General features: G+C 42.3%; 1 protein-coding gene across 2 annotated transcripts; it reads left to right on the top strand.

The window, feature by feature from the left end:
* Nucleotides 1-21,520: 21,520 nt before the first annotated feature.
* LOC147635950 (vacuolar cation/proton exchanger 3-like) lies at nt 21,521-63,001 on the top strand. Of its 2 annotated transcripts, none has more exons than XM_086801362.1 (13): nt 21,521-22,029; nt 22,720-22,838; nt 23,208-23,516; nt 42,976-43,043; nt 43,187-43,215; nt 57,165-57,361; nt 57,442-57,654; nt 60,827-60,961; nt 61,399-61,515; nt 61,630-61,683; nt 61,788-61,904; nt 61,999-62,095; nt 62,364-63,001. In XM_086801362.1, exons 1-13 carry the CDS (start codon nt 21,768-21,770, stop codon nt 62,393-62,395), a joined length of 1,749 nt encoding a protein of 582 aa, XP_086657488.1. In that variant the 5' UTR covers nt 21,521-21,767; the 3' UTR covers nt 62,396-63,001. The 2 variants fall into 2 exon arrangements, with proteins under 2 accessions (XP_086657488.1, XP_086657489.1); XM_086801363.1 differs by lacking the exon at nt 21,521-22,029 and adding an exon at nt 22,382-22,519.
* The last annotated feature ends 9,088 nt before the right edge of the window (nt 63,002-72,089 follow it).

Below are 72,089 nucleotides of genomic sequence, written 5' to 3'. Positions count from 1 at the left end.
TGCAACCTTGCTTAAAAGCTTTCAATCGACATCTCTAAGAGAGGATGAGACCCTTCAAAACCAAACATCCTTAATGTCTTTCCAAGTGATGAGTGAAATGTCTTGTGTTCTCAGTGCAATTACTACGACCATCCCAATTCCCATTGTGCGTACAAGGCACTTGTTTTTCTGTACTGCATATATTGCAAAACCTTTGGTCATGACACTACCCAATTCCAATTCATCTACAAATAACTCAAAACCTCCATCTCCCGTACACCAAGAAGAAACAATCCAAAGGGTAGAAACTGCTCAAGAAGTAGCTAATCGAACACTTCAGTGTTTCTATTGTTGTGGATCGCACAAGGTGGTAGATTGCACTGTTTGGAATACTTCCATGCCCACGGTCACTAACACCTTGCAACCCCTATGTGAATGCTGTGGCATCAACCACATGTTCTAAGATTGCCAAGGCAAGTTGCTTCACTACAACCTATCTCATAAAATACAACTCTTAATATATTAAGTGTACAAAACGGGAAATTGTCATAGTACCTTTGATTGTGCTTGCACGATTGCAAGCCAAGGCATGAGAAACGGTCAACAAGAATGCAAAAGATAACACTTCGAAATGGGTACAAAAACATGCCTTAAAGTCAAAAGAAGAAACAAATTTTAGTACATCACTTAGTGAGGATGAAACAAGTTCTGATTTGTCACTTAGTGCACTTAATAGACCAATCAAGAAATTAGAACCCGCCCAACCACCCCCGATTGAAAATCATGATCATATGATATATGCGGAATGTAAAAAGCAAGCTCGGGAGAGCATGCTTAGCATTGCTGTGTTATATAGGATCACGGATTGTGATTGAACCTCATAATCCAATCCTAAAAAAGCAACCAAAATACAAGAACCAGAGGAGTATCGCTTTCCCTTTCAAGAGGACGGCATGCTCTATATAGAAGAGTCATTAGAGGCAGATTGCACAAATTATGCGATTGAAAAAGCACGTGAGGAATTCGATGAATCCCTTACAAAATTAAAGCTGCCTCTCAAAACCTCATTTGGAGGAGTGCTCTGCTCTCATAGTGAAGCCAGCATAGCATCAGCACTTGTACCTTTAAAGGCTAAACATGAGTTATACCAAGACATTAAGAGCTACATAGAAGAAGACTATGAGGATTCACAAGTTTCCAAATAGAACTCGGTTAGAATTGTTAGAGGACCGAGTGTACCATTGTACACATTGGGTACTATTGAAAAAGCTGAGAGCCAAAAAGAGGATGAGAGTGAATGGGAATATGAAACCAAAATGGGATCTGAAGCTGAAACAAAATCTAAAACATCCATGGTTCCTCTTGAATATTATATCATGGTATGGTTAGATTTCCCTACAGGCAATGATGTTAAGTGCAAATGCGTATTGATTAGCCCTCAAGCTAGTCATAACATCATGACAATAGACACTTGGGTGTCATTGGGACAACCTAAACTCAGGCAATGATGTTAAGTGCAAATGCATGTTGATTAGCCCTCAAGCTAGTCATAACATCATGACAATAGACACTTGGGTGTCATTGGGACAACCTAAGCTCATCCCTAAAGACAATGGTCTTGCAAGAGAAGCCAATGGACAAAACATTAAAGTTCCAAGTTACTTTAGCTATGCTACACAAACAATTGGTGGAGATGTAGAATCTACATTCCATGTTACCCCAGATCCCCTTGAGTATGATGTCATCCTTGGTGGAACTTGGATACATGAATTGTTGTATTCACTTGATGAATCCATGCAAACAATCAATCACCTTGAACACTCCTGTAGGCATTGTGTAATTGCTCTTTTTACGAGAGGAAGAGACCTTGGAGAACCTGGAACTTCCAACATACCTTACTGAGAATATTCCAAGAATTATGGTTGGATTGGAAATTTCTAATAAAATCACTATAATCCAAGCACAGCTTTTTATCCAACTCAAGAACACAATCTCATGACCCTCAAGTTATGGGATTTGTTAGGTCAACCAACACTTACACAAGACTTGAACATGCCATGTCTGGGGTACTTTGAACATACAATATATATTGAAACTAACCCCCTTACTTGCAAGTTTTTTGTGGTTGAGTATGTGTTAGAAGTAGATGTGATCTTGGGGCATAAATGAACTACTGCTACCCAAGCACCACTATGCTTTTCTAGCGATAGGGTCATCTCATGAACGATCAACAACACAAAGTTGACAATACATGGAAGAGGATTCAATCCTAATGAAGGTTACAAGCCTCTTACATAAGCCCCTCTACACAATGACCTACCATATGTCTCAACGACTCACTCCAACAAAGCATCTACCCCTTCCACTCCATCCTCACCAACAAAGTCTAATGCCAAACCATGCAATCAACCACTATTCCTGAAGAAGTTCCCCAAGTGCAACCATCTAACATAGACCTCAAGGGAAAAGCCCCAGAGCAAATGCCTCTTCATCAACCAACCTTGCCAAAAGAGGGGATTGCATGCTCAATGGCCTCCACATCAGTAAACCACCACTCTGTAAGAGACTCAAACCTCATCAATAACCACCACTCTACAAGAGACTCAAACCTCATCGTCAACAACACACCCATGAGTCTCAATCCTGCAGCCTCAATGCCAACCAATGTTAAGGAGGGCTCAAAACCTTCCACTTCCACCAAAAAGAAAAATCCACCAAGACAACACAAATCAAGGTATCTTAATGGTATCAAAAGGTGGGTGGAGAAGAAGCTACTTGTAGCCCAAGGCTACTACAAAGGCACCAATCCAATTTGGGTGCCTCGATCATCAAAGCCTCTTCCTCAATATAGCACTTAGAGGCGAAGGAAAAATAAAAGTACTCCACAACACCGTGCACAAAATCCTATGCAAGTTCCTCAAAGAATTCGACCAAGTCAACAAGTGTGGGTACCAAAAAAACTATTGTAGCACAAGGGTACTTCCAAAGTAATACTAAAGCGTGGATACTGTAGCACAAGGGTACTTCCAAAGTAATACCAAAGCATGGATACCCAAGCGCATCAAAAAGTTCCCTAAGCTTGTTCAAAGAAACAAACCTCAGCACCAAAGGCATCAGCCACCAATTTATAATGTTCATCTCAAAGGTGAGTGCCTGTGCACGTGCTTTAACAACAAGGATACTATGATGGTAATCCCATCATATGGTTACCAAAATCGAACAAAGTGAAGACAGCCTCGCTATCAACTTTAAACCCAATAGCTTCACCTAAAGTTTGACAAGAATGGAGGCCCAAGCAATAGCAAGCAAGTCACTCAACTACTCTTGTGCATTCAACATCTACACAAGAGCTTGTGTGTTCAAGCAACCCTAATATACTAGGACTAAGGTGTAAAAACTAAAATATAATACTATAGTTGCACCCCCTTGTAATTTGTTTTGGTGGTGGAAATTCCAAGATCACATGAATCTTATTTTCATTTATGGGAATTGCATTTGTGGTCCCAAGAAAACTCCATGCTTAACCTAGTATTGACATTTGAGGGGGTTCAACAAGATGCAATAGCTTCTACACATTTTAACTAAAATAATGAAGATGATCTTTCCATTTAGTGTATGCAAAGGTCATTTATGGAAGGTGCCAGGGGCATTGATCAAGGGAATGATGTGGTAGTGGATGCAGTGGTGGTACGTGTAGGTTCTCCAAATGTTTTCTTATGCTGGTTGTAACCTCGTAAACCATCCAAGAAGCTATTCACTTCTTATCCCTCAAACATATAGTTGGTGTATGGGAGTGGATAATGGATTACAAATTGTGGCAGCATTACCTTTTTAAGGTTAGTGCACACTCTAAGCTTTCTATTCTTCTTTGTCCTCTTTGGAATAATCACAATCAATGTAGTATGTTGAATCTTGTACATGAATCTTGCATCAATAAGGCACCAATGAGCTTCAATAATCACAATCAATGTAGTATGTTGAATCTTGTACATGAATCTTGCATCAATAAGGCACCAATGAGCTTGTCTAGCCTAGTAAGCCATCCAAGAAGCTATACACGTCTTCTCCTCAAACATATAGTTGGTGTATGGGAATGGATATAGTTGGTCTATGTGAGTGGATAAGGGATTACAAATTGTGGTAGCATTACCTTTTTAAGGTTAGTGCACACTCTAAGCTTTCTATTCTTCTTTGTCCTTTTTCGAAGAATCACAATCTATGTCGTATGTTGAATCTTATACACGAATCTTGCCAATGAGGCACCAATGAGCTTGTCTAGCTCATCTTTAACTAATTGTTTGTACTTGTGGGATTAATGTTGTGGTGTAAGCTTTCTTTGCTTTGTGGGTTTTGCATTTACATTAATGAGAAATTGTTCATACTTGTGGTGTAAGATTTCTTTGCTTTTGTCTTGATACTTTTTGAGAAAACACTTACTTGCTCAGGGGGTGAGATCTTTGGCAATAAATACTGGCTTAGCCTCTTCACTTGGGCGGCCGGGGAGGTTTACTTCATTAACCTTAGTGGGACTATCATAATAGCTATAAGGCTCTCCACTTGAGCTACTTCACAACCTCTTTGCCATGTACCACTTTGTCCCCAATGTTGGACTTAAAGCACTTTGGTACTTGCGTCAAATATTCCTTGGGAGGCCCAACAAGCTACTTAAGCTACTTGAGTTTTGCTTCCTTCTCTCCTTTACCTTGATCTTATTGAGTTTTCATCTAGTGGCTTTGTAAATCTTTTCTTTCTCAAATATAATGGATGACTCATCACATTGTATAGCCACTATCTTGGTTAGAAGTGTGAACTTGTTTAGGTCAATTCCCACTATTAGTGTTGGTCTCTTGGCTACAAACTTGATCTTATGGAGTTTCAATCTAGTGGCTCTGTAAATCTTTTCTTTCTCAAAGCCAATGGACTCCTTGTCACATTTTATGGCCACTATCTTAGTGAAAAGTGTGACCTTGTTTTTTAGATCAGTTCCCACTATTAGTGTAGGTCTCCTTTCTACAACCTTGACATATTAAAGCTAATGAAGGTCTATCTCCATGAGGAGAACATACTTCTTAGGCTTTTTATGCGCTTTTCTCCTTCTTGGTTAATAGCCAGTGGAAAATTCGAGATTTGGTTCCTTACGCGACGACGAGGAATCTTTACTATATGTGTCACTAGCCATCCCTTGCTTAAAAGTACTATCAGCTCCCAAGAGGGATCTCCCAAGAGGGATCTCCCAAGAGGGATGTTATACTTAGCATGCATGAGGAAGTTGTTTTGATCCTCTCAAATCTTTCATAAGATTTTGTGGTAGAGTTTCCATGGTTTTGCTAAAACATAAATCCAATTCTTAGAGTCATTAGGATCTTGGAGCAGCTCATAAGCTAAAACATAAATCCAATTCTTAGAGTCATTAGGATCTGGGAGCAGCTCATAAGCTAAATCCTTATGTTCACTATCTCAACTTATTGCATGATGATTGAAATGGTTTGAGCTATCATTTTAAACCCATCTACTAGAATACCTTGACCAAATGGGTGAGTCTTCCATAATTTCAAGTGTACTTTCAAGGCTGAGTCACCTTTGCATATTAAACACAAATGAGTGGTGGTAACTCAACCTGAAAGTTTAGTCACCTTTGCATATTAAACATAAATGAGTGGTGGTAACTCAACCCGAAGGTTTAGTCACCTTTGCATATTAATCACAAATGAGTGGTGGTAACTCAACCCAAAGGTTTAGTAACCTTTGCATATTAAACACAAATGAGTGGTGACTCAAGCCAAAGGTTTTGATTTTTACATCTTGAAGGATGCCCATTAGTTTAGCTATATTTCCACCAGCGGACAACAAGCTTTACCATGAGGCGGGTGTCTATAAATGGTGGGATTCCCTAGGTCTCCCAACAATCCTTGGTGATTATGCTGACTCCAACAAGGGGGGATGGTCATCAAGGGAGTTTGGTGGAGGGAGCTTTTCTTAGCTACCCTCTCTCTCTAACTCTTCCCACCACCATCTCCTCCCACCACCTCCTAGCCACCTCCTAGCCCACCAGCCTAGCCAAACTCCCTCCACTCTCTCTCTCTCTCTCTCTCTCTCTCTCTCTCTCTCTCTCTCTCTCTCTCTCTCTCTCGTCGTATCTCTTCTATTTTGTCTCTCTCCCTTACCTCTCTCTCTCTCTCTCTCTCTCTCTCGTATCTCTCGTCGTATCTCTTCTATTTTGTCTCTCTACCTTACCCCTCTCTCTCTCTCTCTCTCTCTCTCTCTCTCTCTCTTGTATGGTGGTTGTCTCTTGTCTCCCTCTCTCTCCCCCTTCTCCTTCTATCTCTTCTCTCCCCCTTCTCCTTCTATCTCTTCTTCCCCCCTCCTCCTTGTCTCCGTCACCCTTGACCCTCTCTCTCTCTCTCTCTCTCTCTCTCTCTCTCTCTCTCTCTCTCTCTCTCTCTCTCTCTCTCTCCCCTACCATCTCTTGTATGGTGGTTGTCTCTTGTCTCCCTCTCTCTCCCCCTTCTCCTTCTATCTCTTCTTCCCCCCTCCTCCTTGTCTCCGTCACCCTTGACCCTCTCCCCTCCTCTATTTCATTAGTAGTCCATCATTGTCTCTCCCATTCAAACTCATTTTTTCTCTTTCTTCTTATCAATCTTGTTGTCTTTGGATTAAAGCTCAATTAAAGCTATGATGTTATAAGGGAGATAGCATCCTCGCTCTCTTCATGTGTCTTTCTCATGTCCATGTTGTCACCTCTTACATCTGCCTTACTTTTCATGTTTTCTCTCTCTTATCGTTACGTTCATGTGAGGCCACAAACTTATGATTCATTTATTAACATAGTACACTTAACTTCATTTTACCTGTATAGATCCTTTGAGTCTACAAACTTAACACTACCTCTACACAATACACAAAATGTCAATACTTTATTAGTTTGTATGATATGTTGAGCACAAACATTGTTGAAACTGTCAATCATATTTTATTTTAAACCCCAACATGCATTTCTCTTTCCCTCTCTCTCTTTATTCATATGTAAAATAAGATCATGACATAATCACAAACAATTGTTAAACCCAATCATTTGAATATTCGTAAACAAATATACTCATTGCACTACAATGACACCTTCATTAATAGACCTTCCACAATGTCCTCTTCGAGATCAATACAAATAATGTTCATGCTTGATTTGCATGCTACCATAGCACAATATCCACATCCTACATAGAGATCTACAATCACTTGTCCTTATTTTGCATGTTGCTTCAACAAGCAGTCTTAACCTAGAACTTGTTCAACTTGGGTAAAATCCTTCTCATTTTTAGGTGAAGGAAATAAAACCCTTTCAAATTTTATATATTTTAGTTATATTTTTTTACTTTACATAAAAAAATCCCTCTCAAAGATGGCAATTTCCTTCTCATTCAATGTTCAAAAGGATTTGATTCCTTCTCCCTAAAAAAACTTTCCCGAACCCTGGGGCAGACGCAGCCCAACAAGTGGGCGGCAGTGGCGTACTTGGGGGGCCAGGCATGGCGCAATTGGGGAAGAGGGTGGCTCAGCCGGTGTACGAGCAGAGCTGTGGGCATTAGCACCATCCAGTGTGGTGGCCGGAGGGGGCTGGTCAGCGGAGCGGAGGGAGCTCGTCTCAGCGTCAGAGCGGAGCCCTCTATAGTAGCACCGTCGACGACTGGGCAGGTGGGGCACCGAAAGCTAGCTTTGGGGTGAGCGGGAGCAAGCTCTAGGGGCACCGCTCATATAGACGAAAAACATAGTTGATGAAGAAGATGGTGTTGTAGCATGAAAACACAAGGCTTCACAAGTAGAAAAAACATGATGATATGAAAGCGGCAATCGAAGCTCTGATACCATGTTGGCATACACAAGATCACACATGAAGCTATGGAGGATAAAATATCATCATCAGAGTGGAGTGTGTAAAATAGAGAGAGAGAGAGAGAGAGAGAGAGAGAGAGAGAGAGAGAGAGAGAGAGAGAGATTACACAACTTGAATGGTACTCATATTGTGTGAATGAAGGACCCAAGTACATACTTTTATAGGAACCAAGGCCTTTGTCTTCTAACCCTAAACCTAAATAAGGGGTGTTCACACCACAAAAGACACTAGACTAGGACTCCAGACTAGCTCTGAAATATCCAACAAAGAAGTTATTTTTAAAAAGGCACAAGGCTTCAACCAAGTGCATAATAAGTGCATTTGTGTGCTCAAAATAGTAGAGGGGAACCGAGCTTCAATGGTATCAATAGTAGCTACTTTCTAGATGGAGGCTTATTTAATCTCCATTAAAGAAATCAATATACAATCCATGAATCAAAAATGTCATAGTTTGTATATAGATTCTCTTATCTCATCATTCATGCAGCCCTTTATTGGTACTAGTAGCATGTACTATCGCATATGTCATGAGGACTATATAAATTCTCCTCTTGCATCATTCACAAAGACCTTTATTGATGCTAGGACTATGTACTATTGCATATGTCGTAATGAGTATTTACGAAATGCAAGGCATAAAGTTTAATAATATGTTCTAAGAATCTTGAATAAATAATGTATCTTGAAAACTTGTGCCAATTGTGCAACTTCAACCCAATTGATTGATTGATTGTCCTTTACCCTCATTTTAATAATGCATATGAATAGTTAGAGTGTGAAAGGAAGCACCACCTGCCTGCAGACCCACGAGCATCTCGTCACACATCTCCATCCACCACTCTAGCACCATAGCATCCATCACATTGAAGTTCACTGTCCGCTGATTGGTTTTAAACATGCTCACATCACGCTTACCACCACGAGCTTGGCAGGGTGGTGTAAGCCACAGCCAGATGGGTGCCTAGCTCTGTAGGGTTGTCCAAGGCATCATCCAAAATGAAGAGCTAGGATGTAAATTTGATGAGGGGTTTCGTGTAGCTACTCTTACCATTGGCCCTTGCAATGCAGACATCTGAGCAAGATGTCGGCCGCATATACGACCATCTCTCGTTTGGCAGGTCGCAAAAGTGGGACAAGAGCCAAAAGTCAAACATTTCCTTCAAGAGAGCTGGCTATTGGGTGTGTATTCCAAGCTCCCATTTAGCAGGTTGTAGAAGTGGGACAAGAGCCAAGACTCCCTCATCGCCTTCAACAGTTGGCTGGTGGGGTGCATATTCCAAGTGCATGGGCACTCAATCATTTGACGAGCACTCAATCATTTGGTGATTGCATGGCTTTATAAGCTATGGCATTGTATATGTGGCCTTACTCAAGGCTTGTAATAAGAACAAAGTCATACTCTAAGTGAACTGGCAATCATTTGGTGATTTACATGGCTTATAAAGCCATGGCATTCAATTGTGCTGACCATAATTGAATGCCATGGCTTTATAACCCATGGAATTGTATTTGTGGCCTTACTCAAGGCTTGTAATAAGAACAAAGGCATACTCTAAGTGAATGGGCACTCAATCATTTGGTGATGCCATGGCTTTATAAGCCATGGCATTGTATTTGTGGGCTTACTCAGGGTTGTAATAAGAACAAAGACTTCTTTAGAGGCACTAGAATACACATTAAAAAGGGCATTACTCGAGAAGTGCTCGAACGCTTTAAAGATCACGTATGTGTCATGGCTTATAAAGTCATGGTATGTAGAAGGTAGCATGCATGTGATTAATTCCATGTGTATGTAGTAGGTAGCATGCATGTGATTAATTCCATGGGTGTATAACAATGCCTGAGTGGGTACATAAAACAAAAACCCTACATGAGCTCGTTTGCAATAAAAACAAAGTGCATCTTGCCATACCCAGAGCTACCAGTTTAGTAACATTGGATGCTTTAGTGATGGATTTGTGGTGCACTTTGCAAAAGTAGAAGCATTGCTTAACATGCATGAGAGCAGGGATGCATCTCTTGGATTGAACTAATAATAGGATATGCCCAAGAGCAACAAATCCACGATGCTTTAAAGTATTATGAGAATGCATATAGCGTGAGGGCATCCCTCTAACTATTATGAGAATGCATATAGCGTGAGGGCATCCCTCTAACTATTATGAGAATGCATGTTGCATGAGGGCATCCCTCTAATTGTGGTTACCTATGCCTACGTCTTGAAAGCCTATGGCATTATAGGAGCCGATCACAAGGGAAAACAAATTCATGACAAAATTGTAAGATAGGTTGGGAAAAGTGCTCTTATGGACATGTATGCTAAGTGCTATGCTTTGGAAAAAGCACAACATCTAGTTGAGGAGTTCCTTCTTGGAATGTGATTGAGGAGCACATAATGTAGTTAAGGAGCTCCCTTCTTGGAATGCATTGATTGAGGATTAAGGAGTGAGAAGAGGGCACAGCTACTAAAGAAAGAAGAGAGGAGATGAGGGGTAGGATTAATAGTGATCCACCCTAGCCCCCTTCAGAAACTCTAATGAGTTTGCACCCTAGCCCCCTTCAGAAACTCTAATGAGTTTGCACTCTGGTCCTTCTAAGGAGCTTGCATAGTAGAGTTCATAACCACCCTACTCTACATCACCATAGCTCACCTACTTAATGTATCCATTGCTAAACATGGTCAAAGAGTAGTAGATATTTTACACGGTCTTGTTGCTCTGAACCTGTATGTTCATGTGATAACATGGAGGTTGCTTCTCCTAGATCTAACTGTAATAAGCGCAAAAATATTGTGCAAGTAAGAGTGTTACTAGTATACCTCAAGGATACTAGTAACAATCTTACTAGTATCCTTGAGGGGTAGGATTAACAGTGATCCACCCTAGCCCCCTTCAGAAACTCTAATAAGTTTGCAATCTGGTCCTTCTAAGGAGCTTGCATAGTAGAGTTCATAACCACCCTACTCTACATCACCATAGCTCACCTACTTAATGTATCCATTGCTAAACATGGTCAAAGAGTAGTAGATATTTTACACGGTCTTGTTGCTCTGAACCTGTATGTTCATGTGATAACATGGAGGTTGCTTCTCCTAGATCTAACTGTAATAAGCGCAAAAATATTGTGCAAGTAAGAGTGTTACTAGTATACCTCAAGGATTCCTAAGATAATTCAGGTGCATAATTTGTCGCCTCCACCAAAAATATCTCTATGTAGGCTCATTCCAACTAAAGCAATTAGAAAATTAAGTCTATCTACAGAAAAATCTCTCTCAAGGTCTTTTATGAAAATGGGTGATTACTTGGAAACTAAGAGTGCCTTAATTTTTTCCATCCTTGATTTGGAGGAAGAGAAGTCACCTCTTATGTACGAGAGGAGGAGCCTTGGAGTGATATATAGAAGACTATGAATGATAGGTTTGAGCAAATCTTGGATAATGATGTAGAGTGGGGTCCATACCTTAGGGACAAAATGATCCACATACTTGGTGAAAAATAATCGACACAAAGCATTCATGCACTGTATCAAAAGAGGTTAGTGTATTTTAATTGTTTAAAGTCGATGATTGAATCTTTTATTTCAATCATTTAGAATTGTGTTTATATGATGTTGCTGAATACCCAAATGATTTGTCAATGCACTATAGCGTGCTTTGTGGTTTTGTTTCATTTGAGAATAATGATGTGAGAGAACTTATGTTTTCTCTCACTCGATTGAACAAGTAAGAAATTAATCCCATTGGCTTGAACTTATGTTTATATTATTGAATTAAACTATATATGTTTTGGATCATCGATTAAAATGATATCATGTGTGATAAGATCAATAAGTTTGGGTATGTTCCCAACACATTTAGAGATAAGGAAACTTGGGGAGTCAGACCTTACTATACTTTACTGAGTTTTATGAAGAAGATAAGAAATGGATTGAAGCAGAGTTGAGCAAGATAGTTGATGTAAGAGGAAAAAAGGGTTGGTACAAGATTCTAATTCAAATATTTGTACATTTTGTTTTTAAGGTGATTTCTCCAATAACTTGTATTTTTTAATTAGAGATTACATTTATTATCTATTTGCTTTAATTCTAATTCTTATCCACTATGTTTTCTATCAAAGGATAAAAAGGAACAAAAAGTAGATGAAAAAGGACATGGATGATGAGGCCATACAAAAGGTTATAAGAGAGGCAGAGATGTTATATAAAGGAACAAAAAGTGGATGAAAAAGGACATGGATGATGAGGCCATTCAAAAGGTTATAAGAGAGGCAGAGATGTTAAATAAAGGAAAATCATGGAAGTATGTGAGGCTCACATATTCTCAAAATGGTGAGTGTTATTGGCATGCTTTGCTCTCTCTACCGTGGTACGAGCCAATTAACCACATGGCCACATAGGAGAAATGAAACATGATTGGTGCAGCATGTATTAAAGATGAAGATAGGGCCTTTCATGGTGGGGATGCTCGACAATTCTCAATATCTTATACGTAACTTGGATTACTTACCTAATAACAAAGGAATATATGAGATTGGCTACACATATTTTTTGATTGGCTTCAAATCTCTCAATTGGGGGTCAGATTATTGTATGGCATACGTAATGTAGATGCTTCCTAAATGACAATGTGTATATAAAGGATGTCATTGACCAATAACAAAAAGGAATATAAGAGATTAGCTACACTATTTTCATTAACTTTAAATCTCTCGATTGGGGGGGAAGATTATTGTACGATAGAAAGCATAAGATTCAACAATGGCATTAAGCATAAGCCCGGTCTTCACAAGTCTACACAACATGTTATATATAGGTTACCTTTCTATTTTCTTCTTGACTTATTAAATTTATCATTATAGACTCATTTTGAAATCAACTTATGTAATAGGCAGGTGGCTTCTAAATCTTGTGTAGTGCAACGCGGCAGTGTGACAATGCTCGTGGGAGACACGGTGGAATTGCTTCTCAAGGAGTTGTAGAGCTTGGAGACCTCGAGGGTTATGAGTTCGGCCATTGGAAAGATCCTCACTCAACGACAGTCGCGGTTCACCAGGTAAGCTCTTTTCGGATGCAAAGAGGGTTAGGGTGAGCCTTAACATTTTTGGCACCGCTGCTACCAGGGAGTCATCCCTTAGCTTTTTCCATCGTTTTGTCTCTAATCTACGCATAACCCATAGCCCATTATCTTGATTAGTGGTTTTCCATGAAAAAGATGTGGATTTGATGGTGATTTGTGTGAGATTTGGTGTAGAATAGCTCTCGTTTTTGTTTTGAAAATAATGCTTTTTGCTTAATCTTTAGATTAATTTGTTGTTTTTTATGGTTTATCATGTGCTTAGGGCTTGCAAAGAGTGTATACTAGGCTTAGTTTGCATCCATTGTATCAAACAATGCAAGAGAATGTATTTCTTAGTGAATGTTAGCTTTCTTTAGTTTAAATATAGAATCTGAGATCATTAATTCTAGTTTAATTGTGTGTTTTGCTTGAAATTGTTTGGATTAGAGTGTTAGCATGGATTAGGAGTAGCTTAATCTCTCAAACATTTTCTTGAAACCATAAAAAAACTCTTGATTTTGATTAATTTCTTTTAATGAACTGGTTTTTGTCTCATTAATCTTGATCAAGAGACTAAAAATTTAGAAAATGTGTTAATTGGAGTCTAAATTAATCGTATAAGTAGTTGAAATTGAGGTTTTTGAGTGTATTGAGAGCATTTAAATGCATCAAAACACCTAATCACATCAATTTTTTGATCAATTGGCTCTCTTTGCTTAATTTTACCTTAAAAAGGAGACTATAATTAAGAGTCTAATTAATCCTCTAATTTAGATTAATTTATACAATTGTTGATGCCACATAGATTAGTTTTTCCTTGCTCTATCCAATGGTGTGCTCAATTGTGTGAATTAATCAAGGATTAGCAGTTAATTAGAGTCCTTCATTAGTGTAAAAGAGGAAAAGATTAGTGAAAGGATTAATCCTTGATCACCTTTCTACATAACTCATTAAGGTTAATGAGCATTCAATGAGAAGATTCTCATGAGTTGTCAATTTGTCCATTTTGGGGGTCATTTATGAAGGGTGTAAGGTGTGTCATTTAAAGGGTTAACTTTTTTTATTCCACTTACCTTTTTTTTGAGAACATATATATCCCTTTCATTCTAAATTCAAAAAATATTCCCCTCAAAAAGGGAAATTCGTATTTCTCACTAGACCTAAAAATAAATAAATCGAAATTTAATCTTCATGTGAAGTCCAGTTCACGCGTGGAGGGTTCTTCATGGCGTGAAACAGAAGTTCATGCAAGCACAAAAAAAAATCAAAATTTAATTTTCACGTGAAGTCCGGTTCACGCGTGAAGAGTTCTTCACGGCGTGAAACAGAAGTTCACGCGGCGGCCCAAAAAAAAAGTTTTTGAAATTTAATCTTCACGTGAAGTCCGGTTCACGCGTGAAGAGTTCTTCACGGCGTGAAACAGAAGTTCACATGGCGGCCAAAAAATAATAATTTAATTTTCACGTGAAGTCCGGTTCACGTGTGAAGAGTTCTTCACAGCGTGAAACAGAAGTTCACGCGACGCCCAAAAAACAAAAAAATCGAAATTTAATTTTCACGTGGAGCCCGATTCACGCGTGAAGAGTTCTTCACGACGTAAAACATAAGTTCATGCAGTGACCAAAAAACAAAATCTAAATTTAATTTTCACGTGAAGTCTGGTTCACGCATGAAGAGTTCTTCACAACGTGAAATAGAAGTTCACGCAGTAGCCAAAAAAATGACTCTGAAAACCACTCCTTTTTGGAGGTCCGTATCTCCTAAACCGTGTATCCGATGAAGGCACTTTAGGGCTCATCGAAAAACTCACATCGAGCTTTTCGACTTCGGACTCGTTTATCCGAACTCAAAATTGATCATTTTGGCCTCTGACCAGCAGCCTCAAAATTCGAAACAAAAGAAAAGCCCAAAAACCACGAAAAATCACAAAAAACAGCGCGAAAACGACGACGAGCCATATTCGGACTACTTTTTGAGGGTCTAAACGACAAGCCATATTCAGACTACTTTTTGAGGGTCTAAACGACAAAATCACAGACGGCTCAAGGAAACAAAGTTATAGTACTCCAAAAATACTACAACTCCCTCACACAGAGTTTTCCAAACCGGCTCGTCATCGTTTTTGCGCTATTTTTTTTAAATGATTTTTCATGGTTTTTCGGCTATTTTTTGCCTCAATTTTCGAGTCGATTTTTGAAGCTGCTGGTCGGAGGCCAAAATGATCAATTTTGACTTTGGACAAACAAGTCGAAAGTCGAAGAGCTCAATGTCAGCTTTCCGATGAGCCCTAGAGCACCTTCATTGATTCACGGTTTAAGAGATACGGGCCTCCAAACAAGGGTGGTTTCCAGAGTCTTTTTTTTTCCTTCCCGCATGAACTGTTTCACGCCATGAAGAACTCTTCACGCGTGAACCGGACTTTACGTAAGGATTAAATTTTGATTTTTTTGGCCTGCGTGAACTTCTGTTTCACGCCGTGAGGAACTCTTTACGCGTGAACCGGACTTCACGTGAGGATTAAATTTTGATTTTTTTTTAAAACCGCCCCACATGAACTTCTGTTCACGCCGTGAAGAACTCTTCACGCGTGAACCGGACCTCACGTGAGGTTTTTTTTTTGGTCGCGTGAACTTTTGTTTCACGCCGTGAAGAACTCTTCACGCATGAATCGAACTTCATGTGAGAATTAAATTTTGATTTTGTTTTTTGGCCCACGTGAACTGCTGTTTCACATTGTGAAGAACTCTTCACGTGTGAACTGGACTTCACGTGAGGATTAAATTTTGATTTTATTATTATTTTTTTGGTCGCCGCGTGAACTTCTGTTTCACGCCATGAAGAACTCCACGCGTGAACCGGACTTCACGTGAGGATTAAATTTCAATTTTTTTTGGCCCGCGTGAACTGGACTTCACGTGAGAATTAAATTTTATTTTATTTTTTTATCGCGTGAACTTTTTTTGTCACATGAACTTCTGTTTCCACCGTGAAGAACTCTTCACGCATGAATCGGACTTCACGTGAGAATTAAATTTTGATTTTATTTTTTGGCCCGTGTGAACTGGACTTCACGTGAGGATTAAATTTTGATTTTATTATTATTTTTTGGTCGCCACGTGAACTGTTTCACGCCGTGAAGAACTCTTCACGCGTGAACCGGACTTCACATGAGGATTAAATTTTGATTTTTTTTTTGCCCGCGTGAACTGGACTTCACATGAGAATTAAATTTGGTTTTTTTTTTTTGGCCGCTAATGTTTCACGCCGTGAAAAGAACTCTTCATGCGTGAACCGGACTTCACGTGAGGATTAAATTTCAAAAAAAAAAAATTGGTCTAGTGGTAAATATGAATTTTCCTTTTTGGAGGGAATATTTTTTGAATTTATAATGAAAGGGATATGGGCATTTTCCCAAAAAAAAGTCAACCCTTTAATGACACACCTTCAACCCTTCATAAATGACCCCCAAAATGAACAAATTGATAACTTATGAGCATCTTCTCATTGAATGCTCATTAGCTTTAATGAGTTATGTAAAAAGGTGATCAAGGATGAATCCAAGATTAATCCTTTCACTAATCTTTCTCTCTTTTTATACTAATGAAATACTCTAATTAACCAATAATCCCTAATTAATTCATACAATTGAGCACACCATTGGATAGAGCAAGGAAAAACTAATCTATGTGCATCAACGATTGTATAAATTAATCTAAATTAGAGGTTTAATTAGACTCTTAATTATAGTCTCCTTTTTAAGGTAAAATTAAGCAAAGAGAGTCAAATTTCTCCAATTGATCAAAAATTTGATGTGATTAGGTGTTTTGATGCATCTAATTGCTCTCAAAACACTCAAAAACCTCAATTTCAACTACTTATATGATCAATTTAGACTCCAATTAACACATTTTCTAATTTCTAGTCTCTTGATCAAGATTAATCACTCTTAATGACAAAAATCAGTCCATTAAGAGAAATTAGTCAAAATCAAGAGTTTTTTTATGGTTTTTGTCATTAGCCTTAATGAGTTATATAAAAAAGTGAACAAGGATTAATCCAAAATTAATCCTTTCATTAAGCTTTCTCTCTTTTATACTAATGAAGGACTCTAATTAACCACTAATCTCTAATTAATTCATTTAATTGAGCACACCATTGGATAGATCAAGGAAAAACTAATCTATGTGCATCAATAATTATATAAATTAATCTAAATTAGAGGATTAATTAGACTCTTAATTATAGTCTCATTTTAAGGTAAAATTTCTCCAATTGATCAAAAAATTGATGTGATTAGGTGTTTTGATGCATCTAAATGCTCTCAAAACACTCAAAAACCTCAATTTCAACCACTTGTATGATCAATTTAGACCCCAATTGACACATTTTCTAAATTTTTAGTCTCTTGATTAAGATTAATCACTCTTAATGACAAAAACCAATCCATTAAGAGAAATTAGTCAAAATCAAGAGTTTTTTTATAGTTTTAATAATTTTTTTAAGAGATTAAGCTACTCCTAATGTATGCTAACACTCTAATCCAAATAATTTCAACCAAAAACACACAATTAAACTAGAATTAATGATCTTAGATTCAATGTTTAAACTAAAGAAAGCTAACATTCACTAAGAAATGCATTCTCTTGCATTGTTTGATGCAATGGATGCAAACTAAGCCTAGTACACACTCTTTGCAAGCCCTAAGCACATGATAAACCATAAAAACAACAACAAAACAACAAATTAATCTAAAGATTAAGCAAAAAGCATTCTTTTCAAAAACAAAAAAGAGAGCTATTCTACACCAAATCTCACACAAATCACCATCAAATCCACATATTTTTCATGGAAAACCACTAATTAAGATAATGGGCTATGGATTATGTGTAGATTAGAGACAAAACAATGGAAAAAACCAAGGGATGGGTCCCCAGCAACAACGACGCCAAAAATGTTAAAGCTCATCCTAACCCTCCGTGAAACACATCTAAAAGGAGATTTCCTGGTGAACCGTAACTGTCGTCCGTGAGGATCTTTCCAATGGCCAAGCTTGTAACCCTCGAGGTCTCCAAGCTCTACAATTCCTTGTGAGAAGCAATTCCACCGCGTCTCCCGCGAGCGTTATCACACCGTCGCATTGCACTACGGATCCTCGTCCCTCCTCTCACCTCACTTCACTCACACACACTCACTAGTATGCATTAGGGAGAGAGATTAGCAAGAGGATTAGAAGGAGCAACGCTCAATTGCACAATGGGAGAGTATATTGTATTATGAGAGAAATTCACTTATATACATGGCCATAAGTGTTCACACTCACTTAAACTATGGCTGATTGGGCACTTTAGGCTTATAAGAGGCCTAATGCTATTACAATGACTACTCTCATAATATACATCACTCAGGACTTCATCCTAACTTGCTACCACACGCTCTTGAAGCGGAAATTGCCATAAATACTACGTCACACCATTACGGGCGCCCGTCCAAGTTGTAACTTTGGACACTATTGCTTGATATCTTGAATGTATGAATGACCCTTTGGTGTATCTATCGTGGCTCCTTGATGTAAGATAATGGCGGTAGCTCTTGTTAATCCTAGAATTGGATTAACAATGACATTTTCTTTACAAGAGCATTTGCGTGGGTGTCTCAAGGAAATATTAATAGCTCTTGCTAGGTTAAAAATCTTTGAGAGAAAAATATACGAGAGTTGATATTGAAGCATTTATAAGATTTATAGGGAGTTGTTGTGCTGTGTTGCTTCTTGGAGAGAGAAAATATACGAGAGTTGATATTGAAGCATTTATAAGATTTATAGGGAGTTGTTGTTGTGTTGCTTTTTGGAGAGAAAAATATGTGATAGTTGATATTTAAGCATTTATGAGTTGTAGGAAGTTGTTGCCGTGTTGTTTCTTGGAGAGAAAAATATGTGATAGTAGTTGATACTTAAGCATTTATGAGATTTGTAGGGAGTTGTTGCCATGTTGTTTCTTGGAACCTACAAAGTTGCACTCATGCTTGTAGCAACTCATGAATTTAGAAGCAGACCCAGACTAGGATACTAAGTAGCATTCATAAACATCAAGATGCATAGATCTTGTTCCTCTATTTGTAGATTCCTATAACTTTCCCAATGGGCTTACAAAGTAGTGGTGGTGGTGGTGGTGGTGGGGAAGGGGAACCCTAAAGGTTGAAGAGATTGAGAAAAGATGTGGTGGTAGTGTTGAATTTTACATAAAAGCCAAAAAATATACGAATACATAATATGGGTGAATTGCACTTGTGATTTGACAATTAAGATACTACTTATATATGTGCACTTGGCAATGGGTAGTAGATCCTTGTGAATGTAATTGGCAATGTGCTTTGTATATGCTCTTTTTAAAGTGGAAAAATCTCTGCATATGCAACCAATAGTTCCTTTAAAAAGTTGAAAATAACCACCAACTACAAAGTTGGGTGCTAATAGCAATTTGCAATGTAAATTCCTATAAGTACAAAATCGATGAAAGTTGGACAAGCCCATCACCACCATAGAAGGATGAGCCATCCACAAAATCATAACTTGGATCTTCTTCTTTCATTGGATGAGATTCTAATTTCATTTTCTCCTCCAATTAAAACCTCTTTGGCTTGATTTATATACTCTTGATTCGCCTTTTATAACATGTGAAGCCTTTCTTTCCAATATCATACCAAATGGAATACATTATTAAAATTTGAAGCTTCCATTTGCATGTGAAGAAGCTTATAAAGAGAATGAAACGCTTCTCTAATTCAAGGAGGAGTTCTAGCTTTTCTCCTTGATGCCCTTAACCACCATCAAAGTGGAGACACGATGGAAGGTGTGCAGCGACGTGCATGTATGCACTTTGAGGCGACGAGAAAAGGGAAAAAATGATAAGAGTATTTGTTAAAGTGATTGATGGTGTTACAAATCTGGGAGCAATTGGCTTGGGGGAGAAATTGACTCACATATGATACTTACAAGCAATCAGCTTACGTGTGATACTTACAAAGCAATCAGCTTATGTGTGATACTTATAAGCAACACATCCGATCCTAAATCATGGAATGGTAATTTCCTATAATAGGGAAAATTTTACACCATAGAGCATTAATTGATACATCTAAAAATACCATCTTAGAATGAAGGCTCTCTAGAGAGGTCCAATTCTATGTTCTCATTTTGGTTAGAAGGATGCAAGTGTGATGTCAACGGAGGTGCAAATTCAAAGCCAATATAGGAAGACTTTCACTTTATTATGCCTTTTCTTGCTTCTATGAAACTTTTGTTACCTTCGATATGAAGTGATAAGCTGATAAAAAGATAGCCATCAAAAAGGTCAACCTCTATGGCTGAGAGGGGGATGGGGATATTATTTCTTTGTATAGACTTCTATGTTCCGTTAAAAAGAAACAACTCATGTAACATGTCTCAATGTGTGTATGCATTTACATGTTTCAGTGACAAAATTGATTAGTACACAAGTGCAATATTTTATATTAAGTCTTCTAGAGTAGCATTAACAATTGGCAAGGGAAGGGTGTCTTTGTAATGAGGAAAGGCTTCTTACAGTGTTGAGCTTGAAATTAATGTGGGGATGTGAAACTTCTAGTACCTATAGACACTTAAACAAGTTGTTGGCAGAAATTTTACATGATTTGTGCTAGAAGCAATCTTAACCAAAAGTATGATCACATTTTGATTCTTACTTATCTCTAGAAGATACAAATGTGTTATGGCTATGTCATAGTTTGTTTATTAAGGCATCTTTGCATGGATCATGTCTTGTGAGAGCATCAAGTACTATTGATCTTTTTTGCTCTATTATTTTGAATAATTATATTGGATATTATTTTTTGCTATGTCGTTTTGAATAACTGGAAATTTATTTATTTTTGTGTTCGACTAGAAACACAAACATATAATCACCCCAATTGAGAAAAAAAGATATCCTTCAAAGATAATTCCATCAAATTTGAGAAAGAAAGATATTCTTCAAAGTTAACTCCATCAAAATTTACTAAATGCACTTGTTAATTCAATAGGAGGAGAGATCCAAGTTTCTTGAAGGTTAAATGCCATCAATTTTACCATGAAAGTCATTCTTCAAGGATGATTTCTTTAAAATTTACCATATAAAAAAGATCTATTTCGACTTATATAATAAGGCAAGCCAAGACTTATGAATTTGTTGTCTTTCGAGAGCTATGCATTTATTGTGTAATGACTTATAACTCCAAACCATACTGTTGACTTATTGTGTAATGACTTATAAATCCAAACCATACTATTGATACGTAATAGTGCATTGAGGAGATTCCTCAATGATCATATTGGGATATGCTTGAAGGGAGGTTCCAAATGACCAAAATTAGTGGAGTGTTGCACTTGCAATGACATGATGTTGACTAGATTAGAGCACTAGGTGTGCAACACTTGAGTTGGCGAATTTGAGCGTCGAAAGGGTGTGGATTCAACCCTTTGTGGAGAGACAAAGCTTGTGAGTTTGTGCTTCTTGGAACCTACATGTTGGGTGAGGAGGGGGTCTTGCTAGTGGGTACATGGGAGCGTGTGTCTTGCTTCTTTTTGTGTAGCTTCTAGGAACCTTCGTGGAAAGGGAATGGAAAAGATTGAGGGGCAACCTTAGTATATATAAAAGAAAATCTACATTAATGTAGACCTAAAATACACTAGAAACATGATAATGGAGAGGCGGCCCCATGGTTTTATACTATTAGAAACACGGGGTGATCCTAATGTCTGGGTTTGGTGGGGGTTGATGTGGGTGAATTGTCTGAGGTACAAATTTTCTTTGCAGGAAATGGGGAACATGACCCATGGAACGCTCTTCACGATTTGGTCATGACCTTGTTCTTCTGAGCCTTCTCGATTTGATAAGCTCCGCTAAACCCTTACACCCTGCATTCCCATCGCTTCTCGCCTCTTGCTTCTCAGCTCGTGAAGAACTCCGCACCCCCATCCTGCTACAGAGGACAAGAAGACAGACAAGAGGAGATCGCTTTGCCGCCTTCGACACGAATAAGAAGAAGCCGGCCTTCTATTTGGGTCCACAGGCCTGCTGCGGACGGCTGCCACCAGGTAAAACAAAGCTCTTACACCCGTTTGTCTAATGGCGAACCTCCATTTCTTTCTCTATATTGCCATGCTCGGAGGCTCTTGACCTTGTTTGCTCTTCAAGTCTATGAAGAGCTCTCAAACTCTGTGGTGCTAGTCTGCCTTCCGCCTTACACAGCAGGAGACTTTGAGAATTTTGGTCGCACAAGCATCATCACTCTTTTTCTCTCCCACATAACCTGCTTTGCACAGTAAAGAGACGGAGTCAACCTGCTTTGCGCAGTAAAGAGATTCTTCAAATCTCTAGGGCTAGTTTTTCTCTTCAAACTCATCTGCTTCTCGTAATAGATGATATTGGGATATTCATTTCTGTTGTAGCAGGCCTCCTCCTTATCATCATTGCACGTGATCTAGATGTTGCAAGAGCCATCACTTGCTTTTCTTGGCAGCAGTGATTTATACTGTGTTTTCATCCCTCGCCATTGTGGCTATAGCTATTAGTGTATTCCAGCAGGTACTTCCTTCTTTACTGCTTTCCCTATGTTTTTGGATAGATCCTGCTCCATTGTCCCATCCATTGCAAGAGTTCTTTGTGTATTTTAAAGAGAGATCTGCCCCCTGACTCCTCTCATCCCAGTTAGAGTGCATCTTTTCTGTAATGGAGAAAGATTCTCTTAGTGGATTGCTGCCATTGTTGTCATTGTTGCCTTGCAGGATATAGAGGAGCTGGTCACATCAGAGCTCTCAATCGCATGGCTGTGTCTTCCAGTCACTCATACCTTTCGAATTTTAGCCTGGGTGAAACTCGAAAGGATTTTCAAAACAACTTGGAAGTAAGTGGCGCCTTTGTCTCGACAGTCCAGAAATGGATTACTATTTATAACAACAGGGCAAAACATTCACCTGATTTAGCCCATCATACTTTCAATGAGGCTTGCACAAGGGCATCTGAGGAAAACTAATCCCACCAAACCTAGGGTTTTTAAATTATGCTGCAAAACTGAGCTGGTAGTTTGAAGTTCTAGTTTCTGCATATTGAGTGGCTTCTAAGGTTAACTTAGTGCAAAGCCACATCAGATAGCAAACCGATTCTTTGTTCCTTTGTCTTACAGTTGGAGACCACCTCTTGATGAAAGCTTTCTATGTCCTTGCCTTTTCAGTCAGGGAGTACCTGACTTATCGTGATTTGTTTCTTGTGGCAGCTTACTCCTTTTATGGATGATGATCTTGAACCCGAAATTGTTGACAAGATGCCTCTCAAGGCCAGTTCGAGTGATGTGCAGTCAATGAACTTTCAAAATTTCAGAAAACCAAATGATGTACTGGATTGTCAAGGTTCTTTATTCTGTAATCATTCTGACAACACTTGGAGTGGTTGGTTTCATCATCCAGCAGCCAATTTATGCACAGTCATTAAAAGCATTTGCCGAGTCTTAAGTGGAAGCAAGATTTGGTGGTTGCTTCCGGCAGTGATTGTGTCTGTATTCATAAAGGTCCTTGGTTTGCCACAAGTAAGTTTTTCTTCTTTTGTTAGGTTTCATCAAGTGGTAATTTAATGATGGGGTCAATGTTTAAGGATCAAGTATTTAGTTTGTATAACTCTCAACTGAGGTGTGGGGGATGTTAAAAGCCATACCAAATGCCGTTCATGTAGTTTGTTTTTAAAAGCATGCTATCTGATGCAAAAGAGTAAGAAGTGCTGGTAATGCTGAAGAGAAATAAAGGCTTGCTTTATGGGCAAGCAATCCAAACTCCTATTGAGTTTCCTTCGTGTTACATAGCCATTGTGTAAGTGAGCACTGAGCCAAGTGTCAACATAGGGAATAACAAAACAAATTTGATGCAGCACATTGAGTTTACAATGTGCGTATAGAATTAGTTCTTCCATGCTTCTCTCTTGGCTCGAGCTTTACAAGAATTTCTCTATCATCACCTCTGGAGAAGTGATAGAAACTTAGTTTGATGGTTCATCCACGAAGATTTGTCTATCATATCACGTAGTCTATGCCATGATTTGAAGCTTTATGGAGTCAAGATCGCACATTGGTTTTTGTTAAGTCTGGGAAATAACCTGAACTTACCATTGGTATATAAAATAATTTCTGTATCATATCATACACAGCACTTCTTATGCAAGTCTCTTGCTTGTCCAAAAGATACGTGCCCATGTATTGATGGACAACAAGCAAGTCTCTTGCTTGTTGTCCAAAAGATACGTGCCCATGTATTGATGGTCTATTTACAAGCATTAGCTGCAATGTACTTGGAAGATTGTGAGCGGCTCGTAAAATATTATTGAAGTTCAAAACACATTAGGATCCCTTCCACAAACCAGATAAGTTGACAAACCTTGAGGGACAGGAGTCACTCCGAAAAGGGTAGTCCACCGGCGTTTGAAAACCAACCACACGAGCGAGAAAAGATTATGGTTTCTTTGCCGAGTCTTTGCACTTGAAGTAGGCTCTGATACCACTGTAACATGCGGAAGCTTCGGAGAAGATCGGTAACTTCAATGCTCAGAAATCAGCACTCTTTTCGCGACGGAATTAACGCACAAACTGAATGAAGATGTGCAGAAAATAGAGAGAGAGAGAGAGGGGGAGGACACAATATTGGGTCCCAAATACCATCTGTAGAGCCCCCACCACGGATGGTGTATTTGCTTTATTAGAATGATGTGAATATGAAAAGAAAATACAGAAAACCTTGACCTTTCTTGGCTAGGAAATCCCTGCCCTTGACCTGCAGTCCTCCACCCCTTTGCTTGGCAACTTCTTGGCTTGTCCAGCCCTTGTATGCTTGAGCTCTTGGTGAAAAATGAGATGAAACAATGGTATTGTGGGCTCCTCTATTTATGCTACTCCACAAAGGGCAGTCGGCCAGCTTAAGTCTAGTCGGCCAACCCTGATTCGTCCCATGACTGATAATCAGCATTAAATGCTGGAAAAATCACATAAAAAGCTGCGCATCATTCCCTAGATGGCAGGGCATCAGGCGCATGCTTTAAGCCAAGTTTGGGCACCTTTTCTAGCCTTTGGGGACTGGGCAGCCTGTATGGGCTGCCCCATACTTACCCTACACCCCTCCTAGGGTTGGATAACCAGTTGGCTACCCCTGGCCTGCCCCTGGGGTTGTCCTACAGCCCCTCCATGGCTGGTGGGTTCAGCCAGGGCCTTCTTGGCCCTCATGGGGGTGGTTTCACACCATCCCCATGCCCACACTAAGACTTGGGGTAGCCCTATGGGCTGGCCCCTTGTTCTAAAAGCAAACCCTAACTAACTACACAGTGATCTGGCATCCGGTAGATACACAGAATCACTGACATCATTCCAGAGGGAGACTTACAGCGCGGACTAACACTGTTTCATGTGCAGGACAGTGCACACCTGACCTCGGACGACTGAGATGGATCCCTGGTTGACTTGTCCCGGACTGGGCTCACATGGGAGCAGTTCACCATCCCAGGTCCCGCACCTTGTGTACAGATATGTCTACGTGGCATCCAAGTGCGGGATGCACGTGACACGCCGTCCGTCTTCCGCATGGCTGTGCTCCTGCTGCTTGTTTTAGCCTCCAGGAGGGGTGGAGCTAGTGGGGAGGGCTCCCCCACCGCCCCGCCTCGCCCATTGGCGGCACTCAAAGCACGTGAGGCGGCTTAGGGTGGAGCTCCGCCCCCCTTGTGCCTTACGTGGCACTCGACAGAAAAATGATTTTTTTCTGACTACACTCCGTCGACGTTGCCGTTCCGGTGCCAGATCTGTCCGGCGCCCGCACCGGCCATTGAGCCGGCTGCCTTTGCTCCATCCCAGTCGCCGGCCACTGCTCCCCGTCGACTACTGCATTTGCTCTCCCGTTGCCTGCATCTTGGTCACCTCCAGCAACAGCTCACATCGCTATCTCCTCCAGCACCACGCCATCCTATCAGCCTGTTGCTTCCATCTGTAGACAGGCGCACAAGCTCAAGCTTCTGTGTAAAGAAGATCTCGCCAGCTACAGTCCACAGAATAGGTCTGCACATAGAAGCTCCCGCTTGAGGTACCGTCTGTTGCCCTTAAACGCTAAGGAGCTTGCCGTTTGCTAAATCTGCAGCTTGCTTGAGGAGCTCACCGTCTCCTGCGCTTCAACGTTGCTCCCGTTATCTTCACTGCAGCAACCTCTCAAAATCAGGTAACTGTTCTTTGATTCAAATCAAAGAGCTTTTGTGATTTCATTGCTTCATTGCAACATTCAAGTGAAGGCAACATTGCAAGGTAGCATTAGGGTGCAAGATTCAAGAAAAAATTGGGGATTTGTCAGATTTTGAGGATTTTTAGAATTTGGGGATTTTTCAAAAATTGCACAATTGCATTTATAGGATACAGAGAAAATTGAGGCTTTCATGAAATCATTGCTTAATCGCAAAATTGAAGCTCATTGGTACACAAATTTATGGGGCTTTTGTCAATTATGTGCAATTGACACATAAATTAGCCCATTGGTGCTCAGAAATTAGGGGATTTTAAGCATTGCAGTCTGAAATTTGAGGCAAAACATTTGTACAGGACATTGTGGTTGCCTGGCATTGCACTCCGGTGCATTTTGGATTTTGCCCGCAGGTGCTGTTTACAACATATTTGGTTGCACATGTGTGCCTATCTCTTGGTGAAGAGATTTGAGCAAATGGCTGGAAATATGATCAACATATTTGGGGTTTTGTCCCAAGAGGACAAATTGGATGGCAGTAAGGAGTTTCATGGTCCGAAATCTACTTGTGGCCAAGGGATTATGGGGTTATGTGTCAGGTGAAGATGTATGCCTTGTAGACATAGCACCTAACAGGCCTGGCCGTGGTGCTTAACAAGCAGCAGTACCCACTCCTCCCTCATAGGAGTAAAAAAGATGGGATACTTGAGATGCCCAAATGATGGCTTTGATTGCTTTGTCCGTAAACTTTAAAGCGATCAATCATACCTCATATTCGGTCTTGCAGGACCTCACACAACGAGCTTGGGATGTACTTGAAACCATGTATCAGGCAAAGAATGAGGCCAGGGTTGCATTTCTCAAGAAAGAGCTTGAGAACTTGGACATGAATGAAGGTGATAGTATGGCTGATCATCTTACGAAGATCCAGGATCTTCGAGTGAAACCGATCCCGTCAAGTGGGAGTAGACTCCGTTGGACACCGACACGCGTAATAGCACAACTTAATATCACAATTTGAAATGGACAACTTAATAACAACTTGAAATTGAAATGAAATGAAATGAGATAGATGGACACCAGCACTGGGGCCGGAACGGGCCGACCCCCCCCTCAATATATGATATATTTATTGGGAGTATTTAACAAATACAATGCTCCATGGGCTCAAAGAACGAGATGATGTCCATGTACAAATGAATACAGTACCAAACAAAAAGGCTTGAAGTTGACGTTCGAAGTAGAGCGACCACTTGAGTGTTCCAGTCTCTACGGTCCTGTGCCTTCACTGGACGCCGCGGAGAGCGCCCCACTGGTGTTCCAGGACCACGCACAAACAGGCGCTCCCGTACTAACGCCTGGCTCTCCCGATCTCAGCACCTTTGGACCGTGGTTCTCCAAGAGCTTGGACTACCCGGCACCGAACGGGTGTTGCCGTGGAGAGTCCCTTATCAGATTTATCACAAAATACTTTACTTAAATCTGAAAATTCACTTACTTGAGGATGGCAGATGGAAGTCCAATTCCCGAGGTATCTGTGTGCAGCTACTTGAGTGGGACACCAAGCTGTAGCCACTTAAAGAAGGTAGACGCCGCCTAAGGAAAGGAGGCACAACCACCTGCTGTGCAGGACACAGCGGCCTTCTTGTGGAGGCGGCGGCGTAGCTTGTCTTGCTACAGCCGCCTAGTGATGCAGTCGCCTGCTGAAGAACACAAAAGCGTGTGTAGGAGGAGAGGCATGCGCAGTCGCCAGCTGTGGGCAGGCGCAGCCGCCTATCGCTGCAAGTGGATGAGTGGTGAAGTCGCCTGAATGAGATAGAGTAGGAGCCGCCTGTATGCAGGGCACAACTGCCACCAGTATGCAGAGCACACAGCCGCTTTGCTGAGTAGGCAGCCGCCTACTGGAGGGTGGCACAGCCCCCGGCAAGAGTGGACAGCAGGCTGGTAAACAGGCGCAGACACGTAACAGCCGCCTGATGGATAGGAGGCGCCAGGCCACTGTGCACAGCCACCTGGCTGCAGCGTGCGCAGCCGCCTACTGTGTAGTGGTGGGCAGCCTGTTGGAGTTGGCAGCCAGTCGCCTGTGCAGAGGAGCAGCGCAGCTGTATGGAGGTGGCAGCCTGCAGCAATTCTGAGGTGTGTGGAGCGCACAGTCGCCTGTGAAGAACAGCCGTCGGTATACAGGACAGAAGTGGAGCGCAGCAATTATGATGGAGATGGAGGCGCTCAATCATGATTTTTGAAGGATGATCGTGGTGCTTCTTATGTAGATGTTGGAGTGGAGTAAAACAAATAGTGTTGGCTGGCTCCCCACGTTTGCATGTGGGCGGCCAGTTCCATGGTGGGATGGGTAGGTGACCCCACCCCCCCACACACACACATGAAGTGTGGCTCACCACCTTGGCCCCTAAGTGGGTGCCCACTTTTAAGTGAGTGTGAACATATAGCCTTATAAAATGAAAGGTTAGAGTTTAAAGAATTAAACCAACATGTGCAATACACTTACCACCTGTTCACATGCAACAAAACTCGTCAGAAGACAGAGCAAACTTCACGACTCACTGGCAGGCATCCCCGCTCAGTAAGTGACACGTCAAGCAGGCAAACACAAAAATACAAGTCATGCGAAAACAGTTTCAAACATGCAAAACATGAGTGCATGTGCAAATAGTATCATGGACATATCTCCCGTTCATGGAACTAGTACAGAATATCTGTCGGGCACAAAAATGGCACGACGTAAAACATAAATCTTGGTCTTCCTATGGAGTGACAGTCCCATAGGCAAGACACGGCACGAATACTAGCTCTTCCATGGCGTGACAATCCCATGGATAGAACACAGTCCAGGTCATACACGGGTGGCACCAGTCTGGCTCCCATCCATACGACACCTTCCTGCTAACACACGGGTGGCACCAGTCTGGCTCCCGTCCATGTCGAGCAAAAATACTGGCCTCTTCACATGAGACACCGGCTTGGCCTCAAGTGAATGAGAGACAAAAACTGGAGATGGTTCAAATGGTCGGCCAATTGGTGACATCCTCTCGGGCTTCTAAAGAGTTGTCCTCAACTGAAAAGCCTCAAGATATGCCTGCAACAATTGTGGGTAGTCAACAAAATAATCCTCATTTACCCACTTTGCATCGATAGGCAAATAATTTTTAAACTTCACAAGGTATCTCCTGGAAAGCTTTCCTGCAGGTAGCTTTCTCTCCTTGTGAAAAACAATCTATTCAGGCTGGAGGATCTCCTCAAGCTCTCGTCAATCTCGAGCGGATCTTCTGTGACAGGCTCGTCAGGATCTGCTGGCTCCACATATTTCCGAAATAGACTCACATGAAATGCATTGTGAATCTTCCAGTGACTAGGTAAAGCAAGCGTGTGACACTTCATTGATCTTCTGAATCACCTTGAAGGGTCCATAATAGGGAGGAGAAAGCTTAGGCTATGATCCTTCTCGTCCTGGCCTCTTCCGAAGCCTAGCCTTCTCAAATTTCAGCAAAACCCAATCACCTTCTTTGACTTGCATGTCCCTTCTATGCTTGTCAGCAGCCATTTTATGCTTATCTTGTGACCTTGCAATGGCTGTCTGTACCTGACCAAAGGCTACATCCAAGTCACGAACATATTCATCAGCTGCAAAAATCTCATCCTTTGTACGAAGGATGGGTGGCAATACCACTCTGCCATAAATAATCTCAAAGGGAGCCTTTCCCGTGGAGGCATGGATTGTATTGTTGTAGGCAAACTCAACAAGTGGAAGATACTTCTCCCATGGAGTCTTTTGTTCTGCCACGTAACATTTCAACAAATCCAACACGGCTGAATTTGCAGCTTCACTTTGGCCATCCGTTTGGGGATGATAAGTTGATGAAAACTCAAGTTTAGTACCCATATTATCAAATAAAGCCCTCCAAAAGAGTCTGGTAGTCTTGGGATCTCTATCCCCAACAATGGATTTAGGCATGCCATGATGCTTAAAGATATTAGCAAGAAAAAGCTTTACCATATGATCAGCTTTAATGGTTTTCTTGACGGGCAAGAAATGAGCTTGCTTGCTAAACCTGTCCACAATGGTCCAAATAGCATCATTCCCATGCTGGAATCTAGGCAAGTCCATAATAAAATCCATAGTAATACTTTCCCAAGGTTGCGAGGGAATTGGCAATGGCTGAAGCAAACTTGGAGGTTTTTTCTTGTCAAATTTCACCTTTTGGCAAGTAATACATGCACGCACATAAGCCTCAATGTCTTTACGCATGCGTGGCCAAAAGAAATATCTCTGAATCATGCGTGTAGTAGGCATGATACCTCTATGACCAGCATAAGGTGGAGCGTGACATTTCTCCATAACCTTTGGACGCAAATTCTTCACCACACATAGGCAATTATCCTTCATAAGATAACCCTCGTTGATAAAAGGCATGTGAATGACCAGCCATCAAATCAGTCCATATATGGCAAAAATCAGCATCCAAATGATACAAATCTCTCATAGCATATAAGTCCCCATGAGAGGCAAGGCCTCCTGGATAATGCATCGGCCACCAGATTCTTCTTTCCTGGAGTATACACAATCTGACAATGAAACATTGAAAGAAAGTTTGCCATTCTCATCTGCTTCTTTGAAAGCTTTGTTTGAGATAGAAAGTATCTCAAGCTTTGATGATCTGTCTTGACTACAAATTCAGCCCCAAGAAGATAATGTTTCCATATCTTTAAAGCATGAATTACAGCCAAGAGCTCTTTCTCATAGATATCCATATGAAGCTCAGCATCATGCAAACGATGGCTCTTGTATGCAACTGCATGCCCTTCTTGATTTAGGACAGCTCCTATACAATCACCACAAGCATCACATTCAACTACGAATGACTTGTGCAAGTCAGGATTAATCAATACTGGACCACATATGATAGCATGCTTGAGCTGCAAGAAAGCATCCTGTTCTTTTGAAGTCCATTTGAAAGGGGTTTTCTTCTTTGTGAGATCATGTAGAGGGGTGGCTATCATAGCAAAATGCCTTATGAATCGCCTATAATACGAACATAATCCGAGAAAACTTCGTACTTGATGTACGTTTTGCAATTCTGGCCAATTCCGAATGGTCTCTATCTTTCTATCTTTGAAAGGAAGAACTCACTTTTCTTGGCATTAATGAAAAGTTTATGCTTCCGCAACTCTTCGAACACTGTGACCAGATGAGTTCTGTGTTCCTGCTCATTCTTGGAGAAAACCAAGATATCATCAAAGAATACTCCTGTAAATTTGCGATGGGGTCGGAATATTCTATCCGCGTAGTAGGCATTGTGCCTCTATGACCAGCATATGGAGGAGCATGGCACTCATCCAAAACCTTTTGCCTCATGTCAGACACCACACATGGCAATTATCTTTCATGAGATAACTCTCTTTGATCACATATGAGGCATGTGCATGACCAGCCATCAAATCAGCCCAAATAGTGGCAAAATCAGCATCGGTATGATACAAATCACGCATGGTAGACAAGTCCCCATGAGAGGCAACCGAGATAGCTGCTACATACGGCTTTCGTGACAATGCATCGGCCACTACATTCTTCTTTCCCGGGGTGTGCAAGATCTGAAAATGAAACATAGAGAGGAAATTGGCCATCCTCATATGCTTCTCTGACAACTTAGTTTGAGTAAGAAAATACCTCAAACTCTGGTGATCTGTCTTCACAGTGAGATCAGTCCCAAGAAGGTAATGTTTCCATATAGTAAGTGCATGAATTACAGCCAAGAGCTCTTTCTCATAAATGCTAAGAGATAGCTCTGCATCATGTAATCTACGACTCTCATAAGCCACGGCATGTCCCTCTTGATTAAGGACAGCTCCTATGCAATTTCCAGATGCATCACATTCCACACAAAAAGGCTTTTGCAAATCCGGAATGATCAACACTGGACTATGAGTAGTTGCATCTTTCAATTTGAGGAATGCATCTCTCTCTACATTAGTCCATTTGAACACGGCCTTCTTCTTTATCAAATCATGTAGAGGAGAAGCAATCCATGCAAAGTGCCGAATGAACCTCCGGTAGTAAGAGCATAATCCAAGAAAACTACGGATCTCATGCACCGAACTCATTTCGGGCCAATTCCGAATTGCATCAATCTTTGCAGGATCCATCCGCACTCCATCTTTGGACACAATATGCCCAAGATAATGTATCTCTGACAAGAAGAACTCACTCTTCTTTGCATTTATGAAGAGTTTATGCTTATGGAGCTCTTCAAAAACAATAGCCAAATGAGCTTTATGCTCTTCTTCGGTCTTCGAGAAGACTAGGATGTCATCAACGAAGACACCTGTAAATTGCTTGTATCCACGGAATATGCGATCCATTATTCTATTAAATGTAGCCGATGCATTTGTAAGACCAAAAGGCATAGCAAGATACTCATAAAGCCCAAATGCTGTCCTGAAAGCAGTTTTGTGTACATCCTCAGGCACTACACGCACTTGATGATATCCACTCTTGAGATCAATTCGGCTAAAGCATGCCGATCCATCCAACTTGTCAAGGATGTTGTCTATGCGTGGAATCGGAAACCGATTCTTGATGGTAAGCTTATTCAAAGCTCTATAATCCACACACATACAAAAGGATCCATCCTTCTTTTGAACCAAGAGGACGGGTGAACAATATGGGGAAGAGCTTGGCTAAACCAAACCCTTCTCAAGAAGCTCATTCACTTGCTTCATGATCTCCTCTTTTTGGGATGCACTTACACGATAGGCTGGCCTATTAGGTGGTGAGCTACCTGGCACAAGATCAATGCGATGATCTTCCGGTCGTACAGGTGGTAACTCAATTGTCAACTCATCAACAAAACAATCATTATGCTCTTGTAAAAATTTCAGCCTATCATTACTAAGAGTGTTTACATGTACATTATTTTCCTCAACATGATCTCGTACAAAAATCAAGTACGCAAAAACACTCTTTTTCATTACTTTCCTAATTTGTACATGAGATACAAGGCAATGGTATCACCCTCTTCACCAGCATCAATTATAGGCTCTCGGCCTTTATGCATGAAGGTGATCCTGTTGGTCTTGTAAGCCTTACGGATCAATACGTATATGCCAAGGCTTTCCAAGCAATACATCACAACCATTCAAAGGCGCCACAAGAAAATCTTCATGATCCACATAGCCTTGAATGTGTATGCGCAACTTGCCAAAAATAGGCATGACCTGCACTTCTCTACCAACAAAGGCAACCCCGCTTCAATTTGAGGACCCATGTCCTCCACTTCAATACCCAAAGAAGTTGCCATCTGTGTGGATATGAAATTTTCAGATGCACAATCATCAAACATGAACAAAGCGGGCTGATCTTTGAGCTATCCCCAAGCTTTACATACAACCCTATCTTTGCTATCATGTGAAGTGTTGCCCTGCACATCCGGAATCATATGCACATTCGGCTTTGATGCATTTGCATTATCACGCTGCTTCTTGTTTGGGCATGCCTTTGCAATATGCTTGGTGCTACCACAAGTAAAGCATTTTCCCTCACTCATATATTGCTTTTTCTGTTCCGGAGTGAGACCATAGTCTCTCAGTTTGAAGGGACGCTTCTTGGTAGTGTTATTTTGAGCCTTTGGACCATTTTTATCTTGGTTTTGATCCTTATTAGGTGGCTGTCCATGATTTTGCAAGTTTTGGACAGCCCTCTCTTTGCCTTGAAATGAGGGTTTAGCCTTATTGGATCGACTCAATTTGAGTTCCAATTGCTCGGTAGCGGTGGCGGCTGCGATTAATTGGTGTAAGGTATGACCGGGATACATTTGTAGTCCCGCTTTGTACACGGGTTGCAATCCCGATTGAAACCTTCTCTTCCTTTCCGCCTTGGTGACATGCATAAATGAAGATACCTCCAAAAGCACTTTCCAAAACTTTTGTACATATGCATTTACCGATTTTCCCTCATTTTGCTTTACCCAATCCCACTTCATTGTTATCTCATTCAATGCATTGAGAGGCAAGATTTGAGCATAGAACCTCTCCTTGAACTCTTCCCATGATCTAACAGGATTCGGTGAGAGCTTCTCCGTGAGCCACCAATGGGCAGCAGTGCCTTTCATAAACATGCTTACATGCCGGATCATGGATTTCTGAGTGAAATCCTCATCACTGAAAGCAATATCAAACTGGGCAATAAAAGCAAGTGCCTTTGATGCGTCATATTCCCCATGATATGTGTCAAACTTCACAGATTTGTCTCCGGCTTTGAAGTCACGAGACTTTGATATATGTGTGTGCATCTCAACATGTTTTCCCCCATGTTTGTCCATTGGGATAGCCCCTGTGAGACTGGCATCATTTTTGGACCAAAAGGTGATACATAAGACATAGATACATGTGTCCTGTAAGCTGGCCCCTCAACATGCATTGATACATTTTCAGCCATAACTTCTCCCTCACGAGCACACTCAAAGGCATGAGTGGCATGAGAGATACGCGGAATACCTGCACCAACAGAAAATTGCAGCCCATGTTGCATGTGTTGTGCATGTACATTTTCAGCCGGCAATGGCATTTGACATACATTTTGACCACTGCCATAAACATTGTATCCTTCATGGGCTACATAAGGTATTCCTGCATGGTGTGAAGTCACTGATTGTTCCTCTCCCATAGCATGGAGATTCATCCTCTTAGACATAAGTTCTTGTTCGGGCACTTGTGGGGATTCCAAAACATGTGGAATGGTTGCCTTTTCTGCATAGGCATCCTCGGTACAAGCCAAGTATGCATGTGCTGCATCCCTCGGTTGCATGTGCAACTCTTGAGCAATCATTGCCATTACATGATCCATATAAGATTCAGCTTTCTTGGCTTTCAAACGGTCATTTACCAATGGATCCTCGCGGCGGTAGAGATTCAATTCTTCTTGTTGTGCATGGAGAAGAGCCTGCATACGAGTAAGTTCAGCCCTCAAGACTATGAACTCGTCTTCCTGCATCTTCTCTTTGCCACGGGACGACTGTCCCACATATTCATGTTCCCTATTGTGCACCACATGAGTTTGCTCATCCTGTAAAGCATTGGAAGCATGCATTTCATTGTCCCTCCCTCTTGTGTTAGCATCTCCAACATTCATTGTATGGCTGTCCATAATGTTCTAAGTGTAGAGATAGCTAGTGTTCACAGTGATCGTCTCTCACGATAGAAGTGAAAGAGAACCGTATGCTCTGATACCAATGTAACTTGGTTGAACACAATGCTAATCAATACACTTAAATACACTAAGATTTGATGGACACTTGCTCAAAATACAAGAAGTAAATTGCTGAATTGACAAGAGACACACAATGAGCCGGAACGGCCGACCCCTCCCTCAAATAAAGTATATTGATCTTGGGAGAATCAAGTACATAGTGTCATGGGCATTTCTGACCAGATTTCCAATGCATATGAATACAGTATTACAAACAAGTGGTTGTCGATGTAGACTTGCAACCCACACTATCCTCTCAAGTGCCCATGTTCCCTACCATCTGCTCTCTATTGTTCCACCAACACATGGTAGCAACAATCTGCAAGAGAGCACGTAGGACAAGAGAACACTACACAGGGTATGTAATCTTGTAATCCAGTTCCTCCCTCCTGCTACTTGCTCCCATATTTAAGCATAAAAGCTTACCAATAGCAAGTAGAGTCGATGATAGCGGAAGTCTTCGCGATGGAAGTTCTTGGAGTGTTGAGATCTTTGATTTGTCGCCTTTCTTCGCGACAAAAGTCTTCAAGAGGATGAAGGGAACCTTGGGAAAGCTTCCCCTAAGGTTCAACTTGAGAAAGGAAGGCTGAAATTAGGGTTTTCAGCAAAAAGACCAGAAATTACAACAAAAATGAGAGCTTTTTTGCTGAATTTCAGTCATTGGGAGTGAGTAGGAGAGTGATTAGCACTTGGAAACACTCTTGGAAGCTTGGAAACACCCTAGCAAGTTGGGTATGGCTATGGAGAGCTTGGAAATGGAGAGAAATGGTGGAAAAACAGAGTTTTCAGTCTCCAAAAATCTTCATGAGGAGAAAACACGAATTTTCTCTTAATAAGTGAGTGAATTGGGGTCCAATTAGGTGAAGGGACATGGGGAGATGTCCATTTATGACACCACTCATCCACTTGCAGCCATAGGCGGCTGCGCATGCCTCTAGCTGCTGGCGACTGCGCATGCCTCTCCTCCTATACAGGCTTTTGTGTTCTTCACCAGGCGGCTGTATCACTAGGCGGCTGTAGCAAGACAAGCTACGCCTCCTCCTCCACAAGAAGGCGGCTGTGTCCTGCATAGCAAGTGGTTGTGCCTCCTTTCCATAGGCCTTTCCATAGGCGGCGTCTTCCTTCTTTAAGTGGCTACAGCTTGGTGTCCCACTCAAGTAGCTGCACACAGATACCTCGGGAATTGGACTTCCATCTGCCATCCTCAAGTAAGTGAATTTTCAGATTTAAGTAAAGTATTTTGTGATAAATCTGATAAGGGACTCTCCCCACGGCAACACCCGTTCGGTGCCGGGTAGTCCAAGCTCTTGGAGAACCACGGTCCAAAGGTGCTGAGACCGGGAGAGCCAGGCGTTAGTATGGGAGCGCCTGTTTGTGCGTGGTCCTGGAACACCAGTGGGGCGCTGTCCGCAGAGTCCAGTGAAGGCACAAGACCGTAGAGACTGGACCACTCAAGTGGTCGCTCTACTTCGAACGTCAACTTCAAGCCTTTTTGTTTGGTACTGTATTTATTTGTAAAATGCTAACACTTTGGAAGCATCATGCTCTCCATGAAAAACATCAAACTGAACAAATTTGTCACCTGCTTTAAATTCCTTGAGCTTTCTGGCATGAGGCGCATGGTCTTCTCTTTTTCTTTTCCCCTTATCCAACGGGGCAGCCCTATCTGTATGGGCTCCATGGGCCATCATAGAAGTTTCATGAGGCACGGTGGCATGTGCTCCACGAACTTGAGAGTCAGATACATGTGACTTTCCTGCATAAGGCAATGTCTCTCCATGAGACAATTCAGTGGGCAAAGCTCTTCTAGTTGCAGACCTGTCACCCTTACCATGGGATACATGTCTTGAATGCATGTGACTTTCATGCCCTCCATGAGCACTAGCATATACATATACCTGTCAGGCTTTGTGTCTTGTGGAGAAGATGCATGTCGAGAGGTGACTGTCACCTCTTCCTTTTGCATAAAAGACCTCAACCTTTGAGATGCGGGATCTCCATGCTTCAAGCGAGGTGGATTTCTGAATTTCAGCTATCCGTCGCCCCCCTCTTTGATGTCACCTATGAGGAGGAGGTAGGCAAGTGCCAACTCCCTTGGCTTCTTGCCCACTTCCCGTGCCATGGACTCAAAAGTTACATCTACCATTGCATCAGCTTTCCTTGCTTCAATGGCACTTTGCACATGGGGATCTTCATGCAAAAATTTTAACTCTTGCTCTTGTGCCTGCAAAAGTTTTCTCATATGTTCCAATTCAGCCCTCATTGCATCAAGCTCTTCTTCTAGCATGACTGTCTTTCCTCGAGACAGTTGACCCTTTGATTCACTATCATTAACCCTTTCAAGGGGCTTGTGCCTTCCTCGTAGAGCATCAGAACCACGAGAGGCACTAGATGGACCCCTCGAATTAGGCACTTCCAAAGGGTTGCCTTGGCTGTCCATTGTGTTAAGTGTGCTAGAAGCGGGGTGTCCAATACATAGGTTCGTTTCCCCACTAAGAAGAGGGAAACAACCATGCTCTGATACCAATGAAACCGATCCCGTCAAGTGGGAATAGACTCCGTTGGACACCGACACGCGTAATAGCACAACTTAATATCACAATTTGAAATGGACAGCTTAATAACAACTTGAAATTGAAATGAAATGAAATGAGATAGATGGACACCAGCACTGGGGCCGGAACGGGTGGCACAGTTTGACATCGCTTTTAGCGATGAGGACTTCACTGAGAAGTCAAAAGTACGCCATGCTAGCATGTTTTTGAAAGGAACCGCTGCTCATTGGTGGATCACTGAAAAGATCACCAAGGACCCCATTTGCACGTGGAAGGAATTTAAGGATAGATTCTATGCTCAGTTTTTGCCACCAAATGCGGAGCAAACTCTCACCCAAAAGTGGGACAGACTTGAGCAAAGAGATAATGAAAGCGTGCAACAGTATGTCAACAAGTTTTGGAAAGTGTTGCTGGAGGTAACTGCTTTTATGCAAATCACGGAGGATGAAAGAAAGAGGAAGTTTCGCTCTGGACTACAACCAGCATATCGTTCGGGCATTGAATTGCACCCGAAATATACTTTGCAACAGCTCACAGCTTCTGCTCTTGCTACGGAGCAATTGGTGCTCAAAATTAAGCAGGATCAAGGCGGTTCAAAGGGGAAAGACAAGGCTGTCCCAAATCTGCAAAAAGGTGGACAGCCACCTAAAAAGAACTTCCGGGAGACCCACAAGGGTGGTAGAGCTGAAAATACCACATCTAAAGATCAGGGCCCAAAGAAGAATAAATTCGGCTTAACCCCGGAGCAAAGAGAGCAATATGCCAAGGAGGGAAAATGTTTTTCTTATGGTAGTAAAGAGCACATGTTTAGATAGTGCCGTGACCGCAAACCTAAGCACGAGGCCAAGCAGACCAAGGCTAATGTACATGCAATTCCCGATGTGCGGGGAAACACTGAACATGATGCAAAAGATCGAATGGTATGCAAGGCTTGAGGACAAATCAAGGATCAGCCCACCTTATTCATGTTTGATGACTGTGCAACCGATAACTTCATCTGTATGCAAACGGCAGCTGCATTGGGTATTGAGGTTGAGAACATGGGACCTCAGATTGAAGCCGAAGCTGCATTTGTTGGTAAAGAGGTGCAGGTTACCGCATTGATAGGGAAGTTGCGCATATATATCCAGGGCTACCTTGATAATGAACATTTCCTAGTTGCTCCACTAAATGGATGTGATGTATTGTTGGACAAGCCATGGCATCATAGGCTTGAGCCCCGCAAAGAATACAAGACCAATATGATTTCTTTTATGCATAAAGGCCGCATGCATTTTATTGATGCTGGCAAAGAACTTGTGCCAAATCATCAAAATGTGGATGCTATGACTAATGATAGGCTGAATTTTCTTTATGCATTCAACGACTGTTTTGCTGATGCATTGCCAGGTGAATTATCTCCCCAAAGGCCCGAAGATTATCGCATAGATCTTGTGCCAGGTAATTCTCCACCTAACAAACCCACATACCGAGTGAGTGCTGCACAACAAGAAGAGATCATGAAGCAGGTAAATGAGCTTTTAGACAAAGGTTTGGTTCAACCTAGTTCTTCACCTTATTGCTCTCTTGTACTTCTTGTTCAAAAGAAGGACGGATCATTCTGCATGTGCGTGGACTATAGAGCTTTAAACAAGCTTACCATCAAGAACAGATTTCTAATTCCGCGTATTGATGATATTTTGGATAAGCTTGATGGTTCGGCTTGTTTCAGCCGACTTGATTTGAAGAGTGGTTATCACCAGACGACAATATGCTAGAATTGCTACAACCGAAAGATATCAGAATATCTTCAGCCAACAAAAACAACTTCGGGTGTTTCAAGTCACCAAGAGATTGGAACTCGGAGCAAGGAAGTCGGAAACATGACTGTGGATAAAACTCAGTAATGCAATACTGGAAAAATTGAAGATAAAGGATGGAAGAGAAACATTTGGGCATGGGTATACCCATCTTTACCCCCGTAGAGAATTGGTGTGGTGCTCTATGTGCAGATTGAATCACACTACCACTGAATGCCCACAGTTAAGAGCGGTATTTCTTTTGGCCAAGTATGCGGAAGGACACAGAGGCACATGTACGCGCACGTATCACCTGTCAAAAGGTCAAATTTGATAGGCAAAAGGCACCAAGTTTACTTCAGCCATTGCCTATTCCCACGCAGCCATGGGAAAGTATTACAATGGATTTCATTATGGACTTGCCACGTACCCAACAGGGTAATGATGCAAGTTGGACAATTGTGGACAGGTTTAGCAAGCAAGCTCATTTCTTGCCGGTCAAAAAGACCATCAAAGCTGAGCATATGGTTAAAATATATCTTGCATAAGTGTTCAAACATCATGGAATGCCGAAGTCCACTATGGGGGATAGAGATCCCAGGACTACAAGTCTCTTTTGGCGGGCCTTATTTGATAATATGGGCACCAAATTGGACTTCTCATCAGCTTATCACCCTCAAACGGATGGGCAAAGTGAGGCTGCAAATTCAGCCGTGTTGGATCTCTTGAAATGTTATGTGGCAGATCAGAAGCCTTCTTGGGAGAAGTACTTACCGCTTGTGGAATTTGCTTACAACAACACGATGCATGCATCTACGGGAAAGGCCCCGTTTGAGATTATTTATGGTAAGGTGGTTTTGCCACCCATCCTTCGCACAAAGGATGAGATATTTGCAGCTGATGAGTATGTAAGAGACTTGGATATTGCTTTTGCTCAGGTGCGGACAGCCATTGCAAGGTCACAAGACAAGCATAAAAAGGCTGCCGACAAGCATAGAAGGCAATTGGATGTTAAAGAGAATGATTGGGTATTGCTGAAATTTGAGAAAGCAAGACTTGCAAAGAGGCCTGGCAAGGAGGGTGCATATCCTAAGCTTGCAACTAGGTACTATGGGCCTTTTCGAGTGACCGAGAAGATCAATGAAGTGGCTTTCAGATTGGCATTACCTAGTCATTGGCACATACACAATGCTTTTCATGTGAGTCTCCTTCGTAAGTATGTAGGGCCAGAGCCCAGTGAAATGGTCATTGAGGATCCACCAGAAGTGGATGAGCTTGAGGAGATCTTGTAGCTAGAGCAGATTGTGTATCACAAGGAACGCAAGCTTGCTGCAGGCAAAGTTGTGAGGCGTTACCTTGTGAAGTTTAAGAACTATCTTCCCATTGATGCTAAATGGGTAGATGAAGACTTCTTCAAAGATTGCCCGCATGTGCTTCAGACATATTTGGATGCTTTTCAGTTGCGGATAACTGTTTAGAAGCCGGGAGGGATGTCACCATTTGGCCACCCAATTGGTCCACCCGTGCTTTCTTATCATGTATGTACATTGGACTGGTGTCCATGGCAATTGTTTATGCCGAGGATTGATGCCACTCATGTGATACTGTAGACTTGGCTTTCCGTTGGGACTTGTGCCTGCGTGTACATGTCCGGAAATGCTTGGTGGATTGGTGTTCCATTGGGTCTGGTACCTCGTGTACTTGCCTGGAGCACGTCTATTTTGGTATAGTCTCATGAACAGGGATTGTCCATACCAATGCTGCATTGCATAGCATCTTTATGTGCTTGCTTGCAATTGAAATTGCATGCTGTTTTCATGCTTGCATGACCTATGTGTAGTTGCGGGCTAGGGGACGCCTGCCCGTGAACCGTGCGTGTGAAACTGTCTGCTGACATGGTTGTGTGGCATGTGAACAGGTGGTAAGTATTACCCAATCTAGGCTCAAATAGCCCTTAGGACTTAGCCAATATTTATAAGTGAGTGCGTTTCCACTTCATTAAAGTTTGGGCACCCAAAAGTCCCTTATAAATTATGACCGCTTCCAAGTTCACACTCACTGAAGTCCCGAGGCGGACAAGACTCAATGTCCAGGACCTGATCCTCCCCTTTTACTCATAAATGGGCATCTCCCCATGTCCCTTCACCTGATTGGACCCCAATTCACTTACTTATTAAGAGAAAATTCGTGTTTTCTCTTCATGAAGATTTTTGGAGACTGAAAACTTTGTTTTTCCACCATTTCTCTCCATTTCCAAGCTCTCCATAGCCATACCCAACTTGCTAGGGTGTTTTCCAAGCTTCCAAGAGAATCACTCTCCTACTCATTCCCAATGACTGAAATTCAGCAAAACAGCTCTCATTTTTGTTGTAATTTTTGGTCTTTTTGTTGAAAACCCTAATTTCAGCCTTCCTTTCTCAAGTTGAACCTTAGGGGAAGCTTTCCCAAGGTTCCCTTCATCCTCTTGAAGACTTTTGCTCCACACATCTTGTATCTATCTACTTTGAGTAGCAATCACCATCTCTCTCACTCTCTAGAGAGTTTGCTGTTGTGTACCATCTTTGTGTGTGTGTGTGTGTCTTTGTTTCTTTGAAACCCTAATCCCCAACAGTTGTGTCCAGCAACTGGGTTTAGGAGCATAGTGAGCAAGAGAGGAGAACAGCCTAAAAGCCCACTTGTTTCTGACTTGTTTTTTGCCAAGCAGTTCAAAATTCATTTTTTCTCTCTCTTTATTTGGTGTTTTGATGCAGGTATAGGAAAAATCATGTCCTTTTGGGTTCAGTTTTCAGCTTCATACTATGGGCAGGGTAGGGGTATATGTTGTTGGAGGAGGTGACCGGGGTGTGTGTGTTTGCCCTCTCTTTTGTTCTTCCAGGTCACCTGAAAAGTTCAGAACACTGTAGGCCATAATTTGAGTTCAAATTTATATCTCTGCATTTGTTGTATCCTTTATGATGTCTTAACATTGAATTTGCTTCATCTAATGTAAGTGATTCACAAAGGCCTTCGTTCTTGCATGATATCACAAGCATGGAGTAGTTTGTTGCATAGGCTTGCTTTCATAAGTTGTGAATTCTGACTGAGAAAAGGTCTTTACAGGCCTGTGCTGTTTTTTGGTTCTAAGCTGTTTTCAACTAGTAGTAGTGATATGTCATGGGCCAATGTGACAAAGGAAGGTGATATTTGTGCTCTGCAGGCCTATGTTTTCACTTTTAGCTTACTGGGTATCGCACCTCTAGCGGAAAGGCTTGGCTTTGTCACAGAGTAAGTTTTTCCAGAGAGGAGCTTATTTACAATAAATGTTCGCTTCTTTAAAGTATGGGCTATAAGCATAAGTTTTTTTCAATGCTCTAATGCTGGACTGGTTGTGTTTTAATGGTTCTGATCTATATCGAACTGTCATGCAGACAGTTGGCAGTTTATACAGGATCTACAGGTATGTTGCAAAGACTCATGATATTTCTGAGTTAGTTTCAGAGTGAAACATGGATTGTGGAGTTTGGGTGTATAGATTTAGTATGCCGTTTGAGGATTTTATTAAAAGCCTCAAGGATGACGGCTTCAATTTATGAAGTTAATCAGTATGCCACATTTATAGGAGGGACTATTTGGCCTTTTTGTTAAAGCGTTGACCATTGGCTAGCGCCTCAATCTGTTAAGAGTTTCGAATCCAGGACATATATAAGCTTTATGACCCTGCATGACGAAGTGTGGAAGACAGCTGTCTTCGTGGGGGCCTGTAGGATGGTTAGGTCACAGGCCAGGCACCTGTGAGGGCAGGCTGCTGGGGTTAGAAGAAATGCAACCCCATCTGAAGGGGAATAATGCTGCAAATCTTGCTTAAGATCCCTCAAGGCTGAAAAGCATTTCTGCACATGTTGATTTTTTTAAAAAGGCGTAATTATTAGCTGTTTAGGCCAGGTCAATATAGCAGAAGTGTGACATGATTTATTAAAAGCCTCAAGGATGTGGATGGCTTCAATTTATGAAGTTAACTAGTATGCCACATTTATAGGAGGGACCATTTGGCCTTTTTGTTAAAGCCTTGACCATTGGCTAGCTTCAATCTGTTAAGAGTTTTGAATCTGATACATCTCCAGGACGTATATCAGCTTTATGACCCTTCATGACCAGGTGTGGCAGACAGCTGTCTTTGTGGGGGGCTTGTAGGATGATTGGGTCACAGGCCAGGCACCTGTGTGAGCAGCATAGTCACAAGGGAACGGGAACGTTTTGGGGAACGGATGACTGTTTGGAACGGGAACGAAAAGCTTGAATAAAAGGGAACGGAATCGGGAACGCCACATCATTGCATAAATGTGTTTATAAATTTACTTTATATATCTGTAAATGCTTTGGAAAGAGGCATAGTAAAGAAAGAACCTCAAACCATCTCAGTAGTGGCCATGATAATGCATAGATGTGTTCTACATGATACATAGTTCACTTATATTTCTTACATGGTCTGCGGTGCCATTTTGGAACGGGAACGGGAACGGCTATCTCTATGGAACGCGTTCCCCCGTTCCAAGAGCTTGGAACGACGTTCCCTTGTGACTATGGTGAGCAGGCTGCTGGGGTTAGAAGCGCTGCAGCCCCATCTGAAGTGGCATACTGCTGCAAATCTTGCTTAAGATCCTTCTAGGCTGAAAAACACTTCTGCACAACTTGATTTTAAAAAAAGGCATAATTATTAGAGCTGTCTAGGCCAGGTCGATACAGCAGAAGTAACATGATTTAGTGACAGCAACAGTATTGCTGTCTAGGCCTGCTCTGGTACCTTTCCAAAGTTCCTTTGTGGAGTTTTTGCTTTACCAACACAAGCAAGGATATTGAAGGCTACAACTTCTGGCAAGCTTTCTCAGTGTGCACTGAACTGGGGTTTGAGGCAGGAGCTTTGCTGTTGGACACTGCCTTGAAAGCATCTGTCTGATCTGACAACTTTGGCTGGTTCAGACTGCCCTTCCTGCTGACTTTGGGTAGCTCAGCTAGGTACCACAACTTGCTTTTTTAAACCTGGTTCTGTAGTCTGCTTCTGCTTCATAGAATCTACTGTCTTCTCTACACACTGCCTCATGGTTGTATATCCTCTTTCCAGGCAGGCATACCTACCCTTACCTTAGTTGAAGCAACTTAAGGAGAATCTTCTTATTTTCCTTGATGGGGACAAACCTGAATATGATAATTCCTAGAATTGTATTGGATTGCCATTTGAACAGGCTGCATGAACATCATCAAAAGTAACAGACTTGGTAGGTTTTTTTATAGTAGTGATAGATAGTAACAAACTTGGTAGGTTTTTTATAGTAGTCATAGATATATTAAGGATATATTAAAAGAGTGCTTTTGATTGTGCTCTTTTACTGTGCCTTGATCTGTACGTTCATATCTACTGCCTGCAGCCTTGTACAAACTTGGTAGATTAAGAGTTTCCAAACAAAAAATCATAGGACTGCAAACCTTCTTACGTAATACCTTGCCTGTCTATTCATGTCACGTGCATCCCACACTTGGATGCCACATGGACATATCTGAACAAGAAGGTGCAGGACTTGGAGTGGAAAATTGGTGCCATGTGAGCCCAGTCCAGGACGAGTAAACCGGGGTTCTACTCCATGTGTTCGAGGTCAGGTGTGCATTGTCCTGCACATGCGTCCGAGGTCAATTGTGCATTGTCCTGCACATGAAGCAGTGCTAGTCCGCACTGTGAGTTTCCCTCTAGAATGATGTCAATTGCTCTGTGTGTTTGGTTTGCGACCAGATGTCAGATAGCTGTGTAGAGCACTTAGGTTGCATATAGAAGAGGGGGCAGCCCTTTTGGCTCCCCTAGAAAACAAGGTAAAACTCCTTGCACTGTGCATGGGAAGGCCTTTGAGGCTACCCGTAGAGGGACAGGAGGCATAGTAGCAGGGGAACCCCGTTTCCCCCCCCCATGGGGAACGGTGGAACGCGCTCCCCTATGGCTAGCATGAAGGGAACGAGGGAAACGTGGGTCGGGAACAACCAAGAGGCGGAACGGCCCTGGAACGCCAGGGGAATGCGAAAGGAACGCGAGTGGAACGCAGTCAGAACGGTGGGCTGCCGTTCCCCCACGTGGGAACGATGACGTGGATTTTTTTTTAAAAAAAAAAGAGGAAAGTACTGCCAGTTGCCCATCGCTTTTCCAAATTTCAAGCCCGTACTGCTGTCGCCTTTCGCCCGCCTGCCCGTACTGCTGTGTACCAGCTAGCTGGTCTAGCCGACCTGTAGCCTGCTCCAACTAGTCTTGAGTCGCCCCAAGCCCCCAGCCCCCAGCCCTTGCCGTGTACACCGTACACTACAGTCTACTACAACACTAGTACACTGTGCTTGGTACCAGCCTGCAAGCAGCAACGGTGCAACCTGCCTGTGCAACAGAGTGATCAAGTTCAACAGTTTAGTGACAACTTACAACTTTACAAGGCAAGGCAGCAAGCTTTTCTCTCTTTTCTCTCTCTCTCTTTCTTTGTTTGAACTTTTAGTCTTTTAAAAATTACATGTCACAGTCTGGACTGTGCACAGTCTGTAGCAAATAGCAAAATTTAAAACTCCTTATTCTCTCTCGACTCTCGAGTCTCTCCACATTAAACAATAGACAGAAAAGGACTCATTTCTTTGGAATGGTTAACTTTGAAAGTCTATTCAACTTTTTACCCGAATTTGCAGAAATCATGGCTTACTCGGGTTCAAAGCGATCGGCTTCGAGTGCTACTTGGTGGGACAAGGTTGAAAGCCTAGAACGGTATTCATCAAAGAGAGGTGCAACACGATGGAAATGCAAGCAATGTAACAAAGAGAAGTCAGGAGGAGCAAACTGTGTGAGAGCACATCTATGCCATCTAAACAATGAAAAAGCACAAGTGAACAAATGCTCAAGGACAACACCTGAAATGCGTAGAGAGCTTTTGTCAAAGTACCAAGTGAAGAGGAGAAAGCATGTGCACGAAAGAAACCGGCAATCGATGCATCTTACTTCAGTAGACATGGGGAAGATGTACACTTGGGAGATGGACAGCAGTATGGAGGACTTGGGAGCTTTGCATTTTCCCAAGATTCGCAGCCTATGGGTGCAAGCTCCGGCAAGCAGCAAACCTTGGGAGCAGCTTGGGATCCCTGCAAGAAAGAGAGGGTAAATGCAGCTGTTGCAAGGTTCTTTTATCATGATCATGTAGCATTCAATGTTGCCAGGTCTCCATATTTCATTGAAATGGTCCAGGAGATTGCACGGTATGGCCCAACATACAAGCCTCCTTCGTATGAGACCATAGTTGCCAGACGTTTCATGAAACGTGTTTCATAAACGTTTCAGAAACGTTTCATTCATTTTTCAGAAGTTTCAAAAACGTTTCATACAAAAAGGGGGGGTACAGGCCTCAAAATTTATATACACATGCATCATTTACACATTAAAACATGTTTACAAGCTAAAACTAAAGAATCTGGGTGACCCAGTTACAGTGGGCACCCAACTGAGTCACTTACCAATTGGCATAAATAAACTGGCAACATCAAGAATCAAGATTTGGATTTCATCATCAATAATGGCAACTACTCAATAATGGCACTCAAAGTGATCACAAAAAGTTTGAATCTTGAGCTGATACAAAAAAAGTAAACTGAAATCTGAAATACACAAAGTAAAGCATGCTGAAGCTTGATAGATGCAATCATGCATGAATGATGACAAATAGTAAACTAGTGGAGCTGATTTGTGCAAGGCAAGAGCTCCTTCAATCAGTTTCCTAGTCGCCTGTAGACGTTTTTTTCTCGAAAAACGTGCTCTCTGGATAGAAAACGTTGAAAAATGTAGGTTTTCCTAGGCAGCATGAAAGAAACGCGTTTCATTCCAATGAAACGTTTCGTTTCATTCAGATGGAATGAAACAGGTTTCATTCAGATGGAATGAAACACGTTTCATTGCAACTATGTATAATGAGAAACTACGTACCATCAGTTTATTTTGAATGAATTCCGCAAGAGATCGCCCAAAAAGGATATATTGAAGTACTCAAAGACATGCTTTGGTTATAATTTTCTCATGATGAAGAGGTTATTCAAAGTGCACTTGCCTTTGAAGTAGTTGGATGTATGCAATGAAGTACTCAAAGACATGCTTTGGTTATAATTTTCTCATGATGAAGAGTTTATCCAAAGTGCACTTGCCTTTGAAGTAGTTGGTTGTATGCAATGAGTGGATGGGATGGGCTCTTTCTCGGTCAAGAGCCGGCATAGAGGTTGCAAGAACCATACAAGACTTCACATTTTGGGATGAAGTCAACACTATCAATGCTGTGATGAAGCCGATCATGCGCTTGATGCGGATTGCAGATGGACTGGACGGGAGTCATGCATTGGCAAGATTTATGAGGGGGCTGACCATGAGGGGACTGACCGAATGATCGAGAAAATAGGGAAAATGGGCTTGTCTGATGAGAAATATGCAAAGGTTCGAGAATTATGTGAAGCACGATGGAATGGTTATCATTCTCCTATGCATGTTGTTGCGTATGTCTTGGATCCCGAGTTCCAAGGATGGGAACGAGAGGCCGATGATGAGGTGATGGATGGTTGGGAGACAGTGCTTTCTAGGCAGGTTCGTGATGGAGATAAACGAAGGTTGGTGAAAGACCAACTTGGATTTTATCGTAGCAAGTTGGGAAGGTTTGGATCGGCTGATGCACAGAGAGACAGGTTTAAGATAGGGGCTGCTTTATGGTGGGAGGATTATGGGGCTTGTACACCACACCTTCAATCATTGGCAGTAAGGATCTTGTCTCAAGGTGCAAGCTCCTCTCCGATTGAGCAACTATGGAGTGTGTTCGGCCATGTTGCATCCAAGAAGAGGAACAAATTTGGAACAAAACAAGTCAATGACTTGATTTTTTTAAGTGTTAATTTGCGCTTGCTTGGTAATATGGCTTCTCCCAAACTAGAGAAGTTTATATTGCTTGATGAGGAGTCCTTGGATGATGAGGAGAGACATGGACTTGCAGATCTTGGTTGGGATGGGGTTTGAAGGTCAAGGGCAAATACACCATTCGTGGTGGGGGCCCTACAGAGGGTATTTTGGACCCAATATTGTGTTCTCTCTCTCTCTCTCTCTCTCTCTCTCTCTATTTTTTGCACATCTATATTCAGTTTTGTGCGTTATTCTCGTTGTGAAACGTTTGTTGATTTCTGAGCATTGAAGTTACCGATCTTCCCCGAAGCTTCTACATGTTACAATGGTCTCAGAGCCTACTTCAAGTGTAAAGATTCAGCAAGAAACCATAAATTTTTTTTCTCACTCGTGTGGTTTGTTTTCAGACTCCGGTTGACCACCCCTTTTGGAGTGACTCCCGTCACTTGAAGGACGGTTGTTTTCAGCCTCCGGAAGTCTCCCACACACATAGTGGGATGGTCAGATTGTGCTTTGAAAAGGTAGTGCATTTTCCTGCTATGGCGAGCTACGAAGACGAGAGAGAACAAGAACTTTGGGACCCAAGTGCACCAGGTAATCCATCCAAGGCATCAGGCATGAGTGCACAAGAGATGTTGCAAAAGATGATGCGAGCAATCGTAGAACAGAGTACCAAGTTGGAAGAGCAGAAGGTTCAAGATGCAGATATTGGCTCTGGAAGAGCGCATCTGTTTTCCAGCTCTGCGTTTTCCGTCTCCTCTTCCCTCTCCTTTTGTTTTCCAGATTCCAAATCCTCTACAAAGGGACTCTTTCGAAGGGTCACGACCGCAGTCGAGTTCGATGCTTGAGTTGTAGATGCATGCAATGGAGATTTGACAACGTGAAGACGATGCCATGCGATGCGTGGAACATGAGCGATACCTTGCGGCTTTGGACGCAAGAGTGACACCAGCGGCTTCCTCAAATCATTTTCTCGAGAAAATGAATTTCAGTAAGTATAATGGTAAACTCGACCTCACAACTCTTTATTCATGGTAGCATCAATTTCAAGCTTACTTTGCCGCAGTTCGAAAAAGTGATATTAAAAGGGTGATCTTAGTTAGTTGGTACTTGGAAGGTGACATTCCTTGGTGGACTCAGTGGGCTCATGCCCACACCATATTAGGTATGGCAGCTTATGTTTGGGACGAGTTTTTCCGCGATCTTAAGCAGCGGTTTCTACCGCCCCATTATCTTGAGCAACTCGAAGATGAGTTTAGGGGAGCACGTGAGAACGCGCAACCAGTCCTTCAGTTTGCCAATAAAATTTCAAACTTATGTTTGCAGTTGGGCGTATCTAATATGGACAAGACAGGGCAATTTTTGTATGGCCTTGATATACGCAAATCCAGTGGGAGGTGCGTATGTTTAGGCCAGCCACCTTCGAAGACGCACTCTCGCTTGTGCAGAGTGCTGAAATGAAGCATAATGGTAGAAAGCCCAAGACTTCCGAGCCGGCCACTCCCAAGGCTAACACCTCGGGGGAAAAGGCGAGAACCAGATGGGATCTTCCCTAGGACAGAGCATAGGAGCCTTTGGCTTCAAGAACTCGACCAATGCGCCCAAGCTTACTCGAGACCAGAAAGGGGAGGCAGGCAAGACCGGTGGCAAGTTGAGTGTTGAGGAGATCGCTCAATACAAGGAGGAGGGTAGGTGTTTCTTTTGTCATACAAAAGGACACACTTCTCGGGAGTGTCCTAAGAAGACTACCACTCCAAAGACCGCCACCTTAGCCTCCACACGGCTTCAGTGGTGAGCCCAACTTCCACACAAACCCCAGTGGTTGCCCCTAGTTCTTGGAATCCCAATGCTTCGGTTGGAGCAATCATTAGTCGGGAGCTTGAACATAAGTAGAGGGGCGCCCATGACCAGGAGTATGAGCGCAACGAATTGCTCAAGACCTTTGGCTACATAGGTGGCCAGAGAGTCGTCTTGTTTGACAGTGGCGGCACGGAGGACGTGGTCACAGAACAGGCCGCTCGGTGTGCCCGTTTCGTCTTGACTTCAATGGACAAGCAAGTTGGGAGTTTTAGCACAGGCATGACGACAAGCGTCAAGTATGAAGCCCTAGGTGGTAAATTATGGCAATGGCCAGCAATTGGATGTTGAACTATGTGCAAGTGGATTCGATGAAGAAGTGAATAAAGGGGAACTCCTTATATAGTTTCTCAGTGAGCTGGCCGACTGCTCACAAGACAAATAAATAGGAGAAATACAATATAATGTAAGATAAATAGTAGAAGCCCCAGAACATTGAGATGCACAATTCTAACACCCCCTCTGCAGCTCATAGTGTGCAAGAGTCGGAAGAAGATAAGTCGAAGATGATGCAACCATGGACCCTCCAGCACCGCGAATATTGGAATCACCTCGGAGAAAGCACCCACCAACCTGTTTCCTTGAAACAAGATGCCACCACGAACAACAAGGAACTTTGCTTGGCCACGAAGTCCCACACAAGTGTGCAGTGAACTCCAAGAATAGATGGTGAGCTGCTGGACACAACGCACCCATAATCCCCAACAGTGGATGGAACACTATCACGTCTCAAAAGCCTCGAACAATGAACTTGGAATAGATCCAGTTCATAATCTCTGCTGTACCAAAGATAACCATGTCCTACTAAATGTCTAATGCTTGGAACTCCGAATCACGGTCCCCATGCATCAGTAGGTGGAGCTGTAATCGCCCCCTCTCCCGCCCACAAGCCTCTTCTGGCTGGAAGCACATGGGGGAAAACTGCATGTGTACTAGAGAAGCACACCATCTGGGCTCTCCTGAGGCGGAAGCACCCTGGGAGCCCTAGAAGTGGTACTAGAATCTGTATCACTATCTTGTGTCGTGTCTTTGCCTTTCTCTGAGATAAAGCCTTGTCCTTGGTCTTGTCCTTCTTCTTGGACAAACAATCCTTGGACAGTTATCCTCTTTTCTTGCAAGAGAAGCAACGACTCCGACTTTTCTTTTGAATTGAGGAAAGTGCTTGGTCAGAACTGTTGAGTGATACCTTCAACTTACCCTGTGAGATGAGAACGTAGGATTCCTCCAAAAGTAGGGAGCTAAGACCATCAAAATCCAACTGAGTGGATGTGACTTGGCACCGCAAAGATCGAGAAATCACATCATAGTCCGGAGGAAGCTTGGTGAGGATAAGAGCAGCCAATTGAGAAGAGGACAAAGCAGCACCCATAGCGAGTAACTGGTCATGGATAACATTGGCCTTCATGAGAAAAGACTGCATGGAATTGTCCTCAGGAAATAACAAACTGTAGAGCTGCCCCTGCAAAGTAACTGCCCTCATCGATGAATCTCGTGCAAAGAGATCCTCCAATTTTGACCATACCTGATGAGCACTGGTGAGAGTTTGCACTGCCGGTAAGACCTCCTCGGTGATGGTCCGCACAAGCACAGAATGCGCCTTCGAGTCCCGATTCTCACAGTCTTGTAATTCCACAGCAAATTCATCCTCTTGATCTTGAGTCCACCTCCTGGAGTTTTGAGGACACTTTGGCTTCCTTTGAGTGCCCTGAACAATGTCCCACAAACCCTTGTGGATGAACCAGACCTGCATCTAAAGCTTCCAATGAGCGTAGTTGGGTCCTTTTTCAACTTGTCATCTTTGTTCGTACAGGGGGGGGAGCCATACCCAGAGCAGCAAAGAACAAATCTCAGCTCTCAAACACTTCTCTCAAGTGCTTTCCAACGAAGTGAGGCACCAGGAACAATCAGCCCCCTCTCAAACCGTAGAGAGAAAGATGCGGGACAGCAGCAAAACAGTCCAAGATCCATCGGGAACCGCCTATCGGAAGGGCATGGACTCGTGGAGGAAGAAGAAAATGTACACAACTTTACATGCAAGAGAACTCACCAAATCTGATGCCCGTGCAGAAACAAGGCCCCAACTCCGCCGTTTGCCTCTGTAGAATAAAACGCAGCTACCAAAACTGGCCGGAAAGCCTCCATAGGAGAAAACACAGCCAAAACACTTCAAGATCTGCCTGTGAAGAGCAGAACACAGCCTGTAGGGCTGGCTGGCAGCAACCAAAAGAGGGCTGGACCAGAAACGCAGCAAGGTACTGAAAACGCAGCAGCTGTATGGACTGATCTGCAGCCGGAGAAGTGATGGAGGCAAAACGCATAGCAGAAGTGGGTAGATTAAGTCATGCAGTAGTAGCACGCACACCACCCTAGGGCACTGAGCAACGTCGGTGGCTGGGCTCCCATCTCCTAGCCGTTGCTCCTCCCCAAAAACCCAGCCGGAGGAGATATCTATGTGACAAGGTGCCACCACACCCTATATATGGCTCTTTGACTTTCCATGCTCTTGCATATGGGATAATCCACCACAACTTCTAGTCATGCGATAACCCGAGAGTAGCTACGAGAATTGCCACCTCCAACACCCTCCTTCAATCCGAGCACCTCGATCAAACAGAGGTTAGGACTGCCGGCCAAGGTGGCCGAGATTGTCAATTGGGAAGCACCACAGACTGCTTATGACATCAAATCCTTTGTGGGTATATGCCAGGCATGCTCCACCCACATAGACAAGTTTTCTGACCTCTCGGCGGATCTCATCGATCTGCTAAAAGGGTGTCAAGACTAAAAGGCAGCGGATTCGAATGACTCCACGAGCGTTGGAGGCATTTAAGAACCTCAAGGTGGCTTTGTCAGAAGCGCGTTGTCTAGTGCTTGCCTCGTGGGACAAGCCGTTCCAAGTGATCATTGATGCGAGTAACATCGCAATTGGAGGTGTATTACAACAAAAATGGCCATCCAGTAAGTAACTTACATGTCTCGTAAGTTACTGCCCGCGGAAAAGAATTACTTGATCTACGATCGGGAACTCCTCGTAGTTATTGAGGCCTTGAAACATTGGAAACATTTCCTTTATGGTTGTGACTTTGAGGTTCGCACTGACCATCAAGCATTACACTGGATTCAGACAATGCCAAGTGCATAATGGAGTAATCGATAGTACCTGGAGCTAGATATTCTAGCAATTTGGTGGTATGCTTAGTATCTTCGAGGAAAGGCCAATCTAGTGGCCGATGCGTTGAGCCGGAAGGGACATGTGACTTTGATTTAGACCACTAGCGACCTTGTTGGTACGGGACTAGATGACATGAAGCACATGTAGGCGGATTCCGAGGAATTCGGTACATAGTGGGAACAGGCATGGGATGCCACATGACCATGCCACTTTTTGATACGCAATGGTTGGCTTTTCTACAAAAGCTGACTGTGTGTCATGAAGTCGTTCAGGGTAGCTCTTCTCCATGACGCCCATGATGCCATTACTAGTGGTCATAGGGGCATGAATTCGACTTTGGAGAAGCTAGAATGACAATATTATTGGCCAAAGATGAGGCGAGATGTCTTTGCACGTGTAACAATGTGATATTTGTCAAAAGGTGAAAGCTCCTCGTAACCTGGTCTTCATTTCCTGAAGCAAACAGATTGACGGAGTCTTATCAGGAGAGTTTGGAGTCGGTAAAAGACAAGTTGGCTAAAGCACAGGAGGCTTACACTCGACAGGCCAACAAAGACCGAAGGGATATAAAGTTTTTGGAAGGTGATTTGGTTTATCTTCAGATCATGAAGCAAAGGTTGAAACAGGTGGGCAAGCGATGCCCAAAGTTGTCATTCAGGAGCTTCGGACCTTTTCCGTCCAGAGAAAGATTACGAGGCTTAAATGAAGTTAAAGCTACCTCCGAGTTGTACTATGCACGATGTGTTCCATGTCAGTTGGTTAAAACCATATGTAGGTCCGATTCCTTCAGAGGTGAAAGACAAAGTGGAACCAGATATCATTGATGAAGCTGAAGTGATGGTTCCAGAATAGATCCTTTTGCACTGCTTCAAGCATGGCTCAGGCCGAAGACAAAGACAGTTCCTCACAAAGTTTCAGGACCGAGGGACCCACGAAGCGCTATGACTTAGCAAAGAGTTCTTTGACGACTATCTGGCTTTATTGACGGACTATTTGGAGGTAGCTTTCGTCAAGTTAAGCAGAAGGGGATGTCACGTGCATCTTGCACTTGGATGCCACATGGACATATTTGAATAAGAAGGTGCAAGACTTGGAGTGGAAAGCTGGTCCCATGTGAGCCTAGTCCGGGACGAGTCAGCCAGGGTTCTACTCCATGCGTCCGAGGTTAGGTGTGCTTTGTCTTGCACATGAAGCAGTGCCAGTCTGTGCTTGGAGTCTCCCTCTGGAATGATGTCAGTTGCTCTGTGTGTTTCGTTTGCGACCAGATGTCAGACAGTTGTTAGAGCACTTAGGTTGCATATAGAAGAGGGGGCAGCCCTTTTGGCTCCCCCCGAAAAGGAGGTCAAACTCCTTGCACTGTGCATGGGAAGGCGTTTGAGGCTACCCTTAGAGGGCCAAGAGGCCCAAGAACAGCCCAATGTGCTGTCGGCCAGCCCCAGGGGGGGCCTGGACAGCAAGGCGGCCAGCTTTAGGGCCTGGCCAGCCTGTCGGCCAGTGTTGCAGGCCTGGGCAGCCCAGTCGGTCAGCCTCAAGGCTTGGCCAGAGTATGGGCTAGCCCATGGGCAGCCAGCCAATCTGGCTGGGCAGCCCACACAGGCTGCCCAGCAATTAGTGACAGTGTGAAACGACCATTTTAAAGAGCCGTGAATGCTACTTATTCAGGTTGTGGAGGAAATATTAAGCTGGCCGACTGGTTGCATGAGGGGGTATATAAACTCCAGCCCGGAATTCAGATCATTTATCTCATAATTCACAAGGTGCTGCAGCTACTCAAGGGCCAGGACAGCCAAGGGAGAAGCTAACGCAAGGGTGAAGGTTTGAAGGTCAAGGGCAGAGATCTATCTCAGGCAAAACAGGTTCAGTCAGTCTTTTATTTTCAGATTTTGCATCATTCTAATAAAAGCAAATACACCATTCGTGGTGGGGGCCCTACAGAGGGTACTCGGGACCCAATACTGTGTCCTCTTCTCCCAGTATGGTACAGGATGGAGCTAGCTAGGTTGCATATCATGATTGTATACTCCATGCATATAGCTTTGCATTCTCCTAGTAATAGAGCTCCATCCCCTGCACACCCAGATTCAGCTTTTTTATTCAGTACTTTTTCATTTTGTTGGGATGACAGAGGATACCCCATACAGGTACTCCGATTTGTCTCATAGGCCGAGTTCGGTCTTTTGGAAGACGTTAATAAAATCTTTCTTTCTTTCTTTCTCTCTCTCTCTCTCCCTCTATTTTTTGCACATCTATATTCAGTTTTGTGCGTTATTCTCGTCGTGAAACGTTTGCTGATTTCTAAGCATTGAAGTTACCGATCTTCCCCGAAGCTTCCGCATGTTACAATTCAGCTGTTTTTGATGTGTTCGTAGGTAGTGAGAAAGTAACAAACTTGGTAGTTTTTTTTATAGTAGTGATAGATGGTAACAAACTTGGTAGGTTTTTTATAGTAGTGATTGATATATTAAAAGAGTGCTTTGGATTGTGCTCTTTTACCCTGGCTTGATCTGTACGTTCATATCTACTGCCTTGTACAAACTTGGTAGATTAAGAGTTTCCAAACAAAAAATCATGTGTTAGGACTGCAAATCTTATTACATAATACCTTACCTGTCCATTCAGCTGTTTTTGATGTGTTCATATGTAGTGAGAAAGTGCCCAGGCCCTACATTCGTATCCAACACGTGTGCTTTATTAGAGTCCTGCACCTTCTCTTTGATCCTCCTTTCTGAATCCTCTGCTTTGACCCTGCTCTTACTTTCAAAATCCTCTGCCATTTTCTCTGCGTGATCCTCCGGCTTATTCAGGATCTTCTTTCCCAAATCCTCTGCTTTTTCCCAAATCATTCTCACATAGTCATCTGGCTTAATCCTCATCTTCCTCTCCGAATCCTGCACCTTCTCTCTTGTTCTCCTCTCGGAATCTTCTGTATTCACCTTCATCTTCCTTTCCAATTGCTTCCTTTCAAGATCCTCCTTAACTCTGACCTTCCTCTCAAAATTATCCGTCTTGTCTCTCATTTTCCTCTCAAAACCATCCATGCTGTCCTTAATCTTCCCTCAAAACCATGTGTGTTCCCTCTCATATTCTCTTATCTTCCTCTCAAAACCACCTGTGTTGTCTCTAATTTTCATCTCAAAACTATCTGCCTGGTCTCGGTCTCGTATCTTCCTTTCTGAACTTTCCCCATACTCCACTGCCATGGCTTTCTTTGACTGGGCTCCATTGTCGATTTTGGGACCGCGGGGGGGGGGGGGGGGGGGGGGGGGGGGTCGGTGGGTTGAGGGACTAGGTTACATCGCGGAGCTTGCACTTGCCAATCAGTTCTTAACTATGTGATTTTTCTGACTCCACCTGGATGTGTGTTCTTGTTTTAAGTTGTATTTAACTTAACACGTAAGCATATTTTCCTTTGTTTTACACCTCTCTCTTTTTTGTGCAGTGGGTGGGCTTTTAAATGCTACATTCGGAAATGCAACTGAGATGATTATCTCTTTGTTTGCCCTTAAGAATGGGTTGACCCGAGTGGTGCAACTCTCTCTCCTGGGTTCGATTTTATCCAATATGCTACTTGTATTAGGTTGCGCCTTTTTTTCAGGTGGCATAGTGCATCTCCATGAGGATCAAAAGTTCAATCAGGTACTAGTCATTTTGACACAGCCAAATCAGATCTTTCTTTTCCATAATGAAAAATCCAGTCTTGACCTCTTCTATTACAGGCTGCAGCTGTTGTGAACTCTGGCTTACTGCTGATGGCAGTCATGGGACTCCTTTTTCCTGCAGTCTTGCACTCAACGCACACAGAAGTTCATGATGGCGTTTCAGAATTGAATTTATCGAGATTCAGCAGTTGTGTCATGTTATTGGCATATGCCTCTTACCTGTATTTTCAACTGAAAAGCCACAGACAGCTGTATGATACTCCAGATGATGTGAGCTTACTCTTTCCCATCATTTTTAATATGCATCCTGTACTTAGCTGAGTCAATGTCTTCAAAACATTTTGGCCCTTCAATGCGAATCAAAATGTGCTTGAATTATAGGCATCAGGTGCAGCTGAGTACGTTGCATCAACAAGGCAATACTACAAAAATTAGAAGTGAGTCGCATGAAAATGCAAGCTCTTGCCAAGCTGTAGGTACTAAAAGAAGAATAGGATGCGGGGATAGAGCTCCCTAGTCTTTTTAGAATGGGAAAAGCCACAAGGTAAGTTTTTTTTGGTCTTAAGATAACAAACTAGTATTCACATAATCATGTCATATTTACTAGTTATAAGATGTGTGTTCTCCCCCCTCTTTCCTCTGCATTGTTTCTTAAACTCTCTCTCTCTCTCTCTCTCTCTCTCTCTCTCTCTCTCTCCCTTGCTAAAGATGGGCTGTCACAGAGAGCTTGTTGAGGCTGCACATCAGGTGATGGGACACCACACACAGACATCCATCAAGGACTTCTTTGGTCATCACCATTTGATCACGATTAATACGCAGCCTGACAGGACCGGAGGGAACAAACAGATCATGGGAGAGACAATGCTTCACTAGGAGAGCACACCCCGAGCTTGGAGTCCTCAAAGAGAAGGTGCCTTTCCTTCTGTGAGCCAGACGTCCGTCCTCGTCCCATGAGATCCGAGCCTTCTGCTCGTCAGCTACAGATCAGGGGCATACTCCATTGCCATCCAGTGGCCCCAGCACGGATGGTAGACATCGATTCTACGTATTCAGTCATTGGAGAGGATGTCACATGATAGTACCCTCCATGTCACATACTATGTGAGCGCAGACAGCTAGGATTTCTCTTTATCCAGTTGGGCAGATCCATCAGCCCCGGATTCTGGAGATCCTGTCCGGACATCTTGGATGGGTCCTTGTCTGATTGCTTGAAATATCTCCCAATTTTTCTCAATCCTCCGAATTTTTCCTTAATTAAATATTTTCCAGATTTCCTCAAATCTCTCAATTCCCCCAATTTCCCCCTGAATTAAAATATCTACCCATTTTCCTCGATTTGCCCATCTTCTTTTTTATATATTAAAAAGCCTAGAACATGAATGTACTATACATACTTATCCTGATATATATTTGTTCGGGACGTGTACCAAATGCACTGCATCTAAAGTACCTAATCACCTTGGTTGGCTGGGCTCTTGGCTGATTTTACAGAGAATTCCCTTGGTGAGCCTGTTTCTCAGCTAACAACACCTCTTAACCTGCACATTCTTACCTCTCTGACTACTATCGTTTATCATTTGTCTCAACAACATCTACCTGTTGCACTTACTCTTTATGATAAAGCAATGTCATAGTCATTGTATTTCTGGAACTTGAAAGCAGGTTGCCTTGATAATGCGCAGCAAACACATTGCATCTAAACTATGTAACCACCTTGGTTGACTGGGCTCTTGACCGATTTTACAGAGAATTCACTCTCTGAGCTTGCTCCTCAGTTAATGCCTCGCTATGACTACCCTGGTTTATCATGTGTGTCAACAACTACCTGTTGCACTTGTTGTGATAAAGCAATGGCACTGTTGCACTTACTCTCTATGATAAAGCAATGGCACAGCTGCACACAAGAAGTTGAGCTTGTGTCCTAGTTGCATTCCGTACTCAAGCATATTCCTTTAAGTACTTTCAATATGTACCATACCAGTACCGTGCTTTCCGTACCCATACTTAAAAAAAACTTGTTAATTGATTGATTTTCACTTTGTATCCTATCTATGTGCCATCTTTGCTTGATACTGACTCTTCAAACCCCTATTCATGTTTCTCGTACCCTTGTTCTTAACCCTCAACTTCTCCCAATTGCCTTGTACCTTGAATTTTCCATTTCAATGGACTCATAACGCACAAGGATCTATTTATATTTCAGCTTGTCAGTCTTGACATTGATAGCTTCCTTATTTTCATACTCGTGTCATTGATGATTTCAAATTTACATTAGTGTCTTTGATCTATTTGTGTGCCTTAGTGCATTTGACATTTCATGTCTAAGAGTAAAGTCAATTGATATTTCAATTCTACCTGTGTGCCTTAGTGCATTTGACATTTCTTGTCTAAGAGTATGTTTGATTGATATTTCAATTCTACTTGACCATTTCATGTTAGTTGTGACTGATGAGTGCTTGATCGTTCATTCTTTATATATATTTTTAACCAAATTTGTTAACTAGGTTCTTTTTAAAAAAACTCTCTTAAATAAGTAAAGTACGTATCCTCATGTGCATCATACCATAGCCGTACGATACACCTATCATCTCATACCGCATCTACATATACTTGACCACCTTGTAGGTGAATTATAAATTCGTAAGTCATTATATATATATATGATGTGGATTGGTGTGTGTATGAGATGAGTGAATGATGTGGATTGATGTGGATGATGTGGATTGGTGTGTGTGTGTGTGTGTGTGTGTGTGTGTGTGTGTGTGTGTGTATATATATATTGATTCAAAAAAAAAAGAACGAAATTGGGACGGACGTTTGAAGGGGAGGTCCTCACCGCACCTCCGTACAAGTGCGTACAGGTTCAGGCCCGGCGTCCCCAAGCCAAATAAGCCGGGAGAGCTCGGACCGCTCGCAGTAATAGCACCAAGGCCGTAAGTTAAGAGGCCATAAGACAAGTAATCGAATTATACATACATACATACTTACATACATACATACATACATACATATATATATATATATATGTATGTATATATATATATGTATATATATATATGTATATATATATGCTAATTGAAAAAGTGAACGTACTCAAAGTACTTATCCCGATGCATGCTTTGCGTACTCGTACCATACACGTACTGTTCCGCACCGTACATAAAGCACTGTGGCTTGTGTACTTCAAGAGGACCAAGCTGGGGAGTGAGGTACGACCCTGGCAGTAAGGTCATTGTATTTCTGGAATTTGAAAGCAGGCTGCCTTGAGAACAAGGAAATGGATTGCATGGGTGAACATGTTTGGCATTGAGACACCTTGTTTTGGCAAAAATCTGCTATCACGGAGTTGTGAACTCTAAACTGTGCATTGTCTTGTTTTATTGTTGTGGTGACTGATCCAGTGTATTTCAATACTGACTACCTTTTTCTCTTCTAATAGGACGGAAGGTCTGGTGAAGAGTCATGTGAGAATTCTGAGGAAGTGAACTTGACTTTAAAAGAAGCACTTTCGTGGCTGGCTGTGCTCACTGTTTTCATATCTGTCTTGTCAAACTTTCTGGTTGATGCAATTCAGGTATGCACAATCATGTTACTCATGAAAAAAAAGTATTATCTTTTGGAGTCCCGCCAATGTGTAGGTTGCATTTACATGATGTTATTAATCAGATAACTCACATCGGTATGTACATGTATTGTCCACATTGAACATGACGTTTCTAACAACCTTGCACTAGAGTATGCCCTCACTGGTGCATTGGTTGGTTTGTTGCAAGTAAATGTGACATTAAAGACAGGAACACACACAAAAAAAAAAAAAACAGAAACACTCAAAGTTGCAACTTAGCAAACCCGTTCAATAGTTAGCATGCATTGCTTTTTTCTACAATGTACTGTATCTACTGTTCTACATATCCTTAGAGAATGCTAGGGTTAAAGTCTGCAAGCATCATGCTTTTTCCAGGATGAAAGTTTGGAAAGACCTTGTTGTTCATGTATTTTTCTTGGTAACAGGAGGCATCCACAAGCTTAGGTATCCCTTTGGCTTTTATCAGTGTCATTATACTACCTATTGTTGGGAATGCAGCAGAACATGCCAGTGCTATCATGTTTGCTCTTAAAGACAAGCTTGTAAGTCTGGCTCCTAAAAGTCAAGCTTCTGAAGAAGCTATTCTCCATGGATCAGCATTCGGAAGCATGTTAATAATATTTCACTTACATTCACAAGCTCCACTTTGTTTGTAGGATCTATCTTTGGGTGTTGCTATTGGATCATCAACTCAGATCTCAATGTTTGTGGTGAGCTCAAACACTTGCCTTCAGTCTATTTTTGTTTGGATGAATCCTATACACAGGTTACCAAAGGGGCGATGTGCTAACTGAATTCCTTTTTATTTCTTTAGATTCCCTTTTGTGTTGTTGTTGGCTGGATCGCGGGCAAACCAATGGATTTGAATTTTCAACTTTTTGAAACAGCCACTCTTTTCACTACAGTGATTGTGGTGGCTTTCATGCTTCAGGTTAGTTGGGAAAGTGAGTAAGGCTTGCCATGAACTGTCTAGCTATGTAACTTTTTCTTCTCTAGGGGCTTTTATTGTTTTTTTTTGGGTGCAGGAGGGCAAAGCAAACTATTTCAAGGGGCTTATGCTTGTTTTATGCTACTTAATAGTAGGAGCTAGCTTTTTTGTGCATGATGCCTCTTCCGATCAAGGTAAGATTGTTTTATAGCCTTGTGTGTATGATCAGCGTCGTGGTAAATTGTACTTCAGGGACTTTACAATGCTGTTATCAAGGTGCCAAGTTGAGCTTGGCCTTGCTTATGAGTCCAGTAGGAGAGTATTCATAGTGTGATTCTTGTAGGAAGAACACTAGCAGAAAATGTTCTTTGTGCATCAAGTCGAAGCGGTGGGACTATGGCATATTAGCAAGGCTCTAGAAACAAGTGCAATGACTGTGATGGGTCTGTTGTTTTATTGCAGAAAAAAGTAAAAGGCCAAATGGAGATCTCTGAAATTGCTGCAGTAATCAATCCATGACAGTCCGACCACTTGCATGTCTTTTCTTGAAAGAAGCCGAGCCAGGATCGTGCATTTGAGTAATTGTTCATGAAGAGCAGACCTTGTCCGGCAAAGGTGAGGCATTTTTTGCAAGTCGTGTCACCAAATCTGGAGTGGACTGTGATATTCTTTGAACTTAAAACCTCAACTGGGCTGGCGGCTGATGCATCAAAAAATATTCCAAAAAGTGGATATCTTTCTAGGGATGGCTTCAATTGATGTCCCATTGCAATGTTAAGGGGATGCAATGCTGTTAATCTAGCGATTCTTTGATTCATCTTTGATGGTTTTCCTTTGTTCGAGCCCTTCTTGTGAGCAGCTGTACAGTGACCTGGTGGCATTCACTGTTTAAGGTCATGTTCATACTTAGCGTATGCTTGCGTGCAACATCAAGTCACATTGAAAATAACCAGGTCTAGTCTCAAAATTAACTACATATGTATAATTATTTGCTGACACGCTTCTTTTCTACCCTTCAAAAATATTATGAATATGAAAGAAAATGGGTGGAAAGGTGTGTTCGCAAGTTTATCATGATAAATGTGAATGAGATTGGGATCTGCCTTTTTGTCTTCACCATGGCATTACCTTAGGCTGAACGTCCCCACTTCTGCTGGATAACAATATTGTGCATCCAATTTGTTAAACGTTGTAGATGGAAATCAGCTAAAATTTCTCTATCATTGTCTGGGTGGAGGATGGGCTTGATAAGGGCTTCCCTGGAAGGAGTATGGGCAAACAGCTTTAGGGTTGCTTCACGAGGGTGTACCTATCCAGACCTACCGAGGCATTGTGTGGTTGAATGTGCCTGGGCTTTTTTTGGTTATGGCATTGTCCTCTCAATTTGAATCAAATTTGCCGATTTTTTTGTGTCTTTGTGAACCTTTTGGATGTCATGGTTTGTCTGGCCCAGCCTCACCCAAGATCTTTGAAACATCAGCTAATCCGTGAGTAACCCTTTTAGGTGTAGTAGGGATCGGTTACCACCAATCATAGGACACCCTTGAGCCTAGGGGTAAAGGCTACAATCCCCCTTGATCCATGCCAGTCAACTTTGGTGTCTTATACCATGGGGCTTACTTGTTAAAGCCTTCGGCAAGCTATCTGCATCACACTATGGACTAGGAGGAGTGGTTCTCACTAACGGCTTAGATATTGACCACGATACACTTTAGTGTGTGTTTCTCAGCCAATCCTCCACTTATATGTGTTCTATAGCCGCCATAACTTATGGGGTTATATCATTTATGAGCCTTCGCCTCTTGCATCCCTAACCTTATGACCCTATAATCCATAGATAAGGTCCACTAACCTTAGGAGGTCAGCATTTGGTACGTAACATACAACCCCTCCTCTTGCATTTTTTCGCTCTTGTTAATTGAATCTATGTTTCAAACTAGCCACTTATTCATCGACCCCCATAGGACTGTCTTGGCACCTGATCACTCTACATTATGGGATGACAATTTTTGTTTCGGCTTCCAATTGTGATTTTGCAAAAAAAAGAAAAGAAAACTAGCCATGGACTCTTGAGTTGATTCCTTAGTCTTATCGTATGTTTAGGGATTAACTTACTCTTAAGCGTCCTCTCTCCTTGATGTCATCAATAAGCTCCAGCTCATGTGGAGTAAAGGACAAGCTCTCAACATTAACAAGTTCTTGAGGTGACACAATGTATTTGGATGCAATTCTAGTCTATAAGCAACCTCACCAATCTTTTCAGAATCTTGTAAGGTCCACAATACCTAGGGGATAATTTCACAACCTTTCGTATCCGTGGAGTCTCAAAACTCTTGGGAACTCTCAAGTACACACATTCCCTAGAAAAACTACTCCAATATAAACAAAATTAGGATAAAATCGTGTTCTACCTTGAACACTCATGATAGCATTTTTAGCACAAACTAGCATTGTTTACATGTCAACCAAGAAATCTCTAATTGCATCAATCTCATAACCTTGTAGGTTTTTTACATGTCAACCAAGAAATCTCTAACCGCATGAATCTCATTACCTTAACTCCTAAGGTTAATGGGGATCTAGGTTGAGATCCATGCATAATCATAAATGGACTATAACCATTAGTCAAATGCTTAGCATTGTTGTAGGTAAACTCAACCATAGGAATATACCTCTCTCAATTAGATGGTCGCTTGGATATGTATGTACGAAGCATAGTGTCCGATATTTGATTCAACCTTTGTTTGTCCATAAGACCGAGTATGATTTAAGAAACTCATACTTAGTTGTTATGTACCTAGTATTAACCCTTAGGGTTAGGGACTAATCCAACAGGTTAGGGGAGCCTTGGGATTAGGAAAAGTAGGCTTGGGTGGGTGGCTAAGGTTCAATATCAATAAATCCAAGGTTTATTGGCTATTTATGATTGGATTGTTATTTATAACAGCAATAAGCACTATATAAGTGGCTCTTGGGTTATTATTGACACATTGTGGTTTGGACTTGGATGAAGAGGCTTACTATTGCCATGGACATGGTGGATCACAACAGTCTTGCCGAGGATCTTGTAAGACAAGCTTTGGTGGTATGGAATGCCATTGTTGATTGGCTTGGCCTATGGGAGTGGAACCTTAGCCCTTGGCTCGGGGGTGGTTTGCAGACGTGAACCTACGGTTGGTGGGTTTGTGCTTGTGTATTAGGTTGCATCGATCTCTTAGTTGGTATAAGAGCAAACCTAATCACGGAGGCGGAAAAAAGCAGGGTTTGCGTGTCATCGTATTTTTTTACAAGGTTGCGTAAGCTAGGTATCTCTTGGTCACCATGTCTGCATCTTGAATTTACGAGAAGTAGGTGCTTTTTGAGGTTTTGCTATTATATAGTAGATTAGCAAACGTTATGGGTGCGCCAGCGGCGACCGGTACAGGGGAGATTTGTAATCGTCTCGAGAAACCCCCAGTTAACCCTAGGTTTTCTCTCTGATGCTAGCGCTGCAGTTTAGGTTGGTTTGTGTCTATTGGTTTGCATGGATAGGGAAACAAGACGCGTCATGTGCAGGTTCCATGGGGCGTGACAAAGACCTGGTTATGCTCTGAATTGGGTGCCAACAACTCGGAGAGGGTTTGCACAGCCAGCAGCTTGGCAGATGGCAGTCGACAGAGGCGATCTGAGACGTGGCGCACAGGGCTGTAGAGGCCACGGCACCCTGTACACAGAGGCAATTTCCGTACAGGGGCTGATCGATTGAAGGGAGCCTGACCATAATAGTCTGAGGAACAAGCCAATCTAAGACCTTCTATAGTCTCTCCATCTACGCTCATGTCCTCCCTAGAAATCCTACGGCCCACGCAAACAAGTTCTTTAAAACTGTGAGAGTTTTGTAGATGATCATTCATGGCTCAGAATTCCCAAGACGAATCCGAGGTACTCTACATGCTCAAGAGAATGACTAAAAACAAAAATATTCTAAGAAAACCAGAACCAATTTACCAGAAGGATCTCGAAAGAGATTATTTATCTGTTGAAACATGGCAAGAGCATCTGTGAGCCCAAAAGGTAATAAGAGAAACTTGTAATGCTCGTACATTGGGTGGCGTATAAAAGGTTGCCTTAAAGATATCTTCCTCGGCAATCCTTATTTGGTGAGACCTAATATGCAAGTCAATCTTTATAAAATAAGCTACATCATGAAACCTGTGCGCTTTGCCGCACGAGTCGTTAGCTGGGGACTTGTCGAGCATCGTATGCGAGCCACGAAGGGCTGCAAGCATACAACCAGGAATGCAAGCTCAAACAGAATGCAAAGGTGTGTCACTCACCGCTCTAACCGTCGCCGTGAAGGATTCCCGTGTCGCAGCACTGAAGGAGGAGTCGCCGTCGTCGCTCTACCGCCTCGCCGCCGCCGCCGTGCCATTACACAGTGCTCGATCGCTCTCTCACTCACACTCTCTCTCTCTCTCTCTCTCTCGCACACACGCAGGAGAAGGAAATCAAGGAGATAAAGCAAGAGCACTCTTGTATTCAACACATGAGAATATGAGTTTTAGGGTTACATTTTCCTCTTATAGGTGACTTGGCCGTTCACACATGGGCGTCCATACATGGCCGGCCGATCCCAACCCTTACCTTGTTGATATTCAAGGTGCGCCTCTCATCGGCGATCACCCAATCCCTTTATCCTTAACATATGGTACCGACAAGCCCGGTCCATGACTCAGAATATTTAAATTAATGACGTAAAATATAGTACGTCTCAATGTCCGTATAGATTAACATGCTCTCCTTTGTGATGTAGATTCTGTCCTCGGAAGCTATGGTATGGTAAGCTCGATAGGGTTGTTGTGGTAGACCATCTGCAAAACAGGGAAGTAGAGTGAAAGTATGCTGGAATTTAAAAGATATAAAGTGTATAAATTCAAGCATGTTAGACCACAAGATGTTGCTATAAGACTTAGTTTAAGGGATCACATGAATGAGCTAGTGTAGCAAATTAACAGGAGTTTAAAATTATTGAAAGTAAATCAAGATTTAGCAAGGTGTTAAAGGTTAATCAAGGTTTATAACTGACCTAAGTCAAGAAAAATAACCAAGCTTAATAAATAAACAGATGACCACACTGTGTCTACTCTAAGAACAAGTTAATACCGCGAGCCTAGGGACACAAGAAACATCAGAGTTACAGGAGCCTTTTGCCTTTATTTTTTTATGCACGTGATAATTTTTACACACAATGGCGACCTTCCCAAGGCAAAACTAACATCGATCCTGGTACCATGTTTAACACAAGGCATTATCCAGGAATCTATTAGTTCACCTTAGGCAAGGCTACCCCCTACCAACCAAGGCATCGGTCCTGGAGTAGAATACTCCTCGCTTTCCGATAAGGCGATAAGCCAACATTAAAGCACATCATAGACTTGTATTGCCATTTATTGTAGGCTTTTTTTTAAAAATTTATTTCTTTTGATCTTCGCTCCTGAACTATAATTTGTCTTGCATCCTTTCGACAAAGGGATAAAAGCTATGTCCTAAAGGTCAACACATACATGGCCAGGTGTTAAACATTAAGATGGTTTGACCCTAGATCTAAGACAATCGTATTCCAAGGTTAACTAAAGATTGCATGCATTCTCAAGAATATATACAATAAGGTTAAACTCATTAATGATTCACACTAGCACGTCAGGCAACTTCAAAAACTAAGTAGTACATTGACAATTTTCATGTGGTCATGCATTATAGTTCATGCAATTAATTGAACAATAAAAACGAAAGAGAGTGGGTATGGAAGAATTACACCTATATTTTGGAGATCTCCTTGATTCGATGAGAAAAATGCCTGCAATTTGATGAGATATTTATGTATGAGCGTTGCGGCTATCTCAGGACCCACCTCAAACTTTTCCACCTGTACAACCAACTAACAAGCACTATACCTCGAGAGGCACATCAGTGTGAAAAATTAAAGACTCGTTTAAAGAATCCAAACTAGAAAAAACTTGAAAACACTAACCTACCTACCAGTCACCACACTACTACTGAGGATACGATAAGAGGATGATCCTCTATCCGCATCATCCAAATAAATAAAGTCAACCTCAGTAGGGCATGAGTTTCATCCGTCCATTCATCATTGTCAGATATTTCCTTTTCATTTTTTCATCCACATAAACTCATCAAGAATGTAACCATTCGAGGATAGTCATCTTGTGGAAAAGGAAAGCATTAGGCTAATGGGGATATGTCCTCTACGGAGTAGGGGTCAGTCATGGTCAATAGACGAATTAGCCATTCTAATTCCTCAACATTTTCCTCTCTGGCTAGTACATCTATATGATCCCATTCAGTTTCAATTACAAGATAGCACATGTGGAATATCTGAGAAAGGTACAGATGATACCTCTCACCAAAGGTGGATGAAGTGTGCGATGCTCTTGCATTTGCCATATCTGCAAACACAGATATAACATCAGTAGGTTTATGACAGGTCAATATTGTATATGGATATTTCTCCTCTTTTTGTGCTCTTGCTCTTTTTACTATTTTTTGTTTTTCTCTTTTCTTTTCTATGTATGAAGCTATATATATACATCCCCTTGAATTTGGCAATATCATGGTCAGGGGAGAAGGTTAGAGAGGAAGCAATAGAATGTTGAGCGTGAGTACATGCTCCCCCTTTCCTTGGGTAGATTATATTTTCTGCAATGATGTTGCAGCCTCTTGGAACCAATTTGTCCAGCGGGTCATAGGTTGTGATGTGGACAGATAGCTTTTTATGACCCTTGTGGCCACATCCAATTGCAGAGATGTTAGTGTACGCTCCCATTGACGAATGGAGGAAATGGTTTCCGACGATACTTTTACAAAGGGAGACATAGACTCATTGGTCTCTTGTTGGGTGTTGACAAGAGTAGGTGTAGAGCATGTAGAAACTTCTATATCAGCGTGTGCCTGGCATGAGGAGCTAGAAGCTTCATGTGGCTCCCTCCTCCTGAGCTAGGTGGTAATGATCGATATCGTTTGGGAATCCAAACTAACTCTGGAAGAAGTGGTGCGGAGCACTCTGTTACCTTTCCCTTACCACGATCTTGAATTGTCGTTGGGGTGGCAACAATTGGTTTGCAATTTTTTACAGGTGATGTAGAGGGATTCAGCTTATGTTTAGGGACCCAAATCTGGTCATTCCCCTCGTAGTACCCTTGGGCTACTAATAATTTTTTAGGGATCCATCGTGATGTTACATTGCCCTTTCTCGGGTGGGTAGCTGTTTTCTTCCTACGAGACTTCTTGTCTGAACGAGATTGAGCAGGGGAAGTAGCTGTTAACGAAGCTTTTGGGACCCATTTGTATGTACTCTTTGGCATAGTAAGCGGAGCTTTAGAGACCACCCTGCATGTTTCCACTCTTGGCGTTGGAGCGTTAGAGGGGTGGCAAACAATCAAAGATGATTTTGCCACTGGGCTTTGTGATTTTTCGTTATCCAGCATTTTATCCAGAGTCGATGGCTTAGGAGCGGGATTTTGAGCGGTCATACTAGGTGTTGGTTCTTGCATTGTGACTCGTCTGGTTGCCCAATCGATATTGCACTTGGTGGCTAACATCCATTTGCGCCCTTAGTTTACAGTGCCTTCCATGGTACGAGCAGGCATAACCAAAAAGCTTTGAATTACGGTCCCCTTGTCATAGGCAACCGGAGTGTGCAGAATTCCTGAGATAGGGGTTTTCGTCTTGTTGATACCTTGAACTTGGATAGCACTCTTGGATAAAGGTGGTTTTCCAAGTTGACACCACACGCCATATGATAGCAAATTGTGTTGAGCTCCTATATCCAATAATGCATTATACAACATCTCCCCGTAAGGACTCTGTAACTCAATTGGGTATTCTAGAGGTGGGTCAGATTCCAGTGAATCCTCCTCTGCCTCCTTGAAAAATACTTGCGTAATTCCCAAGTTGGCTTCTCGTTGTCGCCTAGCATGCTGTTGACGTTCTTTGGCTTCAACTCTCGCTTGTATTTTCTTAAGCTCAGCTTGTTCTTTAGCTGCCTTCTTTTGATGGATTGCATATAACTCCTCTTGGCTTAGGGGGTCATAGTATCTTTTGAATTTACTCCCATTAAGGAATCCAATGGTTTCAACTCCGTCGAGAGTCTCCACTCTGATGGTACCTTGCGGGGTAATTTCACATACTCTATACGGTCCCTTACTAGCATATTTGAGCTTCTTCTTTTCGTTTCACACTCCATACATCAGGACTTTATCCCCAACCTTGATGTCCTTATCCTTTAGCTGGCGATCAAACCATTTTTTCCTTCTATGCTTCTCCACAAGGGCATTGTACACAGCCAATTGTCTTTCTTCGTTTAGCCGCTCAAGGATATATAGACGCTCTACTAATGGATTACCATCCCAACCCTCTTGAGTAGCAACACGAAGACTAGGAATGACAAATTCCCACGGCATGACTGCTTCTTGGCCATATACCATTTTGAATGGTGTGCAATTAATAGCCACTTTGTACGCAATACGATAGGCCCATAAAGCTATTGTAAGCTTTAGATCCCAATCCGTGCGATGAGCTTCAACTGTCTTTTGTCAAAACAGAGATTAAGGTCTTGTTGGTACTCTCGGCTTGGCCATTCGCTTTGCGGATAGTAAGGAGTAGATTTATGATGGGATATCATGAAATTTGTTGTGAGCTCCTTAATCACTTCATTTATAAAATGCGTACCATTGTCGCTCACAAGCTCAAAAGGACAACCGAAGCGTGTGATTATATTTTCAAAGAGGAACTTGGCTGTTGTTCTTGCATGTGCCTTACGTGTCGCTTTCGCTTCAGCCCATTTGGTCATATAGTCAGTGGCCACAATAATATAGCGAGATTGTGTGTTGCGGGCCGCTGGGCTAATTGGACCTACAAAGTCTAAACCCTACTTTTCAAATGGTTGGTTTACTTTGATCGGATGTAGGGGCATTTGATCTTTTCGCAGGGGTTTCTTGTATCGTTGGCATTCATCGCAACCCTTCACAAAGAGTGATGCATCTTGGAATATAATGGGCCACCAATACCTTGATTGTAAGATCTTTCGTGCAGTTAAGTCTCCTGAGAAGTGACCACCGGCTACACCCATATGTGCCTCTTGCAAAATGTATAGATACTCATCCTCTCAGGCACAACGTCTAAGAACGTTATCCTTTCCTCTTTTATAAAGAGTCTCGGCTATCAGGCAATAGGGTTTGCATTCTTTGATCAGCTTTCGAGCTAGATCTTTACGAAGCTCCTTGGGTGGAAAGCCATTAACCAAAAAGTTAACAATCTTCTCACTCCATGCAGACATTGTCTCCACCATGAACAGGGAAGTGTCAGGTAAGTCATCATCAACCCCTGTAGGAGCCTCACCATTAGGTATGCGAGATAAATGATCAGCCATAACATGTTTTTTGCCAGGTCTCACAACAACAGTGAAATCAAACTCAAGAAGAATCAATAGCCATCGTGTGATTCTTTCTGTGGAGCATGGTTTGTTTACCAGATACAACAATGCTTGATGATCCACATAGAAAACAAACTTGGTGGCAAGGAGGTAATAATGAAATTTCCTTACTGCATATATCATTGCCAACCCTTCTCGCTCCGTAGTGGTGTAGTTCATCTCAACATCGTTCAACTGCTGGCGACTGGCAAAGCTAATGGGGTAGTCTAGCTTGTGTTCTCCAGGTTGAGTTAACACACACCCAATAGCAAAGTTTGATGCATCAATATGCACATGGAAGAGTAAATCCCACTTAGGCATTCTCAAGATTGGAGCACTCGCCAAGGCCTTCTTTAATAGCTCATAGGCACGGTCACATTCTTCGGTCCAAATAAACTCGATGAGAAGCTTATACAATGGTCGAGCTATCTCGGCGAAGAATAGAATAAATCTTCGATAATAACCAACGTGGCCCATAAAGCGTTGGACTCCCTTATAGTTGGTGGGTGGGGGGTAATTCCAGAATGACCTTGATTTTACTCTCGTCAGTGGAAATCCCATTTTTGGACACTATATGCCCTAAGATAACTCCGTGTTTAACCCAGAATTGGCATTTGAAAGGATTCAATGAGATGCGATATAATCTACACCTTTCAAATATTTTTTGTAAACACATCAAGTGCTCGTCCCCAAGAGGAATGAACACAAAGATCATCTTA

The sequence above is a fragment of the Cibotium barometz genome, chromosome 8 (assembly GCF_041138505.1).
Source record: "Cibotium barometz isolate CiBa-2024 chromosome 8, ASM4113850v1, whole genome shotgun sequence".
NCBI classification, from domain to species: Eukaryota; Viridiplantae; Streptophyta; class Polypodiopsida; order Cyatheales; family Cibotiaceae; genus Cibotium; species Cibotium barometz.
This window is presented reverse-complemented; position numbering and strand designations above follow the sequence as displayed.

Coding starts and splice junctions, on each gene's coding strand:
- LOC147635950 (XM_086801362.1), top strand. CDS start 21,768: ATGGAACGCTCTTCACGATTTGGTCATGACCTTGTTCTTCTGAGCCTT. Junction 57,655..60,826: donor TGTATGATACTCCAGATGAT/GTGAGCTTACTC, acceptor CTCTTCTAATAG/GACGGAAGGTCTGGTGAAGA. Junction 60,962..61,398: donor TTCTGGTTGATGCAATTCAG/GTATGCACAATC, acceptor TCTTGGTAACAG/GAGGCATCCACAAGCTTAGG.